The sequence below is a fragment of the Humulus lupulus genome, chromosome 2, assembly GCF_963169125.1.
Source record: "Humulus lupulus chromosome 2, drHumLupu1.1, whole genome shotgun sequence".
Lineage (NCBI taxonomy): Eukaryota > Viridiplantae > Streptophyta > Magnoliopsida > Rosales > Cannabaceae > Humulus > Humulus lupulus.
The window spans coordinates 58,813,778-58,885,866 of NC_084794.1; the positions used below are offsets into that span (position 1 = coordinate 58,813,778).

A 72,089-nucleotide genomic window follows, 5' to 3' on the forward strand; every position below is an offset into this window, starting at 1 on the left:
GGTTTTTTGTTTCTCTCCCATGCATCTTTACATATTCTTTTCTTTGGTCTGCCTACTCTTATTCTTCATTTTGGAGGGTGTACTTTCACATCTTTGATATGTTCAGGTATTTCCCAAGTGTTTTCAATGCCAATAGGATATATAATTTCTTTGTAGGTAGCAACCATGACTTCCTTTTTGTATTATGGAGAATAATATTGATAAGGATCTTGATTCATGTCTTTACAACACAACAATTGTGTGGGCACAAGGAAGTTGATTCATTTGAAACTTGTTGAATCAAGTATATATTCTGTTATTAATATGGTAAAACAAGTAAATCAATGTGTTTAGAAACATAACCAATCTTATAAAAATAATTAAATTAATCTCATTATGCAACCATATTAAAACTATAACTCTTAAAGAAACATATAATGCAACATGTTAAACAATGCTTGAGCAACTTATAAATCAACATGTTAAACAACCCTATATAGCAACATATACTCATAAAGAACATATAAGCAATCTCTAAGCAACCTATTCAGCAATTGTTAAGCAACACATAAAGTAACATGACATGCAACCCTAAATGCCAACATATACAACAACTATTGAGCAACATATTCAGCAACTCACAATCTTTATTATCAGTATACATAACAACATTTACAACTATTTAAACATCCATTCAGCAACCTATTCAGCAACCCACAATCTACATTATAACAAAAAATTTGGCAACTATTAAAGATCATAATCCACAAAAATAACATATAGTGCTCCTTGTAAGTAACCCTATATGCGAAAATATACAACAACCATTAAGCAACCCATAAAAATCTAAGCAACATATAAAACAACCATTAAACAACCTATTCAGCAGACTATAATCCTTATTATCACCAAAATTTTAAGCAACCCATAAGAAACTTAAGCAACATACAAATCAACTCTTAAGCAACCTCTTTAGCAACTACTAATCATTATAAGGAACATATACATCAACATTTATAACTATTTAAGCAACCTATTCAGCAACCCATGACCATTATTATAACCTAATTATTAGCAATCTCCATAAAGAAACACATAAGCAACATATAAATAAACCCTTAAGCAACATATTCAGTAATTACCAATCATTATAAGCATCGTATACAACAAATTCTACTATTACTTTAGCAACCTATTATAAGCAACATATACAAAAAAAAAAAAAGAAGAGAAATTGTTAAGCAACATCTTTAACAAAATTTATAACTTTTTAAGCAACTAGTAAGCAACCTATTCAACAACCCACCACTTTTATTATCAACATATACAATAACATTTGTAACTACCTAACCAACTATAAAACAACCTATGCAGCAACCCACCACCATTATTATAACATAATTATTAGCAACCCCCATAAAGAAACCCATAATCCCTATAAGCAACATATGAAGAAACCCTTAAACAACCTATTCGACAATGGCCAATCATTATAAGCAACATATACAACAAACTTTACTATTACTTTAGCAACCCATTGTAAGCAACATATACAACAAATGAAGATTCTCTTAAGCAACCTCTTCAGCAACATTTGTAACCCCTTAAGCAACTAGTAAGCAACTTATTCAGCAACCCACAACATTTATTATCAGCATATACAACTACCTAAGCAACCTATGCAACAACCCACCACCATTATTATAACCTAATTATTAGCAATCCCCTTAAAGAAACCCATAATCCCCATAAGCAACATATAAGGAAACCTTTAAGCAATATGTTTACCCTAAAAACGGCTACTGATGACATGGCAAGGATTTCTCCTACATGGTTGACACGTGGCCAAAGTACTGCTCTACTATTGACCAGAAGCACATCGCTTTGTCGGGGCCTAACATTTAGATACGACTAGGCTGGTCGTATAACTTGATTTGTTTCCTTCTTAAACTGTAATCTTATAATTAATACATTGAATATTTCCTCATTATGACCTTGACACGCGGTTATTAAGGAAAGATATGGCCCGTTGGCCCATGTAACCCTCCTTGAGCCTATAAATATACATGAAATAGCTCAATGAAGGGACTTTTGATCCCTGAATCTTTTTGCTAAGATAGAGAAAAAAAGAGAACTATAGTGCAATTATCCATCGTTTTATTGTATTTCTTCCAAGGTTTGTGAAACTCAAGAACCTTAGTTCTTTGATCACTGCTTTGAGATTCAATCTTAATAATAGCACTAAGTGGACGTAGGTCATTACCATCTTTTGGGGCCAAACCACTATAAATCCTTGATATTTTCTTCTCTTCCATTAGATTATCTTTCTTACTTGCCGTTTTATCTTTTGTCGTATATTTGACTCCGTGTCGTTGGCCAAATCAAGGGTCAACACAATATATTCAATAATTATCAATCATTATAAGCAACATATACAACAAATAAAGAATCTTTTACGCAACCTCTTCAGCAACTTTTATAACCCCTTAAGCAATTAGTAAGCAACATATTCAGCAACCCACAACCTTTATCATCAACATATACAACAACCTTTACAACTACTTAAGGAACCTATGAAACAACCCGACACCATTATTATAACCTAATTATTAGCAACCCCAATAAAGAAACCCATAATTCCATAAGCAACATATTCAGCAACTACCAATCATTATAAGCAACATATACATCAAATTTTACTATTACTTTAGCAACTCATTATAAGCAACATATAAAACACATAAAGAAACTCTTAAGCAACATATTTAGCGACCTTTATAACCCCTTTAGCAACTAGTAATTAACATATTCAGCAACCCACAATCTTTATTATCAGCATTTACAACAACCTTTACAACTACTTAAGCAACCTATGCAAGAACCCACCACCATTATTATAACCTAATTATTAGCAAACCCCATAAAGAAACCCATAATCCCCATCAGTAACATATAAAGAAACCCTTAAGCAACATATTAAGCAACTGCCAATCATTATAAGCAACATATACAACAAACTTTAGTATTACATTAACAACCCATTATAAGCAACATATACAACAAATAAAGAAAGTCTCAAGCAACCTTTATAACTCCTTAAGCAACTAGTAAGAACAAAATAGGATGACATTCTTTCAAGCACTCCACCTTAAATCCCAAGAACTTATCAATTTCTTGTTGTCCAACACTCTTCCTACACAAAGCCACCCTCTTATAATTTCTTGTGTTATGAATTATTACCGCGACCTAAGAATTTAAAGCAACCCATTTAGATTCAATTGAATTTTGCATTTTTTCCCATAAACCAAATTCAGTAGTTGCTGCTAGATTTTTATTGCAATATATATGTGTTTTAAAATCCATTATATGATCAACATGTTTATAAGAGAACTGAATTTTTATCTTATCACATACCTGAAAGTTGCAGAGAATTTAGTGGTTGGGTCTGATTTTGCAATCCAAATTCAAAGGGCTTTTTGAATTTTTTAAGGCAAACTTGCTTCATATAATGATTTGGATTTGATGAGAGCATTTGTTGTTGAAGATCAAATTCACATTTTCCCTAAAATCCCTATCGATAGACTTCCATGAGCCAAAGCTGGCTATAGTCGACCTCCTCCATTCTTCAAAGGGTGAAGGAACCATATATTTGCTTTAATTTTTTTGTTTTATATATATTTGCATTAATTTTTCAATAACCGCATATATGAATAGTAATTTTTATATTTAGGTATTTATAAAAAATATTAAATATCTATAACATATAATTTTAATTTTAATTTAATTAACTATTTAATTATGATAAATCTATATATATATATATAGTGTTGACCCTCGAATTAGTCAATGACACGGAGTCACGAAAAATGATAAGAATTATAGAGCTGACTGCAAGAATGTAAAACAACACAAGGATTTTATAGTGATTCGGCCCCAGAGATTGGTAATAACTTACGTCTACTTAGTATTTTTATTGATGTAAAACCCCAAAACTTCCGATCAGCGAACAAGGGTTCACTGAGTTTCACAGTCTTAAAGCTAGATACAAGTACAACGTATAAAAGCACTATTTCTCTCTGAATACCAAATATTGCGCGTCCATCCTAAATGAATCCTATGAGTCCTATTTATAGACTCATGGATGTACATATGGGCCTACGGGCCATCCTTAACTTGCGTTACAAGCATAACAAAATAATAACATAAATACTGATATTTACATTTAAAATAGTTAAATATCTCGAAAATATCTAACTTATAACCGTTTCTGACTATTTGTCTCGGTCCCACGAGCAGCTCTAGTCATATGCCTCTGCACCCCTTCTTTTCCTGCTGCTCAGTATATTCCTTGTGCCTATCAAGCAACTTTAATTTCCTTATAATACTTTAGTTGTCAGTCGACCAGGCCTTCATTAATAATAACCATGTACCTCTTAAACATGCCACGTCATCATGCAAATATTTTGGGAACTCTTGTCAGATCTTTTTTTTCTAGTTGGACCTCCTTGAGGTCCTCCACGGGTCCGACACTTTCCTCAAAATCCCCAAAGTGAGGATCTAATTCCCTATCCTCACTTTGGGCAACGCCCTATTTGGTGACTTATTCACCTGATTGGGCTTGTTACTCATTTACCAATAACAACCTTTTTTCTGCTTCACTCCCTGATCCGCACTTTCTCGCTTTTTTCCTACATCGGTTGGAAACTTCATGGTCAGATGCTAGGATTGAAGTCACTGCTCGCAAATCTACCAAGATGGATCTTCCAATCACGGTGTTATACGCGGACGGACAATCGAATACTATAAAAGTAGTGAGTAATGTCCTATTCGTGGGTGTCGTTCCTGCCGTGATCAGAAGTCTGATTGACCCTGTTGATGCTAATCCCCACCAGAGAAACCATAGATGGTTTGGTTGCATGGTTCTAAATCTTGCACTGATAATTTCATTATTTCTAGTGAAGATTTATACATAATGTTTACCAAGCTTCCAGTATCTACCAACACTCGTTTCACTATCATGTTGGTAATCTGAACGTCCATGACCAAGGGATCTGAGTGGGGGAATCGGACATGTTGTGCGTCCTGCTCAGAGAAAGTTATGCTATCTTCTTCTGTTTGAGCTTTTTTGGGAGTTCGCTCCTTGACGTTTAGCAATTCTATGTCTTGTTCGTGATGTAGGGTTCTTGCATATCTCTCCCTTGCCTTACCACTGTCACTAGATATATGCGGTCCCCCACAGATAGTTAGCAAAGTACCAATGACCGGGGCTGGTTGCAGCGGAGGCGAGCGTTGGCGTACAGGTGCCTGCTCGTTGCCTCCGTTAGCCCCTTGCTAGGAGTTTCCCCCATCTCGTACATATCTTCTCAGATATCCCTGTAGGATAAGGAACTCAATCTCGTCCTTCAGCTGGTTACACTTGTTGGTATCATGGCCATATTCGTTGTGAAAATGACAAAAATTGGTTGTGTTCCGCTTGGATATGTCCTTTCTGATCGGGGCTGGTCGCCTGAAAGGGACTGAGGTGTGAGTGGCCTGATACACTTCTGCTCTGCTGTTGACCAGGGTCGTGTAGTTAATGAACCTCGACTCGTATATGTTCTTCGTATGGAGCTTGTTATCAAACATTGTCTGCTCAATATTTGCCCTTTTTCCTTCGTTCATATTACTACTTTTGTCGTTATTGTCGTTGGGTTTGCTAGACCCACTAGCAGCCTTGGTTGACACTACCTTTTTGCCTTGGCCGACCTTTGGAGACTTTCCTTCATTGGAGATAGCCTCCTCTAGCTTGATATATTTGTTTGCTCGATCCAAGAATTCTTGAGAACTTTTGACTCCATTTTTCCTTAGGCTGCTCCAAAGGGGAGTTTGGCGTTGTACTCTAGCTGTGATGGCTATCATCTTTCCCTTGTCTTCAACTGTCTTGGCCCGAGCAGCTGCTCGCATAAACCTATGTATGTATTCCTTGAGAGACTCTCTGTAATGCCCTACTACCCTAGAGTTGTTACCATGTGATTTTAAAATGTGCTCGACTTGTTAATCGATGTGTTAAACTCAAAAGTGTAATTAATTTAACTTAAAACACACTTGATAAAAATTTCGCATAAAAGACTTAAACTTTCATTAAAGTAATAAAAGTTACATTAGGATCCCAAAACGATGTTTAGAACATATTCACAAAATAAAGAGTTTGTAATACAGTCGACCTAAGCGACAAAACTGGACTGTACAAAGTCCCTCAAAATGCCCCGACCGTGGCGGCCAGGTAGGCCAGACATGTACATGCCTCTCCTAAGCCCTCAAACTCATGACTGGTTGAATTTTTCTTTGCCTTTACCTGCACCATAGAACACTTGTGAGCCAATGCTCAACAAGAAAATCGTACAAGCATAGCATATGATAACAACTTAGTTTAATACCCAAAGCAATTAAACAAGAATTCATGCCCTTGATTCATTGGAGATTGGGTATGGCTCCATGAAAAATTTGGATTATAGGTGGGGGCAAATGGGATATCAAAGGATTCACCATAATCATGCATATCATTGGTTTCTCCATAATTTAATTGTGAATGATAGTTGTACTCAGAATTCCAACTATAATTAAAATGATTCATATGGTAAAAACTAAATGACAAACTCAAGAATTTTTTTATGACAATTAAGGTAAAAAGAGAAAAAAAAAATTAAGAGAACAAAACAATGTTAAGATATTACACAAGTGCCATCAACTAATAACAATATAATAAAATAAAAAGTTAGGAGGCACAAATGTCATCAACTATTACAAAATAACAATAATAATAAAAATAATAATAACACAAAAGCTAGGAGGCACAAGTGCCGTCAACTAACAAAGATATAAAATAAATAAAATTACAACAAAATTAGGAGGCACAAGTGCCATCGACTATAAAAATTAAAAAGATAGATAGGAGGCACAAGTGTCGTCAGCTATAAAAACAATAAATATAAATATATAAGTAAGTTTTTTTTTATAGGTGGTAGAACCGTCCTAAATTTTATTTGTATCTTTTTTTTTTAGTTTTTATATAAATATATAATTTTTTTATATTTTTGTATATATAGTTTTTTTTTCTTAAGGCACAAAAAGTAAATAACTAGTAGAAGAATTCACTAACCTTGAGATAAATTTCGTTTCTTTTCTTGCAAATCCCCGGCAACGGCGCCAAAAACTTGATGGACCCAAAACTGGTATGTTTTAAATATTTATAACTCGCAAGCGCACAAATCGTATATGAAATATAGTGTTCGTGTAAGCACGAGATCGAACCCAAAGGAGTTGTCTTAAAAAAAAAACTATTTTAAACCAAAATTAATAAATTCTAACCTAGCTCCAAAGATTGATGAGTTTTTTGTATAATGAAAATAAAATAAAAGATAATAATAAAGAAATTAAAGACAATATATATAAATAAATTACTAGTAGAAATCAAGATGGTAAAATAAGATTATTAAGGTATTAGAATCCACAAAATATAAGTTCAATAATATTTATAAGTACATTGATTCCCAAGTTTCATTAATAGCTTAAATTAATCAACTAACACTTATTCAAATTAGATATTCTATTTAAGTACAAATTATCATGGAATTCTAGGATTTATCTTCACTTTTAAAATTATAATTTCAAAGTATTTAATGTAAATCAATCTAATGAAATAACAAATAAATCAATGAATATTATTTATAAGACAAAACATAATATTTTTGTTCTAAGCATTTGATGTGCACAATTTAATGACACACCTTAATCAAAGAATATTATGATTTTGCACTATTGAAGAACAAAGTGTAAATATGTTCTAAAAATAAAAAATACAAGATATTTAAGATGAAAGAAAATATTTGAAGAAGAAAATACATAAACTTTATTGCACAAAATGAGAAATCTACACACAACATAAATACTATTTAGTTACATATTGTTTCATCATCACCTTAATAATCTTAAAAAGATTAGAAACTCATAACTAGCATATCAATTACCAACCAAAAACTACAAACATAAATAGGAAAATTTGGAGGAGAAACCCCCAAATTATTCCTCTAAAAATACATAAAATCTAAGAAAAGAACAAAGATGGAAAGAATAAATAGATATGGAAGAATTGGTGTAAGAGGGGGTGTAAAATGGTGAAATGAGGCTCCTATTTATAGGAGGGGATGGGGACTAAGAAATAAAAATAAATTACATTGGGGATTAAAAACAAGGATTAAACCAAAATAAAACATGAAATAATAAAAATGGTAATTTTGATGTAAATGTTGTAGCTTTTTTGTGCATGTTTGAAAAATGGGAATTTGGTGCAAAGGAGACAAAGTGACAAGTTAAGCTTGAATATTGTGCACATTTGAAAATGGTCTTATGGTTGATGTTTATTGCTGCTGCACACCTGGGCCAGGTGGGAGACAAAAAAAGAGAAATGCGGCTAGACAGAAGGGCCTGCATTAGGCCTGACTGCTGGGAGTGGGGGCGTGGGCCTGGTGGCTGCTGGTGGGAGCAGGGGCATGGGCCTGGTGGCTGCTGCTAGGAGAAGGGGAGGGTGGGCCTGGCGGGCCGAGTGGGTAGCTGAAGGCTGGTGGCATGGGTTGGAGGCTGAGGCAGCTGTGGGCCGAGATGGGCCTCGGCAGGGCTGAAGGAGTTGGCTGGCAGGGAGGAGCTTCGGCTGGGGCAGAGTTGAGGCACGGCTGGGCTGGTAGTTGGGCCTAGTGGAGGTGGCCTCTTTTGGCTCTTTCTTTTCTTTTATTTCTTTTCAAATCTACCACTTTTCTAAGTACCAAAATGCAACATTGTTTCCTACAAAATAATCATAAACTAAATTAAAATTAAATATTTTCACTAATAAAATATACCATATAACTTCCATGAAAATATTAATTAAAATTTAATTTACATAACATTTAATTTCAATAAAATCATATTTTTAGCATTCAAACTAACAACACTAATTTCAAATAATTAAATTACAACATAAAACAATAAAACATCTATAACAACATATAAAAATCTAGAAAATTACAATAAGACTAATAAATGCAAAATTACTTAAAAACTTAATAAATTACTTAAAAGCTTAAAGGCTAAGCAACAATTAGCATAAAAATGTGGTAAAATAACTCTATTTTGTAGAGTTATCACACTAGATTACAAGAGATGCCCCCCGAGCACGATCCTGTCCCAAAGCCAAAGCAATCACCTAGTCACAAACCATAAATAACATCATCATTACAATTCGATTCCATAAACCAATCCCATGCTCTCGGGACCTCCAATTCCACCAAAGGGAGTGGTGGAATCGACCTCTGAGCCCTTGGACCAAATTCTCAAAAACTGAAAATTTGCCTTCCTGAATTTTGCCTAGCGCTACTTCCAGAACCCAGAAGAACACCTAGCGTTGTAGCGCCCAAGGAGCAGCGCTGTAGCACTCCTTCTAGAACCCAGAAAAGAACACTGGTTTTTCCACCATTTCTCCGAACCTAAGCTTTCCCAAACCATTCCCCAAGTGTACCAAAGTTCCAATTGGACCCAAAAATCAAAATAAACAACACATATGCATAGAAAAAAAATCCAAACTCACATCCAAACTCCAAATCACTTAATGGGTTAAATTTCCTTAAAACTTAAACCACACCAGAAATTCTCGTAAAAACTCAAAGGAACCCTTACCTTAAATTCGACCCTAGGCTGCCTCCAATCCCATTCCAAGCTTAAATCCTCATATTCCCAAGCTTAAACTTCACAAATATCAAGCCAAAAATCCAATTTTCAACAATCAAACCCAAACACTCAAGAACAAGTAAAAAGAGCTAAAACCAAAGATGAAACCTTACCTTTGTCTCCAAATCTGAAATCCCTAGGTGAAGATGGCTGCAAATCCCTTCTTATAACTTGATTCCACTCTAATTTCCTTCAAACCCAGTTGCCTAGGCTTAAGCTTCTTCTTTTCTCCTTCAAAGTTGAACCAAAAGCTAAAACAAGGAGCTCTAGAAAAGCTAACACGTGAGAGTCCTTTCCTTCAGCCATGGGTTTTCTATTGCTAACATTAAAAGAAAATTTTACCCCTCCTCTAACTTAGTTCTAGGCTAACACTTAAGGGTATATAGGTCATTTCACCCTTTATAAAAAATGCCACATTTTTACCCTTATTTTAGTAACAACACTAACATTAGGTTACTAATGGTTACCAACCTCAATAGATACCAAATACCATATTTGTGACTCTCTGCTAACACCGCGGGACAGGATCTCCCAATGCTGAAAACACCGCACATAGCTCAAAATCATACCCTCAACAGGTTCAATTTATAAAAATGCCCATGGTTACCAAGCATGGGGCTTTAAACACAAATAAATTCACATAGTCACATTTATATTCATGGTAAAACACATAATAACACAATTATTTAAATCTCGCCCTCCTGGCACACTAACCAAAGCTAAAATTCTCTTTCTGAATTTTCGGGATGCTACACTCTCCTTCCTTTTTTCGGATATCGACCAGCTGATTGGCCTCTGTCGGATGTATCCGACCAGCATAGAATTGACCTTAAAATTCTTTCACGAACATCTCCCATGAAATTATGCTAGCCGGTGGAAATTTGAAGTACTATACCTGGGCAGTATCAGATAAAGTAGCATGAAAGATCCTGCATCGAGCATTTTCAGACACCTTCTGGATGTCCATTTGTATCTCACATTTATTTACGTGAGATACCGGGTCTTCTCTTCCAGTAAAGTTAGGTAGTACTGACATTTTGAATTTGCTTGGGATTTCTGCCATAGCAATTCTGTTGATGAACGGGGTGCCCTTTCTCCAGTCATACTCAATATGAGACATTTTATTCCCGACCAGCTGTTGTACAACTTGATTCAGGGCATCTATCTGAGCCTGACCAACGTCTTGTATAGCAGGGACAGGAGCTATCGCTGTAGGTGGGACGTGCATATCATGCCTTTCCCTTCGGCAATTAAGTATGTCCCTTAGGTCCTCCTCCCTCCGCCTCTGCTCGCTTGCACCTAGTCGGTCAAAGACGTTGGGTTGTTTGAGCTACCCCCCAGCGTTCTGGCTTGCTGGTCGGTTGTCCATCGGAGGAGGGTTTTGCTGTCTGTTCCTTTCATCCTGTTTTCGACTAGCATCTCTCCTATTATAACTGCAGTCCCCCTCGTTGTAATTATGGCCGTCTCTGTATTGCGACCTGTGCGTTCGCGACCTGCTGTATGCACCATCCCCCTCTCTTCTCCCTAATCCGTCTCGGTAAACGATAAGAATTAAAGAAACTGGAGGCAAGAATGTAAAACGACACAAGGATTTTATAGTGGTTCGACCCCAGAGATTGGTAATAACCTAAGTCCAGTTAGTATTTTTATTGGTGTAAAACCCCAAAACTTGCAATCAGCGAACAAGGGTGCACTGAGTTTTACAAGTCTTAAAGCTAGATACAAGTACTGCATATAAAAGCACTATTTCTCTCTGAATACCAAATATTGCGTGTTCGTCCTAAATGAATCCTATGAGTCTTATTTATAGACTCATGGATGTACATATGAGCCTATAAGACATCCTTAATTTGTGTTACAAGCATAACAAAATAATAACATAAATAATGATATTTACATTTAAAATAGTTAAATATCTCAAAAATATCTAACTTATAACCATTTCTGAGCATTTGTCTCGGTCCCACAAGTAGCTCTGGTTGTATGCCTCTGCACCCCTTCTTTTCTTGCTGCTCAGCATATTCCTTGCGCCTATCGAGCAACTTTAATTTTTTTTAACACTCTGGTCGTCGGTCGACCATGCCTTCATTAATAATAATCACGTGTCGCTCATGTGCCTCTTAAACATGTCACGTCATCATGCAAATATTTTGAGAAACATTCAGCATGCATAATTAATTCATATCATTGTGAATTTTTTTTCTAGAATAATTTTGCCATTGTTCCTACTTCCATGGGTCAAAACTTTACTTGCACAATTTATATTAATTTACTGTTTTTGTTTGTCATTGATAACTTACGTGTGTATCAATTTTCGTAAAGTAGTTTGCTTATCAAATCCATATTTCATTCTTATCTCTAACTATTTTCTCTAAGCAATTGATACCCTTCACCTTCCCAAATGGTTGGTATATATGACTGGAGTCGGAATAACTTAATTTGTACACGTGTGAGATACACTTGAAGATGACGATGATATAAAAAACATAAGAACTTTCAACGTGGTATGTTGTGTTATACCTTCATTTGTTTATTCTATTTACTTATTTTTAAGTTTCGGAAAACCAAACGAATGTGCATAGAAAATATAAATAAAAGTTACGTAATCACATTTATATTCATTATGTGATAAATATATCCATATCTTTTAGGAAAAAATATATTTTCGATTAATAAGTTTACAAAAAAAAATGCATTTGATTTAGGAGCGATTTTATAATGCATAATTTTTTAATGTTTTGCATGTTTGTTACTAATTTTAATTGCTAATTTATTTCAAAAAGATTTTACTAAATTAATAATTAAAGAAAAAATAAAAATATCTATCTATATATATTTTTTAAAAAAATTATAAAGACATTTCTTTTTAAAAATTATGATTATCTATATATATATATATAAAGGAGAGCTTCAAAAAGATTATGTGGCACTCTAAAATCTCTTCAAATCACTCCTTCTATTTTCTCATTTAATCTAATTTTTTTATTTATTTTCTACTTTCTAAAATATCTTAACAATTAAAAATATCAATATATATACATATTAATTTGATTAAAAATTATTTAGTTTAAATATCTTAACTACTTATTTATTGAAAAATACTAAAAAAATGAGAGCTTCAAGGAAATTATGTGGCACTCTAAAATCTCTTCACATTACTCTTTTTATTTTCCCATTTAATCTAATTTTTTTATTCATTTTCTACTTTCTAAAATATCTTAACAATTGAAAATATCAATATATATACATATTAATTTGATTAAAAATTATTTAGTTTAAATATATTAACTACTTATTTATTGAAAAATACTAAAAAAATTATCTATATATCTATTTTTCTTATTATATTATAATTATGTTTTTTTATTCCAAAAGTGAATAGTTTTACAAAATATTTTCTAAAATATCTTAACAATTAAAAATATTAATATATATATATATTAATTTGATTAAAAATTTATTTAGTTTAAATATCTTAACAACTTATTTATTAAAATCTCTTCAAATCACTTTTTCTATTTTCTCCTTTAATCTAATTTTTTTTATTCATTTTCTATTTTCTAAAATATATTAACAATTGAAAATATCTATATATATACATATTAATTTGATTAAAAATTTATTTAGTTTAAATATCTTAACTACTTATTTATTGAAAAATACTAAAAAAATTATCTATATATCTATTTTTCTTATTATATTATAATTATGTTTTTTTATTCCAAAAGTGAATAGTTTTACAAAATGTTTTATAAAATATCTTAACAATTAAAAATATTAATATATATACATATTAATTTGATTAAAAATTTATTTAGTTTAAATATCTTAACTACTTATTTATTGAAAAATACTAAAAAAATTAATTAAAAATTACGAAATAATTTTCAATTATCTATATATCTATTTTTTTATTATATTATAATTATGTTTTTTTTATTCCAAAGTGAATAGTTTTACGAAATATTTATGTCTATATTTATATATAAATGAGAGTTTAAGAGTGATGAGGTGACATCCTATATTTTTTACAATCTATTTTTACTATTTTGTGAGAATTTTATATTGTGTCCAAAAAAAAAAATATACATACATATATACGTACATCAACCCTTCAACAAATGTAACAGAAATAACCAAATTAATACACATACTTATAAATACATTGATTCTAATATAGTCATACGTAACAGTAGTTATCCAATAATAATAGCATGAAAGAGATATCAATGAGAATGGTTACATATGATTTAACTAAACAGTTATCACAATTAGATTTTATTATAATATTATATCATTTTATAATTAACATTTTACAATCTAAAGTATCTAATTTTTTATTTTCTTTAATATTTTATTCATTATTTCAGTTTTAACCCATAAAAGTATGCCGTTACAAAATAATATGTTATCATCAATATTTATAATTGTATTTTTCTCTTATTTGATATTTTACTAAGCTTGTGAAAATAAGATATTACTAATGGTATTCTTTGGATTTGTGATTTGTTTTCACTATAATAAATAAATATTTTATAGATTGTAATTTTAGTGGACATTCCCGCAGCAACAAAAGATACGGAGGTTGATGTGAAACACGAAAAATTCTTTTTAGAAATAAGGAACACATTATGAATTAAAAATAATATTACTAAAAATAAAATAATGTACAACAACAAAAATAATAAATGTTTATTTAAATTTTTATGTTTTTTTTTAATTTAAATGTAATAGTTTTACAAAAATATATATTAACAATATGTATAATTTAATTTGAATTTGATTTATTTCAACGATGTATATTTTGAATTTAAATTTGATTAGATATTTCATTACAACAACTATTTAATTAAATTATAAATATGAGTAAACAATATTTTTTTCTCATTTTTTATATTACTTTTTTAATTTATGGCTATTAATTTATTAAGGAATTTTTTTTATCTATTTTGTCTGTTCTCTTTTTTCTCATTTTTATTTTAATAAAAATTATAATAGATAAAAATATCTACATATAATAATAATAATAATAATAATAATAATAATAATAATAAAATCTATCTATTTATATTTTAACTTTTTGACAAAACACGGGATCCAAATGTTAACTTTTAACAATAAAATATTCAAACGGGTAATCAATCAAATTATACGTGATTCAAATAATCTATCTTTACATTCCTATTTTTGAATTTTTGACAAAACATAAGGTCCACAAGTTAATTTAAAAAAAAATTAATTGTCAAAATGGGTAAACAACTAAAATACAAGGTTCAAAATGGTGTGAACCCTTATAGAAAACATAAATTATATATATTTATATAATTTACTTTTTATGAATAATTTTTAACATTTTGAATAAATATATGATCCACATGTTAATTTTAAAAAATAAACAATTAAAATGAGTAATCGGCCAAAATATAGTGTTCAAATAATCGATTTATCTATTTCTATTTTAATATTTTGACAAAACTTGAGGTCTACAAGTTAATTTGTAAAAATAAAAGTTCTAATGGGTGATCGACTAAAATACAAGGTTCAAAATAGTATGAATTCTTACAGAAAACAAATTATATAAATATATAATTTAATTTTCATAAGAAGTTTGAACATTTTAAATAAATACATGGTCCAAAGGTTCATTTTAAAAAATATAGGGTCAAAACGGGTAATTAGCAAAAATACAGTATTCAAATAATCAATCTATCAATTCCAATTTTTATTCTTTTGACAAAACACGAGATTTAAAAGTTAATTTTTAAAAATAAAGACTTCAAACGGTAATTGGCCAAAATAAATTTTACACAAAATATAAATTTTCTTATACATAATTTAGACTTTTTATAAAAAGAACTACGCAAAGCGTATAATAATAATAAATAAAAGTAAATGTACAATAAGCTTTTTGAACTTTGTTTTCAGTACTTTAATTTGTCAGAATTTTTCAAAACCCTACAGGAGGTTCGCTATACAATAACAGTGAAGAAAAAATATTTTAAAATATATATGTTTTAATAATTACAAAAGACTGCGCGGAGCGCGGTTATATTTTCTAGTATATATATAAATGAGAGCTTCAAGGATATTATGTGGCACTCTAAAATCTCTTCAAATCACTCTTTCTATTTTCTCATTTAATCTAATTTTTTTATTCATTTTCTATTTTCTAAAATATCTTAACAATTGAAAATATCAATATATATACATATTAATTTGATTAAAAATTTATTTAGTTAAATATCTTAACTACTTATTTATTGAAAAATATTAAAAAAATTAATTAAAAATTACGTAATAATTTTTTATTATCTATATATCTAGTTTTCTTATTATATTATAATTATGTTTTTTTATTCCAAACTGAATAGTTTTACAAAATATTTATATCTATATCTATATATAAATGAGAAGGTGGCATCCTATATTTTTTACAATCTATTTTTACTATTTTGTGAGAATTTTATATTGTGTTCAAAAAAAAATATACATACATATATACGTACATCAACCCTTCAACAAATGTAACAGAAATAACTAAATTAATACACATACTTATAAATACATTGATTCTAATATAGTCATACGTAACAGTAGTTATCCAATAATAATAGCATGAAAGAGATATCAATGAGAATGGTCACATATGATTTAACTAAACAGTTATCACAATTAGATTTTATTATAATATTATATCATTTTATAATTAACATTTTACAATCTAAAGTATCTAATTTTTTATTTTCTTTAATATTTTATTCATTATTTCAGTTTTAACCCATAAAAGTATGTCGTTACAAAATAATATGTTGCTTTTGCAGGCAGTTCTCTTCCTTAGAAAGAGAAATACATTGATATTGGTAAGAACATATAATACCTAAATATTAATGAGAATTAAAATTTATTATCGGGTGTTGAATCGCTTGATGCTGTCATTTTTATTTAAAATTATAATTATTATTATTTTCACTAAAGAAAGTAAACTCTGAGTATATCGATTTACACTGTATATATGAATTTTAAAGAACTCACGTACCAAATTTTCAATTTTTCTTTTCGTTATGTAATTCAGTAAATATTAAATCTATATCTTTATATCTATATCTATATCTATATATATAAATGAGAGTTTCGAGAAGATTATGTGAGACTCTAAAATTTATTCAAAGCACTCTTTCTATTTTCTCATTTAATCTAATTTTTATTCATTTTCTATTTTCTAAAATATCTTAACAATTACAACTATTAATATATATATACACATTAATTTAATTAAAAATTTAATTTGCTTAAATATCTTAACTACTTAATCATTGAAAAATACTAAAAAAAATTAATTAAAAATTACATAATAGTTTTCGGTTCTCTATACATCTATTTTTCTGATTATATTATAATTATATTTTTTATTCAAAAGTGAATAGTTTTACAAAATATTATAATTATTATCATCAATTATCAATATTTATAATTGTATTTTTCTCTTATTTGATATTTTACTAAGCTTGTGAAAATAAGATATTACTAATGGCATTCTTTGGATTTGTGATTTGTTTTCACTATAATAAATAAATATTTTATAGATTGTAATTTTAGTGGACATTCCCGCAGCAACAAAAGATGCGGAGATTGATGTGAAACACGAAAAATTCTTTTTAGAAATAAGAAACACATTATGAATGAAAAATAATATTACTAAAAATAAAATAATGCACAACAACAAAAATAATAAATGTTTATTTAAATTATTTATGTTTTTTTTAATTTAAATGTAATAGTTTTACAAAAATATATATTAACAACATGTATAATTTAATTTGAATTTGATTTATTTCAACGATGTATATTTTGAATTTAAATTTGATTAGGTATTTCATTACAACAACTATTTAATTAAATTATAAATATAAGTAAACAATATTTTTTTCTCATTTTTTATATTACTTTTTTAATTTATAGCTATTAATTTATTAAGGAATTTTTTTATCTATTTTGTCTGTTCTCTTTTTTCTCATTTTTATTTTAATAAAAATTATAATAGATAAAAATATCTACATATAATAATAATAATAATAATAATAATAATAATATATTTTAACTTTTTGACAAAATACAAGATCCAAATGTTAACTTTTAACAATAAAATATTCAAACGGGTAATCAACCAAATTATACGTGGTTCAAATAATCTATCTTTACATTCCTATTTTTTAATTTTTGACAAAACACAAGGTCCACAAGTTAATTTAAAAAAAAAAAATTAATGGTCAAAATTGGTAAACAACTAAAATACAAGGTTCAAAATGGTGTGAACCCTTATAGAAAACATAAATTATATATATTTATATAATTTACTTTTTATAAATAATTTGTAACATTTTGAATAAATATATGATCCACAGGTTAATTTTTAAAAATAAACAATCAAAATGAGTAATCGGCCAAAATATAATGTTCAAATAATAGATTTATCTATTTCTATTTTAATATTTTGACAAAACTTGAGGTCTACAAGTCAATTTGTAAAAATAAAAGTTCTAATGGGTGATCGACTAAATACAAGGTTCAAAATAGTGTGAACCTTTACAGAAAACAAAAATTATATAAATATATAATTTAATTTTCATAAGAAGTTTAAACATTTTAAATAAATACATGGTCCAAAGGTTCATTTTAAAAAACATAGGGTCAAAACGGGTAATGAGCAAAAATACAGTGTTCAAATAATCAATCTATCAATTCCAATTTTTATTATTTTGACAAAACACGAGATCTAAAAATTAATTTTTAAAAATAAAGACTTCAAACAGGTAATTGGCCAAAGTAAATCTTACACAAAATATAAATTTTCTTATACATAATTTAGACTTTTTATAAAAAGAACTACGCAAAGCGTATAATAATAATAAATAAAAGTAAATGTACAACAAGCTTTTTGAACTTTATTTTTAGTACTTTAAAATTTGTCAGAATTTTTCAAAAATCTACAGGAGGTTCGCTATACAATAACAGTGAACACCATCATGAAATAAAAAATTATGGTCAAGATGTCTTCACGTGTCTATATAAAGAACATGTTGTACGAGTATGGTCAAAATGAATCACTACCCCACAGTCTCCCAAAAAATATTTTAAAATATATATGTTTTAATAATTACAAAAGACTGCGCGGAGCGCGGTTATATTTTCTAGTTAAATAATAATTCAAGAAAAAAATATATATATTATGAGTTTTATTATTGATTCACTAATTTCTATTTTTTTTATAGAATTCCAAGATGACACTCTATTTTTGTACGCATTTTTTTTTTCTATTTGGACTTATTGGGTATATGTATGTTTAATATATATTTTTTTTTTGCTAACATTTATAATTTGTAATGCCCCAAATTGCTTAATAAGTTTTAGGACCTTGATTAGGAGACCGGGATGTCCATAATTGATTTATTATGCTATTAAATGATTATATGGATGTTTAAGTATATTAAATATGCATGGGAACTCATTTCTGATTAATTGTGTGATTTTCATATTTTGGCTATTTCAGGCATATTTGGCATATATGTGATATGTGTGTGGTGCTTTATTATTATTTGGTTATGCTAGGGTTACCCAGCACGAGACGATCCTAGGAGGTAAGCTAGTGGAATAGTTACAACGTGATTTATTCTTGACTCAGAGTGAGTTAAGAGGTATTTAGAGCATTACCGGGTTATTGGGTAATGGTAATAAGAATTTGATGATAAATTGGGAGTTAGTAAGATCAGGGGGAAATTCTGAAGGTTTTGACTATTTTTTCTGCGGGGACGTTTTCGGGACCCCGAGCGTTAGAATTTGTTTGAGGCTACTTCAGCTTGAAGTAACCTGTTAAGAAATAAAAAGAACGCTCACTAAGTTCTCTCTTCCTCAAAGTTCCATTTTCGTCTCCCGATCGCATTTTCGAAGGAAACTTGAGTTCTAGGACTCGGATTCAAGCGAGGATTAAGGCATAACAATCCTAGGGAAGATTAGAAGCTTATTAGCCAGAGGATTTAGTTGGGAACAACTCAATCGGAGGTAATCCAAGTTTTAAGTTCTAAGATTTTAAAGTTTTTAAGCTTGAATTGGATTTTGTATTTTGATGAGTTTTTGATTGAATTGAAGCTTGAGTTTTATGGGTTTTGGATCATGGGGATGATTGGGAACTTTGATTTTTGGATTTGGAGATGTTTGGATAGGGTTTTGGAAGGTTTTAAAATGGTAAAATCGGGGAAAAATGGCTGGTTCGTGGTTGGGCCAAATGACTCGGTTAGTGAGTTTAGCACTATTTAAATGCGCACCGTAATATCCCTGGAGTTTAGGGCGTTACAATTTCGATTCATTCTTTGAAAATAGTAACACAAGAAATTTTGGAAAACGTGATTTATCATCGTCGATATATATAAATAAATTAATTTAAACTAATTTGTTATCCCCGTTTCCTGCCGGGCGCCCGGGTCCACGCTTCAAGCCCGCGGGCCTCCCGAATGAGTTTGGGCCCAGACCAGGTCCGTTTGGCAAAGAGTAAAATAGACGTTGGCAGCCCAAGTCTGGATGAGGCCCAAAGGACATCTGGGAAGTGTCATCCGGGACGGTCATACGGGAGATGGTATGAGCATAGCTTCCGGATGACAGTCGGGACCGAAGTAAATGATCCCGGAGCCTGGTAAACGATCCGGGCTCCTGGTAAATGATCTGGGCCCCTGGTAAATGGAGCGAGACCTTGACGAACGGAGGGGGACATGGGTAAACGAATTCGGGTCGGTTGTCCGAGGTTGGCAAGGTAAAGCGTTCGTGACCCTGACTTTGTCCCATGAAGCATGGGGGTTGTCCACACGCTTCACCTGCAGAAAAGGCTACCTCGGGATTGTACGTCGTTGGTTCAGATCTACGCCGCCACTGCTCTGACCGATCTTGTCCCCTGAATCTGCCTCGTAACCCGAGATGCCCAGACCAAAGTTCCAATTTTTCGCATGACAGATGTGGTTTGGGCTAGCCCAGTGGGCTCAGATTAGTGTATTTTCTATGTTTTAATCCTTTGTATTGGGCTTCCATTAGAGAAGTCAGCGGTATTTATACCCTTATTGGGCCCGGGTCAACCTGGCCCAAGCCCAGTGCACTCGTCAACCTATAAATACAGGTAGTGGGGTATTGTGGAAGGAGGATCTTTTTTCGGGTACACAGTTACTCTGCTGAAACTTGTAGAAAACTCCATTGTTACAGATTCTCTAAGCTCTAATACAACTGTCTCGTGGACTAAGGCTCATTAACGCCCTAACCACGTAAAAATCTTGCTTGCAACTTCTAAACCCTTTCTTCTTAATCTCTCTTATATTTTATTATCTTAGTTTCCGAAAAACTTGGTAAACATAATTAAAACCAAATCCCTTACTTTGTGTATTTATATTATAATATTTTCTCATTTTTGCTATTTTTTAATTCATTTGTTAGCAACCTTTCATATCTATAATAAAAATAAATTAATTAATTAATTTAAACCAATCAAAATTGAATAAATTATTGTCAAGTTATACATACACATGCTTAAATAATTTATAGCAAGAAGTTTTTTCTGTTTTTTTTTTCATTTTACTTTTTCTATGATCGATAATAATAATAAATATAACAAACGTGTTAACCGCATTTTTGGCCAACGACGTATATACGTCAAAAACGATAAAACCTTCAAGAGAAAATAAACGACACAGACGATTTTTATAGTGGTTCAGCCCCAATGTGATGGTAATAGCCTAATCTACTTAGAGTTGTGATTATAGATCTGCACTCAAGATAAGATGAATCTGAGCCAACTGAGTTTCTTCAGTGCAGATTACAAGAATACAAGAATTCTCTCAAATACAAGTACTCTCTCTCTCTAGAAAATTAGAATTCGAATCAAAAGTTCCCCAAAAGTCCCCTTTATGATGCCATAAGGCTTGTATTTATAGGCTCAGGATCGTACAGTTGATATCCCCCATAATCGGGATATTTCATTATCCTCATTATATTTAAATTACATTAATATTCAAAATGTAACAATACACTAAATTTGTGGAATAAATTGAGAGATTCCCGTGTATGCCAAGACCGATTCTTGTTGAAGTCGTTTCTGGGAATCTTGACGTAGTCCTCCTCTATTTGGTCGACCCATATCTCGTTCAAGCTGGTCAAACACACCTTCACTGGGCAGTCACGCACTTGACTGGGCAGTCATGCACTTAACTGGGCAGACACGCACTTAACTGGTCGGACAAGGTCATGACTGAGCAGACAAGGTCATGCCTGGGCAGACAAGATCATGACTGGTCGGACATGGTCATGACTGGGCAGACAAGGTCATGCCTGGGCAGACAATCATATGACTGGTCGGGCAAGGTCACGCCTGGTCGGTCATGACACTTGACTGGCTAGTCAAAATTCTTCATTGGTCTACCGGGTCACTCCTAAGCCAGATAACTTTATCACAACTCTGAGGAGCCAATATATTTATTGACTATTAATGTGTCGTTTACGGACCATGCACTGCCACTTGTCACCTCTATTGCCACGTCATCGATCTCCAATTTTTTGGGATAACAAAACGTTTATTCATATTATTTATGCTTTATATTTAAACATAAATAATTTTACAAAAATATATCTTAACAACATATGTAATTTAAATTTAAATTTGAATTCTAATTTGATTTATTTAAACAATATATAATTTGAATTCAAATTTCATTAGATATTTAATTATGATAACTGTTTAATTAAATTATAAATATATAATAAATGTCATTTTTTTCTCATTTTTTATTCTACTTTTCTAATTTATGACTATTAATTAATCTATGGGAAAATACTCTCTATTTTCTATTTTTTCTTAGTTTTATTTTAATAATAATTATAAAACATATCAATACAAATAATAATAATAATAATAATAATAATAATTTATCTATTTATATTTTTAACCTTTTGACAAAACACGAGGTCCAAAAGTTTGTTTTTAACACTAAAGGATTCAAACAGGTAATCGACCAAAATACACATGATTCAAATAATCTTTCTATTTATTTATATTTTTAACATTTTGACAAAACACAAGGTCCACAAGTTAATTTTTAAAAATAAAGGGTCAAAATGGGTAATCGGCTAAAATACAAGGTTCGAAATGGTGTGAATCCTTACAAAAAATATAAATTATATAAATATATAATTTACTTTTTATAAAGAATTTTCAACATTTTGAATAAATACATGGTCCAAAGATTAATTTTTAAAAATAAATGGTCAAAATGGGTAATCGACCAAAATACAGTGTTCAAATAGTCGATCTATCTATTCCTATTTTTAACATTTTAACAAAACACAAGGTCTAAAAGTTAATTTAAAAAAAATAAAGGGTTCAAACGGGTAATCGACCAAAATAACCCTTATTCAAAATTTCTCGAAAATCTGCAGGAGGTTTGCTATACAATGGACACCATCATGAAAAAATATTGCGGTCGACACGCATTCACGTGTCGATATAAGAAGCATGTTATACATGTAGGGCAAAAATGAATCTCTACCACATAATCTCCTAAAAAAAATTAAAAATATATTTTTTTAATTATTACGATTATGTTTTCTAATTTTATTATATTTGAGCAAATTAAGTATACCCAATTTTAGGATATTTATTTAAGTTTTACCCAAATTTTTACACCATCTAATATATACAAAAAAAATTATAATTAAAGTACCCATTATACTCTTTCCTCTAATCTACATTTACAAAATAAAATTTTAAAAAACATTAAAATTTGCTCACAAATATGTTAAGCATAACACATATGTTATTTTTGAAAAGCAGATGAGAGAAAGTTTTATCTTAATCAATATTAATGTGGCTAGTTTGGTCAATATAAATTGTGTAAATTTAATTAAATTACTCATGTGACTAGTTATGATTACCTTACTACAAAATTGGGTATTTATCCATTATTTTTTCCAAACGAGGAATATCTTGTAAAATTGGGCCATGAACAGTGTCATTTCAAATTCAAGACATTGGTTGGGCTTTAGATATCAAGACCTTAGCATCCAATGCTGTAAAGGCGATACTTAAAAAGCCCAATTGCACAGTCAAAAAAGGGATAAATTGAAAAATACCCAGTTTTATGATTAGTTAACTAAAAATAGCTACTAATAATATTTAGTTGAATATTACCCACTTTTTAAAGCACATTTCCCATATTACCCTTAAAACACTACTAGAAATCAATGTAAAAATATCAATATTTGCCTCTGTCGTGCCATTTACTTCCCCACTATTTAAATAAGTTGTAGTGGAGAGAAGACGATATGTGTGTGAGGAGAAGAAGTTGTGAAATAGAAGGGGTATAATGGGTAGAATCAGTAATATTTTGGGTATTAATCTAAGAGTTTTAAAAAGTGGATAGAAATTAAAAAGATTAACTTAAATTGGGTACTAGGTGTTATTTTCACGTCAAAAAATGCCATTCACCCATTGATTCCTCAACAAGTCATTAGGTATTAAGTTTAGATAGGTATTATTAAGGTGTGATATTGATGTGAAAGTGAATTGTGGTGGTCATGACTCATGATCAAGGCTTGCATTGCATAATATACACAAAGATTTTCGTCTACCCATAAATGAATCGGGACAATGTATACTGATGCGGTCCACACACCAAGGATCTGACAAAGCTACATACATAAACATAACCACATCTTGTACCAAACTACTGACTTTGTCACCACCACCATGATGCTCTCTCTTCACTCCCCTCATCATTTTTTCTCCCTGCAAAAGAGATTTGGTGTTGACTCTTCGGCCAAAACTAAGGCCCAATGCCCCATATTCCTCTTCAACATTTTCTCCAATATTACAAACCCAATAATATTCTTTTCCTATTGAGAAGAATACTGTTTCACAGTACTACTCCTCCGTAGCAGTATAGTAGTAGTACCCTATATATTCTCCATAATAATGTAAATCATCACGTGTAACACAGACCAATTTTAAAAGGGTCTGATATTTATGTACACTAGTTGGATGTTGAAAATCGATATGACCCTTTCAGAGATATCACTCATGATAATTAGTACTACTACTACTACTACAAAGACCCATAACAAAACTTTGGATCCCACACTAGAATGATAATGAAGTGGGTTTTATTTTTCACATTTGGTTGATTAGAGGGCCCCATGAAACCTAACTTGGTTTTAATCATCCTCTTAAGGATCCAGAGTCTCAGGGAAGAGATTTTCTTTGCAATTGTTTGATGCCCAAGATATCAAAATTATTGACGAAATGCACATTATTATTATGATGATGATACGGTAAGTACAGAGTATATATATATATATAATGTGTATTATTTGATATGAAGACCAAATTTGGGCATGTGATGTAGATGACTTTTTGGATCACAATTACCTGTCAATTGCATGGTTTGTACATATTGACTCTAATTGTCAATATTCTTATTTTTATTTTAGTTTTTTTAGGAATACCATCTTAATTATTTATCATGTTATCATCATAGCTTTATAACCAAACTGTTTTTTTTTAGAGAAACACTTCTTAGTACACGTGACATAGCTATATAGCTATATATGGGTTAATTAATTAAATACTTTGCAGTGCCATCATCTAAGCATGCTGAGTTATTTTTAAAATTGTTTAATTTCCACACCCAATCACATTATTTTCTTCCTTAAGCTAGACATAAATGTGCACTTGTTCTTCTTACTTAATTTATTGGAAAAATGATTCGGAAAAAGAAATACTATATATATATAAGAGCTGGTTTTGAAATTATTCAATTCATTACTTTTCTTGCCCCTCAAGGTGATCATCATCGTCATTAGATCTAAGAGATCACAAGGCTATTACAACTCAATTTCTCATGTGAAATAATAAGGGATAAGAGGGAATCTTGACTTAGCCCACATTGAATGAGCCATATAAAAGTATATATATGTGTGTGAGCCTTTAACACGAAAATATTTTTTTTTTAATGGTCACACGATCTTGGGACGTCCTTTATGGAATTCCTTAGAATGTGAACAAGGAACCTAACTTTTTAGCTTGCTTTTGAATCTCTCTTTCTTTACATCTGAGTCTGACCATATAGTTACCTATATAAAAACTTAAAAAAAAAAGCCCTTCTCTTGACTTAGGACCCCATTATATATATATATAAGTATTGAAAATTAAAAGGGTGCAAACTCACATGGTGCATTGTGAGGGAGAATGTCATGTGCCAACGATGGCCAAGTGATGGAATAATGCATCTTGGAACTTAGTTTAGGAATGATAGAGATAGTTGGCCTAATGGCTCTATCTCCCCACATAATGAAGCTAAAGCATCTCTCATGTGACACTTTAGCTTTTTCCATGTGCCTTCACTCATCTTATCTTCCTCTCTTCATAATAATTTCCACTATATATAATAGTAGATAGTATCAAGTACTATAATAACCCCACTTTGTTGTCAAAATTATGTTTGGTATATTATAGTGAGATTCATATTTAACGTAGGTTTCACAATGTTTGTATAAGCTCATGACACGTGTTGTATATATTTGTAGCTTTTAATTTGGTGTATTATAGATTAAGTAGCTAGGGATAAATATGCCCAAATAATTGGTACGGTAATAATTATAATTAAGTACAATAAGTGACTTGTAGATTGATTTAAGTTCAATCGATAAGGTTGGAATTTGTGGGTTCCCTTTTGAGAAACATGCCAATTAATAATGAGGTAACAAAAATTTGGACCCACTTCCCTCCTTTAGAGTTAGAGGTAAAGCTTACACTTAAAAAATAATAATGAAATAGCTTACAAACAAAGAATTATCAGAGCTGAATTCTTTTTTCCCAATATAATATTACTAGTTGCAATAGTTGAAAAGAAAATTTAGCACTCCAAATAATATGAAAATACCTTTATTATCTTAATTTTTTTCATATATATTTATTGTTGTGTAAAATAATGAAAATATTTTAATTTTATTTACAAAATTAAATTTTCATTAAGTATATCTATCCAAATTTCAGTAAAATTATAATTTTTTTCCTTTTTGAATTTAAGACATTCTAATTCCTAAAATTCATATTCAAAACAATTCAATAATAGAATTTTATTAAGCCTTCACTATGTGTGATTATTATCAAATACTTTTAGTTTTCTTAATAAAATAGGTACACAATTCTACATACCTGATATCTCTTCTATATAATAAGTGTGTAGATAACAAAAATTATTGATTTTAACGGTTTTTTAGTTTTTATTTTTTTTAATGTTAACTTTAATGGAATATTCTTATATTTAACTGTAGTTTGTAAACACTTAAACTTAAACTTAAATAAAATAAAATAAATAATTAAAAAATATATTTTTGAGATATTTTACAATGATAATTATTTAAAAATAATAAATAATTAAACAAAATAAAATAAGATATTTTTGAGATATTTTATAATAATAATTATTTAAAAATTATAAAATTATACTTTTTATAACTTAAATAAAATTTAATTAAACTTAAACTCACTTAGAATAATATAATCTACTGTCAATTAGTAACAAATTGTTTTTTTTTAAAACTAGCAAGAAACTTAAATTTAAAATCCACGTATAATATTTAATAAACACATAATATATAATCTATTGTTGCCACTCTCAAATTCAAAATCTAGAACAAACATAAACTTAAATAAAAATAAATAAATTATTTAATTAAAATATGATATTTATTTGAAATTTATATGACATTAATATAAATTTAATAAAAATAATTAATAAATTCTCTAAATAAAATTAAGCAAACGTGCATATTTCACGTTGCTTGTATCTAGTAAGAAATATAAGGGTGTAATTATAAATAAATAACTTTTAATTTATTTGATATGTGAATTTAGTTTAGGATACGGACTTAGCTCTACTTTAATAATTCACTTTGATTTTTTTTTTTTAAATTACCAAATATTCTCCTTACAATTTCAATTTATAACTAGATATTTACTCAAAAATAATTATGTTAAAAAAAAATCTAAGTTATAACCATAAAAGTTGTATAATTTTAAAAAAAAATTATATAATGTTAAATTAACGAAATATAACAAAAAATTTATAAATCACACTACACACATCCTTATTTGAGTTTAATTTAAATATAGTTTAAATTTGATCGACTAAATTATATTGCTATGAAACTATAATTAGTAAATACTAAAATAAATTGGGTACGATTTATTTAAAAGCATTAATATTGGTTTTATTATTATTCCAAGAAACAATGTTTGAAATAAGTACAATTTTTAAAAAAAAAAAAAGTTACACACACGTTAATGTATGTTTTGGAAACTGTGTAATTATTAGATTGTGTAAATATTAGGGTAGTAATTACATATTTGAGTAATTACACTATATTTTAAAATACAATATGTGTTTAGATGTCAAGTGATATTTACTTATAAATTCTCATTGTTATTCTTGACAAAACAATTGGTTATGTTTGGAAATAATTGTGTAATTACTAAGCCCTATAATTATACTATATATTTTAAATATGAGTGCTAGGGAGACTCTATTCTATACTCTCTTTTGCATGCTCTCATTGATTTTATGACAAGTGTCATATTTTAAGATTAGTGATATTATAATTTTATTACATTTTTGCCCCTTTAACTAAATTACTATACTAATTTTTTCACTTAATAGAGAATAAAAATTAGATTTTTTAATAAAACAAAATATATATTTAGAAGTTTTTTTTTCTTCTATTGAATGCTTGCGCGGTATTAATTTTTTTTGCTTTGCTTTGAAATGAAAAAAAAAAAGCTTCTAAAATATAGTTTTTTTTTTTATAAAAAAAATATGACTATTTTTTAAAAAAACAACATGACTATTTTTTTTTTAAAAAAACACACAATACAAATTTAGAAGTTTTTTCTTCCTCATTACAAAGTAAACCAAATAAATTTCACACCACAAGCATTCAATAGAAAAAAAAAGCTTCCATATATATTGTGTGTTTTTTTAAATGACTAATTTTATTTCTAATTTTTAAAAATTAGTGTAGTAATTTAGTTAGATGTCACAAGTGTAATAAAATTATAATACCATGTCTAATTATTAAGAACAAATTAGTATTACTTAAAATATGACACTTGTCATAAAATCAACGAGAGAGTGCAAACGAGAGTGGAGAATGGAGTCTCCTTAGCAACCCTCTATTTTAAAATATAAGATGTGGTTAAATATCAAGTCACTACTACAAAAATATGATTTTAGGACACTTTTTTAGGGCACTCACCTATATGCGAGCCCTAAAAACAGCTCCTGAACTTTTTAGGATACTCATTGAGAGTCTTTAAAGAATTTCTTTTAGTACACGTGGTGCGAGCCCTAAAAAAATGATGTGTGTCCTTAAAGTTTGATTTTTTTTAACAAAAGTTCATGGACTTTTTAGGACACGTAGTGCAAGCCCTAAACTTATGTGTGTCCTAAAAATTTGAATAATTTTTTTTAACAAAAGTTTTATTATATATTAAATCAAAAAAGAAAAAAATTAAGTTTTATTAATAACTAAATTAAAAAAAAAACATAAAAATAAATGTGTATTTTTTTAAAAAAAATTAACATAGGCCGAAGCCTACTTTCTCTAACCCTAAATTATTTTTCCCTCTTTTCTCTCCCTCATTTTTCCCCGCTGCCGACTATCATTCTCTCTCTCCCTCTTTCTCGATGTCTTTCCCTCTCTCACACTACATCTCTCGATCTCATGACAAGATGGAGGGCTCGTCGTCGTGGTTCCCAATGCTGAACGGAGGAGCTCGGAACGGCGAGAACTCGGAACAAATGGTGGGGCTCGGAGTAGCCACAACTTTGGCCGAACGGAGGGGCCTCGGGACGAACGACGATGGTGTAGGACGACCACAACACGATGACGGTAGCGTGTGACGAATGACGGTGACAGTGGCTTCGGACGAATGGTGGGGGTCATCCCTTAGAGTAAGTTTCTCTCTCTTTCCTTGTGTTTTTGAAGGTCGGGGGCTTCGGGGTTGTGGCTATGTGGTCAGGGGGTTCGGGGTTTCTTTTATTTCATTCTATCTCACACATTGATTTTTTTTTTGTTGACAAAATGAATATTATTGCTGCTTACTTGTTGGATGTTTTGGGAGGAAACGCTTCTCCTTCAGCATAGTTTTAATTTGTTCAAGTGTTCTTATGTTGTATAAATCTGTCTTGTTTAAAATTCCTATTTTGTTGTAGAATAATCTTTGTGTGAGTTTTCTTTTTCTATTTTTTATTGTTATTCTAATCTATTTTGGAATTGATGAAGAATTTTCATTACTGTAAAGAATTTGTATTGTGAAGAGACAATGTATTTATGATTAATTTTTTAAACTAAAAATGCATTAAAGCAATTGATTAATTATTTATAATATATATTAGGAAAAATAGAATAACCCAATAAATATATTAATTGAATTTAATTAATATATTATAAATATTAAATAATAAATTTTTGGTTTTTTAAAGGCAATGAGATATTTTAGGATACGCATTGCAAGCCCTAAAAACATTATTTTAGGGCTCGCAACGTGAGCCTTAAAAAATCTCACTTTTGAAGGATCTTAAATAGAGGGCTCGCACCCCACAAGTCCTAAAAACTTTTTTAGGGCTCGCTAGTCTTTTTTTGTAGTAGTGAGTGATAGTTACTTATGAATTCCTATTGTCATATGTTTGGCAAAACAATTAGTATTTATACATAAAAATAGTATCATGTAATAAATTCTATTTAAAATTGATAGTAATTAGGAATTACTCAGTATAATTACACTCAATTTTCATGGGGGTCATATGAGAATTAAATAGTGTAATTGAGACTCATCAATTACCTCAAATTATATTATTACTGTGTAATTACATGGTGAAACAAACACGTAAAGTTGAGTAATTACTCAGAATTATACCCATTTCAAATTACATGGTGGCTTTCCAAACACACATTACACGGAAAAATAATATTATGTAATAAATAATATTTAAAATTGATAGTAATTAGTAATTACACAATGTAATTATACCAAATTCTCATGAGGACTATGCAAATTGGAGAGTGTAATTGAGAACCCTCAATTACCTCAAATTACATAATTACTGTGTAATTATATGCTCAGATAAACACACCAAATTGAATTATTACTAAGAATTATACCCAATTACAATTACAGAGTAACTTTCCAAACACATTCTAAAAAAAATTGTATATCCTTGTCATTAGTCTAATCAATATATTACAGAGATTTATAAACGAACTATAAATGGATGCCTTAGGCAATCATAAAACTAGCCTAAATTCTAATTAAATCATTTGGTTTTGGAGAATGGGGTGTGCCATAGACTAGCTATATATTTATATATTTATGTGTATATATATGAAGTTAAAATTGTACGTTTTGTCCTGTTGTATGCAACATGCACTTGTCTATTGATTTTATACAATTCATTATTTTAGTGGTTAAATTATTCTCAACATATAAACTTTTTCTTCCTTAAAATATGGCAAATACTATAAGGTGATATAGAAATCCCAGGTCATGCATAAACTGATCTACTTTATATACCCCAATAAGCAATAACTATTCTTGTAAAGAATTTTCGTTCTAATTTTCATAACTTGATCATAATTTGTTAAATATAAATATTTAAATTAGGATAATAATCCCCATGATCCTTCTGAAGCACATATATATATTCTTGAAACTCTAACAGGTAATAAGAGGTTAATTAAATTATTATCTCTCACAGCTGCTTATTGGCATTATAATAATTAAGTGCAAATCATATTTAAGGCGAAGCACGTGACGCACCTATTAATGTTTTTAATATTGAATTGAGAATGACGCTAGCTAGAACGAAAAGCAATGCAAATTTGTATGATTTTCAATTGGAATATATATATATATATATATTTTAGTCACACTAATCTATATAAATATACATATATACATATATATATATATATAAGATAAAGATATATAACTGCTACAAATAAATTTACCAAAACTAGAAGATTTAAAATTAGTTAATGATGAAATTAAGATGTGTCATGTCATCAGAGCCAACTAGCTAACCCTCTTTGTTTAGAATAATTAATATTAAATTCTTCAAAAAGATTTATAAATGGAAAAAAGAGCAGCCTTGGCTGCATCATCGATTGATCCAGATCAAAATGATGCTGATGACAAGGCCTCAGTTGTGAATCATCGTAAGAAACAAAGCCAAAAAAATAAACTTAATTATGGACGTTTTTCCAGGACCACTGACCAGACATATATATATATATATGTCACTATATATATACTCATCACTAGTAGTACTATATACATATATATAAATATTCACTTAATTATGAGACTGCATGTATTAATAATACGTATACAACTGACTTGTTAAAATAAAATTTATGGAGAATTACTAAAGCATAAGGATAGCAAACGGAAATACATGAACTATATATATATAAACAAAAATAAACACATATTAATAATGTTCGTCTATGATTTATGATAAACACAGTAGTACATATAAATGAACAATAATGGGGATTCTATGGTAATAAATATTGAACTATTACACATATCCATATGCATAGATCGTATTCTTTTGGTCATAAGTAATAATTTATTTTTCTGGACCACGTCTTTATTACGAGTTTCTGTCTTGACCAAACTTTACTTGACTGTCATTTTCTAAAATTTGTGAAGGTGGTAACACATCTCTTACATCTAATAATTATAGGAATTCCTGACCCTGAAAAGATAACCACAAGTAATATGTTGCTAATGTAATTTAATAATAGTATCACATATTTAAATTTAATAAATATTATGAGATATTGTTAACCACAAAGGTGATATTTTATGTGATATTGGACATCTTAAAATGCTAAATAACAACTCTACAAAAAAAATATTTATAAAAATTCTGATTAAAAGTTTATGAAAACACCAGTAAAAAAAAGTTTTCCCCAAGGGAATTATTCTCGCAGGGACTAGCTATGGTGGTACGTAATTATTCTGACCATTAATTGATCAATATTCCATGCACAGTAATTTCTCCATCCCATTATTACGCAGAAATATCACATATATATATTTTATATTAACTACAAGTTAAGTTATCTACACTATATCCAGCTAGCTAGTTTCTCCTTCTCTCTAGCATTTTATTCTTTCCTTCTTTTTATATGATCTTTTGTCTCAATTATTATCTGATATCTTCTGATCTATAGTAATAATCTATACGTACCTTTAGTAATTAGGATAAAAAAAATTTACTCGTCTGATCTTCTTCTATTCAGTCACTTTTTAATTCACTTTTTCTTATTCGGCACCAGGTGTCAGCTGATCTTTTTTTTTTCCTTCTCTTTTAAATTACACTTTAATTTTTTGCCATTCTTCTTTATTTTCACTTACAGTTTGGCTTGTATTTTGATGGACACTTAGTTAAGTATATATCTTTAACGATCGACTTTGGCGAATACGTAATTAATAATAATAATAATACGTAATTAAATTTAAGTATTTATAAATTATTATTAAATATAAAAATATTTCATTAAAATTAATATTAAAAAAATAAAAATAAAAATTTCTCCTATCTACACACTTATTATATAAAAAATATATATAAATAACATACTTATAATATATATATAATAAAATAGCATAATATATTAAGGCTGCCCTCTAGTAAAGTATATGCTGACCGTGTATATATCCGTACGTAAGAGTATATTCTTACAACTTAATATATGTATACATATTATATTGTACTGTATCATCAAATTCAAAGTGGATATATATTATATATTTAGATAGTTCTATTTAATATATATATATATTTTTAATGAAGTACCATGCATATTTAAATGGACAAAAAAATTATATATTATAGTAAATTAATCTGCCAAATTCAAACTGGACTTCGCTTAAAACATACACAATAATAATATTTCACGCGCATCCATTATATATTATATGCATGTCTCACTTTGATCTCGAGTGTACATGTGGACCCAATTAAGTTACACAGTGACATATCTTTACATTTTTTTTTCTTCTTAATTAAAGTCATAGTATTAATGGACAATACACATATACATATACAACTATACATATATATATACGATTCTGATAAGTAAAAAATGTAAATCTATAAAGAAAATAATGGAGCAAATAGAAGTGGGTTGATGGTGCACTTTCTTTTATGTGTAACCCTAATCTCTTTTTTTTACTTCTTCCACTGGGCAAACGTACTCTGACTTCAGCATTAATCCACTGTACAACTACTGTAGCCACCACCCACACAATTGGTAACCTAGCTTAGCTTGAGAAGTTAAAATTATAGTAAATAATAATAAACACAGTCTTCGTAATTATTTAATTAGTACGTTTTCCCAGTTATCAAAATATAGTTGGTAATATATTATATATAATAATTAATGCTATAGCCTATAGCTAGTAGCTGATCTGTAATAAAATTATTGATGGTTATTATCTATAGAAAATAATTTTGAACTTCAAAGTTTGAGCTTCCTTGATTACAATATTTAATTTTCCATCTACATCTAATTATTTCCCATATTTTCTGCCTAAAAAATATACAGAATAAATAATGACACCCACATGTATGTAATGTCTTGCAATGGCAATAATGTTCTAATTAATGCCTTCCAAGTCCATTTATATATACAATTCAGATAAAACAATTAAAGTTTGTGTGAAACACAATGCGAGATTAAGACAATTGTACATGATATGTCCACAACATATTGTCCAAATTAATTAAATAAGTGTAGAAAAAAAGAAAAAAAAAGAATCATTAGAAGGGAATAAATTCTATGGTATAATAGTATTAATCCTCAATATATTCATAAATTATACCTAAACATCATTGTGTCATCAAGTTCAACACATAATTATTTTTCTAGGAAAACAATTCAAAATGATGTGGACAGTGTTAGTAATTATTTCTTATATAGGAATTAAAATTAATGGTACAATATTATATGATATACACATGTATTAAGCCAAAAAAAAAAACAAGCATATATACATATATAAATATCACTAACCTGAAACTGATCATAGCCACATAGATAAACAGAACTGACATATATATATATATATATATATATAGATGCTGAATTGAGAAATTAAAAATAGATGTTGGTTAAGAATTAATTGAGAAAAGATTATTGCTAGCTAGCATGACCAAATAATTATGTGAGTGTCACCTCTTGACATTCATATCCACCTGGAAACGCAAATGACAGCCATGAATTATATACAAGGCTCTGTCACATACATATACGTGTGTGTGTGTATGTAATATACATATAAAAGTAACCAAAAAACAATTAGGAGAGACAAAATAATAATAATAAGAAAACTAGAAACACATGACATTTAGTAGAGCAGTACCGCTTTGAGATATAGGTTGTCTTTGTTATATAACATATATAAATATATATATATATATAAGATTACTATGAGTATAAAAATCATCATCATCATCATCATGTGCGAGCAAGGGTATGTTGGTAACTAGGATATGGGCAAGCAGAGGCAGAGGCAAAGGGAAAAGCATATAAGGTTTTCTTTCTTCTTCTTAGGCTCACCAAATATTGCAGGCTTTCCAGAACATAATTCCACTTTCTCAAATATTTTCCACTGTTTCTGACACACTTCACATGCTCTATCTATCTAACATGTAGAGAGAAGGAAAGGGTCAATGGGCCCAAATGGGTCCAGACCCAGTAACCCAATATGTGACCCACCCACATTTTCTTGTCCACATGGAAATGGGAGATCTGTCCCACATATTCATTTCCTTTCATACCATTCCAACTCCTCTTCCTTCCTCCCTTGTTTCCAAACCTTCCCCCCAATTTTCTTTACAATTTTATCTAAATCTCTCTATCTCTCCTCAGATTTGACCCACACATTCCAAATCTCTCTCTCTCTTACGTACTATATAACTCAAAATCCTAAAAAAAAATAATAATAAAATAAAAGCATAATGTGTCTCACATTCACCGCTTCTCATGGTCATATTCTTCACTTCACCTTCCCAAATTGCTATTCATTATTCAACTATACAACATTGCCTTAACACCTACACTACATCCTCTCTTTATTATTATTTTTTTTCTTTCTTAATCCTATATATGTATAAAGAAATAATCTTTTTCATCATGAGGCCCAGTTCTTTAATTTTGCTTGCTTTTTCCTAGAGAGAGCCAAAAAGACAAAGCAGTACTCTTTTGTATCTCTGGCTCAGGAAATCCAAAGAAACATCTCTTCTTGGGTCTGCAGAGAACTAATTCCCATCTGCACTTCTCGCTCTCTTTTTTTTAGCATTAATAATACTTTTTGGAGAGAGGGATATACTTAAATAAATTTAAATAATTTGTAGGGCTTATTTTGGGAACCCTTATACCATATATATATTTATTTTACTTTTTCTTCTTTATTCCCTGCCATTCTGTTGGTTCTTGCCAAAATAAATCGTCTGTGAAATCCATATTAATTTCTTCTAAGAGTTTATTATTTCTCGAGGATTGGGAAAAATTCTTCTTGGTTCTCTCTTTCTTGTTCCATCCTTCTCATTTTTAAACCATTCTCTTTGATTGTTCAGTACTAAAGGAACATATATATATATAAATACATATATATGTATACCTGTGTACTTACTCCGGCCTGCAGTCTTTCGTTGCAGTGTTTCTGACCTTTTTCTTTTTTCCCAACTTAACTGGTAGTGCATACATATACACATATATATATATTATACAGTTGTCCATTTTCTAAATACTTGTTGAAGTTAATTATAGGAAGATGAAAAGAGAAAAAGAGGCAGAAATGGAAGCTGGGAAAGTGTGAAAGCATAGAATTGAGTGTGTGAAGTCAAAAGATATATATATCTAAAGAGTTGAGAAAATGTCTACAAAGCTCATATATTCGTTATCAGATGAAAACCCAGATCTGCAAAAGCAAATTGGGTGCATGAATGGATTTTTTCAACTCTTTGACCGTCACCGCTACCTTGCCTCCGGACGCGTCAATAGCCATAGCCAGAAAGGACTGCCTCCGCCAGGTACGTGTATATATATATATATATATTATTACTATTTCTCCGTCTTTATGTGTATATGTATTTTTATCCATGTCTTTGTTCCTTGTATTTTTTTTTTCTCAACGTTGGTTTGCTTAACAGTTTGGTTCTTCGGAAAAATGAAAAATCATGTTTTCTTTCCTTTGCATTATTTTTTATACGGTCAAAGAATTTATGATAAAATTTAGAATTGTAGGTTTTTTTTTTTTTTGAAATGAGAATTGTAGGTTATTGTCTGTGCATTCAATAAATTTTTCTGCAAATTAAACACACGTTGCAGGAATTAAAAAAATTGCAATTTGTTCTTCAAATATATGGCATTATACTTAGTGAGCATATATATGTATATATAAATAAATGGATTTCCAAAGCTGTGTAAATAAATGGTTTAATTCAATCATAAATATAAATATATATGCATTATGCAAGTCCAAATCGGTTTACTTAATTGCCCACTGAAAGCCTTTAGTAAAAAATAATTATATAATTTCCAGGATTCAGAGGAATAACCCACTTTCATACTAGTAATTTGGCTATTCACTTTGCAGGCTTTTGCTCATAAAACCATTCATTTTAACATTTAATTTGGATTTCTTTGATAGGCCAAAATGACAACCAAGCAGTAGAACCCGACGTTAGATTGGAAAAGGCTTCAGTAAGAACTCTTCAACCTTATTACTTTTTTCTTTTTCTTGTGTGTTTTTTTGAGCTAAACGTAAGTGTTAACGGCTATATAAAATTATGATTGTAGGAAAAGAATGCAAAGAAGAAGGTAGTTAAAGAGAAACAACGAAACTCCACGGAATCACCAAGAGTTTCAGTTTCTTCCTCTTGTTCGTCTACCTTCTCATCTGTTGAATATAAAACATCTCAACAAGAACCATCTCCATCAAGCCAAGCAACTTTCGTTGAAACCCCACCGCGCAATCAGCCTGCAAAACAGCTCGTTGGTTCTACGCAGTTAAGCCGGAAATCTCTCGATCTCCGAGATGTTGTTAAAGACTCCATGCACAGAGAAGCTCGCGGCTTACTGGTGAAAACCACAACTAAAGAAGCAGCTTTTCATACTTTGAAATACATAGACTCCCCCAGACCTTCAGAACCAGCCAAATCTGTCAAACCAAAAATTTCTGGTTTGAATGAGTCGTTTCGAGTTTTTGGTAGGCGGAGTACTGAAGGGCCTAGGAATTCCCACGAAGGGAGGGACGATCGTGTTCTTTCCCGGCCAAAGGATTTACGAAGGCTCTCTTACGATGGAAAAGAGCTGCAAGACACACTCAAATCCACAGCAAAGTTCAAAGAACTTCCCAGGCTGTCACTTGACAGTAGACAAAGCAGCATAAGGGGTTCGAACTCTGAAGCAAAATCAGCTTATCTCTTGAATGATCTACGAATGGAGAAAAGGAATTGTGTCGAATCGACTGCCGTGCTGCAAGAGCCAGGGAGTTCAAAACGAGCATCTAGTGTTATAGCAAAGTTGATGGGATTGGTAGAGCCAATGCCAACCACTGATGACCTCTCTTCAAGGCACAATACGTTGGAAACTGAAAAAAGTGATCCCTTGTCAAAATCATCAGGAGCGACCAACATAAACAGGCACGATCATTTTTCTGGATCCCCAAAGAATTTTCAGAAGGACCCAACCTCCCAGATGAAAAATGGTGGTTCGGTAGCAAAGATCACTGCAAACCAGAAAATTCCAATGGAAACAGCTCCATGGAGGCAACCGCATGGGAACAAGGGTTCTCAACCTCCAGCTTTCAAGTGTTACGAAACACCCACAAAGGTCCCAACCACACCACTGACGGTTTATGGTGAAATTGAGAAAAGGTTGGCAGATCTTGAGTTCAAAAAGTCTGGAAAAGATCTCAGAGCTCTTAAACAGATACTTGAAGCAATGCAGAAGACCAAAGACACCTTGGACAATAAGAAAGATAAAAAATTTATGTCTGGAGCAAGCGACAATGGAAGCGATCACAGCTCAAACTTGGGCAGTAGTCAGAGAAACCTACAAAGTAATACCTCAACTTCTCCCACGGCCAAAGGGTTTAGAGCTCCAAAACATTACAACTCCCCAATTGTCGTCATAAAACCAACTAAACTTCTTGGAAAAAACACCCCTCCAGCCTGCAACATCAGTTCAATTGACAACTTGCATGACTCGAGCAACCCTCGTACCAGAAACTCTGCAGAAAACAGAAACGTATCTGTTGAGAAGCGAGTGACGAAACATTTAAATCCAAGGAACACACAAGTTACAGATGCCTTCAATCGACACCATTCTTCTCAAGATAAAAATAATACGAAAACAACAAGATCTGCACAGAATTCAAAGATGACTCATAGTGACAGCGAAGAAAACAGTGCAAGCTCAGGAACCATGAGCCCTAGATTGCAACAAAGGAGGTTTGGGTTGGACAAACAGTCTGCTCCAGCAAGCCCTGATTCAAGCAGGACAAGAAGGCAATTGAGCAGGCAACCAATTGAATGCAGTAGCCCAGGTAGAAAATGCAGACCAAAGCCTTCCAATATGCAGCGAGATAACAATCAATTATGTGGCACCAGGACCTACAGCAGAGACTTGTGCTACCAAGACAACAGCATCTCTCTTCAATCTGAAAGTAGTATCAGCTTGGCCTCAGATGTAGACAATGAAGTCACGAGCATCATGCGAGCTGATAAGATAAGCAGCATCTACTGCGAGCGCAATGGCCTAAAACCAAAAGTACGAGTTTTTGCTCTCATTTAGTTCTACAATTTAGTTTAATACCTGCTAACAATTTTTTTTCAGAACCCAACTGTTGGGTTCACTGTAAACAGGACAATGACAGAAACTGGGAAAGCTACCTCAGAACAACCAAGCCCTGTCTCTGTTCTTGATGCATTCTACAGAGATGAGTCGCCATCCCCAGTGAAGAAGAAGTCAAATGCCTTTAAAGGTGAAGAATGTAAGTATTTAATACTTAGTATGCAGAAGCATAAGATAACTTAAGTTCTCTTGTTTAAGATGGAAAGACCATGCTTTCTTATAGACACCATATCACCAGAAAGGGTTAGAAAATTATATAATCTGAAAATATAGTAGTTGTTCCATGCAACAAAAATGGCAAAGTAATACAAGAAATTTATACTAATTAGTTAGAAGCTGTAGCTTTCTCTTGGTTACAGGGTAAACAGAAACCTAGTATTACAAACCCAAGAAGATAAACTCAAACCATGTACAAATGTTGCATAAGAAATTATACCTAACACATTATGCTTACTGGGAGAGTACGCATTAGATATGCATAGTCCTCTATAAGTTATTTTATTAAGTACTAAATTCTCCTCAAATTTCTTGCTATAGATGATGAGACACCATGCCCTAATGAAGTGGATTGGGAGCTGATGGATATATATCAGCCATCCAACGGCAGAAAATCTAATCTCAGCTCGGAAGTTGATTATAAAACACTAGCATACATCTGGGCTCAAACTACACAGGAGATGAACTGCACTGACCTGGAGCAAATCATTGCCAATAATGCAGTTATCTGTGATAGCACGAATCCAGACCACATATACATTTCTGATATATTGTCAGCGTCAAATCTCTTCAGAAAATTTGAGTCAGACTGGATGGACATTCAATTCTACTCATCATACCAACTGATCAACCCCAACATGTTCTTTGCATTGGAACAACTCACGGCTAGAACACAGCTTTCACACAATGAACACAGAAATGAAAAGAGTCAACTGCAGAAAAATGATAAAAAAGTTAACAGAAAACTAGTATTTGATGTTGTCAATGAGATTCTAGTTAACAAATTTGTGGAGACAAATTTATTTATGCAGTGGCTTTCACCAGACAAAGTGAAATGGAAAAGGCCAAATGGGCAGCAACTTCTTAAGGACTTGTGCTCGGAGATTGACCAGCTTCAGGGCAACAGCTCAAGCAGTAGTCTGGATGAAAATGGCTTGGGAAGCATCATATGTGAAGATATGACGCAATGGCCTATGAATTTGTCAGACTATGGCAGAGAAATACCAGCGGTGGTGTTGGATGTAGAGAGGTTGATCTTCAAGGATTTGATCAATGAAGTTCTGAGTGACAAAGCAGCAATTATGCCATGCCGATCTGGTGGACATTGCAGGCAACTGTTTCCCAAGTAGGGTATTGATTGAATGAATATGTAGCCTTTTCTTACTCTAAGCTATCTTTTAGTCCTAGCTTCCACTTCTATAGTTATCTTGTCTATCCATATAACTGCAAAACTCTTAGCAAACCTTTTAGCACTTTGCTAGCATGTAAATCCCTACCTTAGTCTAATGATAGGTGTACTATACATTCAATAGATGTAAATCTCTACCAGAGATGTATAAGGTAAAATGTAAGGTACAACCAACCAACATGTATATACAAGTAAAACTTTAGCTTCACAAATTCTCTTATCAGCTATGTTCACTCTACTCAAAAAGGAGCATCCGGGGACAAACTAAACCATACTATATTGGTTCAAGTAACTCCAATCTCCCATTAGTGTACGTGTTCAAATATGCTACGGCAACTACTCAAACGGTATTGACCTTCAAAATTGTCCGGAAATTCCCATTCATTATTTGAAAGACTACTTATACTATCTTAAGTAGCACGCTCTGCGACAGGCACCCAACTAGTGTTAAAAAAGAACCACTTTTTAAAATATTATATTTTCCCTCAAGTTAGTGCTCTAGTTGTCCTCAGAAATACATGTTGCATTTTTTCAACCAAAATAAAATCTATAATGGAATTTGTGGTACATGTCAGAGAATGTGATGAAATTCAAGGCTAAAAATTAGCTGAAACATATTACTTCGCATAATAAGCATACAGCACCATATTGCGCAGGCCCTCTCTCTCTCTCTCGTTTTTATTTTGGAATTGCCTCTATCGGGAAGGGAAAAGCATCAAGGTAGCAAAGAAATTTACTGCAAGATGAAAATGATATGCATTGAAGCAAATGTGCATTATATGTAATACCAACTTCTCACTAATAATTGCCACTGATGCAATATCGTACAAAGTTTCAACTTCAGAAGCATAGTATACAAAGTAGAAGTTCATAGTGAGCTAAAGGAGATATTAAAATACCAATTCTGAGTTAAAACATAGAAGAGAAAAATGAATTTTAAGTTGAAAGAATCATTAATAGATCAATCCTGGCAACTGACATGGAACATACCTCAGAAAATTGTTAAAGTGGGAACATTTCTTCTAGAAATTTGTAAATCCATTCTATAGTGCCATGTGCAGACAACATTATGCCCTTAACTTTGACTACCCTGGAACTAGCTTCCACTGCCAGTCTCCTAAACAAAGTATACAAAATCTAATCAAACCAACCTACTTTACAACTGAGCCAGCCCCTGTGAGTTTTCCATGGATTCCTTCAAAATTTCCCCAGCCCTCCTTTTCTTCTCATCCTTCTCACTTTCTCCCTCAAACCAGGGTGAAATCTTCTCAGAACTTTCATTCTCTAGACTTGAATGTATCAAGTTACCCAAGGATTTTTTCCCAATTCCAATCTTAAATCGCACAGTAGGCCTCCTGTTCAAAAGAACCCCTTTCTGTTCCTCAGTATCAAATGAACTCTCCTTCATCGCTTCAATAGCTGGAGCAAAAGTTTCCAGCACAGCAATACGGTTATCCATGACATGGTTGTCCACAACAAGATTCGTCATGGTCCCTTTATCTGAAAGCTTAGCAGGGAGAACAAGACCTGATACTTCTTTCTCCCCAAATTCAAGCGGTGCAGCAAGAAATGGGTTACTCTCTTCCGCTTGTTTCACCTTATCAGGATCTCCAGGGTATACAGAGGAGGGACCCTCCGAGCCATTGGAAACCATTTGTTGATGCAAATTCATGAGAGTCTGGTCAACCTTTCGATGTTTCTGCAGTTCCATTCTGACCATAGGCTCTACAGCTTTCTCATCTGGTATTGGCAATTGGGCATAAGTATGTGGTTCAGGGAACACAGGCAACCAAGGAGGAATGTGCTCTTCAGGAGGCTCTTCCCCAGTTTGCAGAAAACTAGGCGTCAGCTTCCTCTCCTTAACAACTGGAAATTCCGGAATAGTGTAGGCAAAAGGTATATGATCAGATTCATCCACGTACTGAACAATTTCTCTAACTACACCTGAGCTCGAAAGACTATGGCCAACAAATGAAGCACCAGAAAACCCTTGCACAGAACCCAAATCCTCCAATCCTTGAATAATATCAAAAACGTTACACTCCGTTCTGCCAGCTAAATTAGCATATAAATGTGCACTCTTCCCAATGCTCTGTATATACCTAAGAGCAATGTCAGAGAGTGTCTCAAGAGCAGAGCTCTGGAAAGCCTGAAATCCCTCACTCTCACATATTTGCGCTACTGCAACTTTCGCAATTGCCCTAGCAAAATCATCGGCACCACCTGACTTTCTCGATTGTGTACGTTCTCTTCCATTCTCACCACCTCCATCGCTCATATTCAACTCTTCATATCACTTCGCACAACATAGTATACCCGAAAGCACCGCTCTTTCTGAATAACCCAAACGATCCCACATTACTGCCTTAAAAACTTATCGAACCACCATTTACGCTTTCTTGGCAGCTGAAATTGAAGAAACATTAACAAAAAAATTAAAACTAGAAAATTACATAATGAACTGATTTGAATCCAATTCATATGAATTCAATTAAATGAAATCCACACAACTTCTCCTCTGTACCCTAAAGAGTCAAAAGCGAGCCCTAAGAGCCTAAACAAAGTAAGAAACCCTGGGGCTTCGGAATTAAAATGAAAAAGAATTGAAATGAAATGAGCTCGGCAGCGTGCTCACCCGTGATTTCTAGGGTTTCGGATCTGCTGCAAACATTAATAGCAGTAACTGTGTGAGGTCGATGAGCTCAGAAATTCAGTGAAGTAGAAATTGAAGATGAAGAAGACGCCTTGGAGTTTAAACCCTATGGAACACCGGAACCAGTGGACTGAACTGGACTGGATCGAATTACGCGAGATCGAGTGGGCTCGAGTGGAGTTGGAGCCTTGGATTGGATGAATGTTTTTATAAAGTGGAAGACCGGGGAAAACTAGAGAATGATAATGGAACCTGTAGTTGATACTTATTTCATCAACTCATCACCCCTGTTTGACACCTGTCCCTTCCCTCAATTCCTCCTCCAATAATTTTCAAGGAAAAAAAAACAATGTATTCCTAAAATTTCATATTATTATTGATCAACTCCATTTTATTTATTAAAGTTCTAAATATATACTGACAAAAAAAGTTCTGAATATATGTTATATCGTTTTAATTTTCTCAATCTAATTGGGGATAATCATATTGGCAATATATTGCATAGTTAATTATACGGTATATTAAGTGTAAAAAATGATGTATCAAATTGAATATGATATTTCATTATGTGTTATATTATTTTATATAATATAATATTATATTAAATAATGTGATAGGAATTTGTCATACAAATGTGATTTGTCATACTTTGTAATATAAGATTGAGAGTTGCAAAATTATACATATGTGTGTGTCCAAATGTAATATATTTGGAGTTACAAAATCAGTTATAAATTTGTGACTCTCAAATATAACCCAATAATTTGTAGAATGAGAGTTGCACATTTGTGTTTGAATTTCATAGAGTCATTAGAGCAACTCCAATGGTGGCTAACCCATTAGTTGCTTAATATGTCCAAATCATCCAAAAATATAATTTTTTATTTTCTCTCTCATCCACATCATTTTTGTCAACTTTTTCTATATAAATGTTTCAATGCTAAGCCATCCCAAAAATTATCAATGGTCCTACACATTATTATTTAATATATTATTTTGTAATTATAAATATTGTCACATTAAATTTTTTAAATCCATATATTAATATAAATAAATATTACATTAAATTTAAATTCGACGAAATTTAAAGGAGCTTATAAAATGACACAATCATAATTAATCAATCTAACATAATTAAAAAAAATGCTAATTAAAATGATTTCCAAATTTTGACTATATGTGCTCTACCAAGTCCGCCTGAAGATTGCGATGAATGTTTCATCACGAGTTTCAACATTTCTTTGAAGCATTATCAGGAAGTCAGAAATAGGTTCATGTACTCTGAATGCTCGCTCAACATCTTTGCATACCGCTTCTTGGCATCGGGCAAATAATTTTATTTTCTCTCCTTGAGGCGGTGGGATAGTTTTAACAAATGTACCCCACTTTGGATAGATACCATCTGCTAGATAGTACCCCTTGTTGTATTCTGTGTCATTTATCGTAAACTCAACTTTCGGAGCTTGCCCTTGTAAGATATCAATGAATAATGGGGATTGATTCAACACATTGAGATCATTATTGGATCCTGGAACACCAAAAAATGCATGCCATATCCAAAGATCTTGTGACGCAACTACTTCGAGCATGATTGTTGGTCTGCCGTGATCACCTCGCGTGAATTGGACTTTCCATGCAACTGGGCAATTTTTCCATTCCCAGTGCATACAATCAATGCTTCCCAACATGCCTGGAAAACCATGCGCCTCCCCCATTTGAAGTAAGCGATGAATGTCCCCAGCATTGGGCCGTCTTAAATATTCGGTCCCAAAAATATCATCCACTCCCCGAACGAAATTGACTAGACATTCAATAGCAGTGGTTTCACCAATTCGAACATACTCATCAACATAATCGGCAAGTGATCCATATGCCAACATTCGCATAGCAGCGGTGCACTTCTGTAATGGCGAAAGTTCCCTTCTACCGACTGCATCAAACCTCATATGGAAATATCCGAATGATTTTCTAGAGCTTGCACTATGCGTAGGAATACATGTCTACGCATTCTAAATCTTCTTCGAAATTGATATTCTATATACACTGGTTCATCAGAAAAGTAGTCATCGAACAAACGTTGGTGTCCTTCTACATGACCCCTATCAATGTGGGCTCTCTTTTTTCCTTGTCTTGTTGAGCTACCCCCATCCATGAGCACTTTGAAATATTGATCATCATGATCGTCAGTACACTCTGCAATTATGATATCCTCTAGACTCATGTTGTTGTATGGATTTAGAGAATTTGGCGAATCCATTGTCGAACTTAGAGTATATGATATTTGGGAATGAAAGATGAATGAGAGAGTAAAATGAAGGATTGAATGGAGAGTTGAGTAAAAGGAAGATTGAAATTTGGTATTTATAGACATGGTGACTTATATATGTAGCTGTTAAAATGTAGCCGTTAAAATATAGTCGTTAAAATGTAGCCGTTAAAATATAGCCGATAAAATGTAGCTGTTAAAATATAGCCGTTAAAATGTAGCCATTAAAATATAACCATTCAAATATAGTCATTAAAATATAGTCGTTAAAATTTAGCCGTTAAAATATAGCCATTAAAATGTAATCGTTAAAATGTAGCCGTTAAAATTTAGCCGTTAAAATGTAGTCGTTAAAATAAAGGATAATTTATTTAAATAAAATAAAATACATAATAATGTTGTTGATAAAAATACATAGCAATTACAATTTCAGGATATTATTCTTAATGTCAGTACACAAGTTTTCATGATCTTTTGTTCAGAGTCATATGTGACGTGTCCACGATGAGATAATCCATGTATTTTGTCATCCTATTATCTTTAGCCTCTTTCTCCTTTATCGCCACCAATTTCTCCAATGCAGATGCTTTCAGTTCACTAATCTATATAAATATAGTATGTGTGTCTTTTTTTTCCTTCCCTTTTCTTTTTGCTGCCTTTTGGCCAGTAGGGCGCACTTCACGTACTTCATCATCACTGATATCTGCATTGGAAGAAGAAGTAAATGTCCCTGATTCTGACACCTTTGTTCTCTTACCACCTTTTGGTTGGTACATTGTATTCCATTCCAACTCATCCTTTAGCAATCTCCAACAATCCACAAGCTGAAAATTTGAGTTGCTATTTTCAGATTTGTACAATTGATGTGCATTCTCAAGAATTTGCTCATCAGACCAACCACTGTGATGTGCTTGTTGTACTCGTTTATAACACCCATTGAAACGTGCCACCTTTTGATTCATCTTGTTCCAATGATCTTTGCATTGCCTTCTAGTTCTTGCTTGCTCGCCTTTTTGGTTGGTGTTGTAGTATTCTGCAATCCGAGCCCAGAAATGTGTAGAAGTTTGGTCATTCCTCACAATGGCATCCTTAGATGTATTAAGCCATCCACTTATTAGAAGTATAGTGACTTTCTTGCTCAATTTGACTTTACCTTTAGGCCTTGATTCATCTTCATTGTGTAGAACTACATTTTCCAACCCTTCAACATCATGTTCAGGTTGGGTTTCAGAGACAGATGTCGATGATGTTTCACGATTCAAATCAATACTAGACTTTTCCATACTTGGCCTGTAATTTCTTGAAACTATTTCGGGTTGGTGTAGGGAAGGCATATGAAAGGCATATGGTAGTGAATTTGTTGGTGTGAAGAATGGAGCTTGTTGGGGTGTCTCAAAATAGCCAAAACTTTGGTAAGGGTAAGAGGACATGGGATAATTTTGAGAATTTGGAAAACTTTAGTTAAATTGAGAATATTGAAAATTTGGATTTTGAGGATTAGTAGAGGGAGTATTTTGAAAATTTTGACTGAAATGAGAATATTGAAAATTTTGGATTTTGGGGATTGGTATGTGGAGAAAATGATGAATTTTGAAAAACTTGAGAATATTGAAAATTTAGTGTAGAGTCCAAGAACTTTACTTAGCTAGTTAGATAATAGTAGTAATAGTAATGGCTAGTAGTAGTTATAGTATGTTTATTACTATGGATTTTGATTCAAGTCGGGATTTAGTTGGAAACTCCTAGCAATAGTTATGGATTTTATAAGTTTAACCTATAGTTTAAGAATATTAATTATAACATAATGTTTGATTAATATTGCTGGTTATTAATATGATGATTATTATAACCTAAGGTTTAGATAAAGCCAATAGGATTATGACACTTGTCATATGCATGATTATTAAGGAATTATTATTTTAATGATAAAATAAGGGAAATATAAGACTTAGTCTTCACCAGAATCTGTTAGGAGCATGATATTTATTTATATATTAAGATATTTAGACTCACAATTTTATTTATTGTGATTTAGATATTTTATTTATTTGTGATTAAGATAATTAAATAGATTTTTCGTAACTTTAGGGTACTGTAACTTCTGACCTATTTTTGACCCAGTTATGTTATGAATTTCGAAAAATAGTATTTCTAAAAGTTGTAGATAATTTAATTAGTTTTCTAACGGTATAAATATATTCTAAATCGGAGTCCTACATCTCCAGATATGTTGATTTTAATATAGGTTAGTTTAGAGTTACGGGATTTAGAAAGTTAGAAGATTTTTAGAACTCTATAAATAGGACCTAGCACCAAGCCTTTTCATTCATTCTTCAAGCATTGATCAGAGCCTTCTAGGTGCTAGTGAGACTATAGAGTGATAAACACTTGGGTTGGGGTTATAAGCTTAATCATTATAAGCTTAATAAACATTTGGGAAGTAAGGTTATAGTGTATTTCAGTTTCGAGGTATAGTTCGGTCATAGAAGCATTCAAGGTATTCCTATTCTTAGTTCCTTTTAGTATTGTTTCATTAGTTTTATAGTCCTAACTCAGTCTTCTCTATTCTTGGTTAGGCATCTAAGTTCTTCGAACTTGAGGTTTCTTGTCGGTAAGAATATTTTTGATGGTTTTTAGTTCATTCATCTCTTTCTTTTAGAATACTCACCTCTATATTAATGGGTTTTAGGAGTGTTCCAAAATCCCGACTTTGTTCTCATCATCCCAGTATATTGGTAAGGAAAATAGGATAGTTTTATATGCTTATATGTTATGTTGATATGTTATGATAAGTTATGCTATAGTATGTTATGTTATGTTTTCTTATGTTTCATGGTTATGATTTACCCTACCTCAGATATTAGATAGGGGACGTAGATGGGTTATCATAAACCTACCATGTGATCTAACCTACCTCAGATATTAGAAATGGGACGTAGATGGTTTATCACATGTTTTAATGGCCATTAATAGTATAGTCTTATATGATGTACGTCTTTATAGATATATGTTATATGTTTATAGCTTATAGTTATGTGTATGATTATGTTTCATGCTTGTAGTAGATTTTCCTTGCTGGGCATTAGGCTCATTCCTCTATGTTTATATGTGCAGGAAAATAGTTATGGCGGCGGAAAGATTCTTGGCAGCTTGGAGATATGTATTGAGGCAGGATGGAATCGCTGGATTGCGCATTCGATTAGAGGATGAAGTTTTCTTTTTCTTTAAGTTATGATTTCTATGTATTATTTTTCCGCACTTAATTTTGTAACCAATTTATTTAAGTTATGTTTTGTTTTCAAAACAATGGGATCCCATATCCTAAATGAATTTTTATGTATTTAACCTTTACTTTATAGTTTTTAAATAAAGTTACGGTTATTTCATATGTACGTTTTCTTAAGATTAGTATAGTAGTCATTAATGATCCAAAGTCTAGAATAGTTGGGTCGTTACATTTAGATTTTGGGAGTTGGTATTTGGAGAATTTGGAGAATTTTGGGAATCCATTGGTAAGAAAAGAAATTTTGTGATATTGATAATTTGGAAGAAGATGTATGCAATGGTGTGAAAATTGAATGAAATAAATGAGTATTTATTGAAAAATAATAATAAAAAAATAATGTGACAAACGGTTATAAAAAAACGGTAATAAAATTCACATATTTGTTATATATGTAAAATGTTAAATTTATATATATATATGTACAATAAAAAAAAAAAGGAAAGCACCGTTGCCTCTGTCAAGCAACGGTGCCTTAATTTTGTTGAAGCAATCAATGACTCCAATGCTTGACCACGTTGTCTGTCAGAGTCTTGGTCAACAAGCTCTTATTTAAACTTTCACGTTGTAGTTGCTCTTATGTGATATGGTTGTTGAAGACATGTTTTCAACTCCCATTAGGTGTATGGAGGTTACAAAATCACGTAAGAAGAGATTGTGACGTTTTTGGAAAAGCTAAAATTTGGAGGTTGAAACAGCCTGGTGGCCGCAACCACAAGCTTCCCAGACCACAACGTGGGAGTTAGAAGCCAGCAGCCGCAGCTAGGCATGTCCCAGGTCGTGGCCTGGGGTGTTGACAGCCAATTCCAATTTTCAGTTTTCTCCAAATTGAACGGTTTTAACATCCCAAGTAACTACCATATCTTCATTTTAATTCCATGAACATCCAATTAAACATTGGTAACATCCATGTAGGTTGGTGGAATTTGAAATTCAAAGGGCGTCTCAAAACTCTATAAATAGGAGTCTAATGCTCACTTGTAAGACACACAATTTTCTATCCACAAAGCACTTGGCTGGAAAATACACCAAAGAGGCTTGATAATTCCAAAGAGCTATTTCCTTGTGAGATCCATTAGTGCTTAGAGAATAGAGGGGGAAATAAGCTTTTGGACAAAGGTCTTGAACCTTGTTCAAGTTGGTGATCTCACTACTCTGCACTTTTGTTGTGTGAGGGTTTGTGTTCTTTCTATTGTTCTTATTTCATTATTTTGTTCTTCTTCTTATTGTTTTGAGTTTGTAATCTTCTTCTTCTTCTTCTTCTTCTATATCTTTCTATTTATTTGTATTTTTAGCAATTAAGTTGTAACATTTATCTTAATCAACACACCTTGTCTATTTTATTTTTCTTAGAGTTGTATTTTGGTTTTCCCTATTTCCATTGAATAACATATATTCTCTAACAATCAAAAGCTTAATCATTTCATTTTTCAATGGAAGAAGAAACCATATAGATCTTGTAAGGATCCAACTTTAAAAGGTGGTAAGATAAGGTAATGTTCTTCTTTGTTTTTTTCTTAGAAGATCTAATGGCTTTTCATATAGTGATAAAAATAAGAAGAAGAAAATTTCATAAATGAGGCTCATTGTTTTTTCTAATCTCCTTTGCTTTTGCAAATATAGTTGTTAGATTAGAAGATATTTTAACATCTTGGGTTTTAATCATATGTATATGTGTGAGTTATCATATTAATGTGGTGTGTTATATAATAAATAAAGTAATGCTAATATGAATGTATTTATCCTATTATGTTGTAATGAGTTACCATTTATTTGGTAAATAAATAGAATTATTTTAGAATTTTAATTTCCCCACTTAAAGAGATGAGCATATCATTTTATGAGATATGAAAAGATGAACCTAAGTGGATTACATCTTTTGGTGGAAGTACATTGTTATTGCAAGAAAAATGGATCAAGGTGGGTCAAAAATTTTGAGATAACATATTGTCCAATAGACTTGGAGTCTAAAGTGTGGTCAAATGAAAATGTTTGAGAATTATTTAGTGACAATAATTATTAAATATTCAATGTTGCAATGATGAGACATTACAGAATTGGAGAAGCAATTTTGAATATTTACACTAATGGTGAATAGATTGAAGAAGATTTTATTTATTTTTGTTAAAGATGGTGATATGATTAAATTAATCTCAATGATGAGATAATTTTAAACTAAAGCATGAGAAATCAAAGCATTTAAATAAATCAACGAGAGTTTAATTTTCTTTGATTTAAGTGTTTAAAATTGACATCTTCAAATTGATTTTAATGAGAAAATCAATGGATGTCAAAGTGATGTTTTTAAAAGAATCTAAAAAAGATTCTTAGAAAATGCACGAAAGTTGTTTAAGTGATGTTGAGAATATTTAGACAACTAAAAATTACAATTAGTGATTATTTGCTTGAGAAATTTTCACATGCTATTTGTGTTCACATATTTCATTTTGTGAAATATAAAAGAAAGCAACCAAGTGAATGTTACTTTCAAAGGGGTGTGTCTTGCTTTTGCAAATTAATAAATCAAAATAAACTAATATTGACGTCGTTTTTCGTCAACTTAATTTTGAAGAGCACTAAACAATATTTCAGAAGAATAGAAGAACATAAGTGTTTTTACGTGGTTCAGCAGTTAAAATCTACCTAGTCCACGAGTCAATATTATTGATCTTGACACTCTCTCAAAGCTTTTTTAGAGAAATTTGGCAGAGTATTCTCAATACAATTTTGTGCGTGAATCCAAATGAAATTCCCCAGACTATTTGTTGAGATTTGTTAAATATAATGGTTAAGTTGTTTATGCCTTAAGCAAGCTCGAAGGTATTGTTCGAGCCTTAGTAGTAAGCTCGAAGGCATTGGACACTTTTTAGTTAAATATAATAAGTCAATGGGTATTTAGTACATTACCGGGATATTGCCCAATTGCTTGAAGCTTGAAGCTTCTTCACTGTGATTACGTCACTATAAATACGATTAGCTATATGCTCGGAATTTAATAGAAGTTTATATTAAACAAATAATCATGAAAATAAAACATGTGAGCAAAGTGATTGACCAAGTCAAAAAATGATTTCTATTCTTTTATTGATAATAAATGAGATTACAAAGAAATTGAGTTTTAATTAGGGTATAAAACCCCAACAACTTTCCCACTATCTTGCTCCCTAGGATCGTCTTGTGCCGAGTAACCCAGATATATCCACATAATAATGTGGTCTCACACATATATCACATATATGTCAAATATACCCATAACCAGCCAAATTACAAAAATTACTATAATGACCCAACTATTTCTAAGACCTTGGACCATTAAAACTTCTAGACATAGCTACTATTTTGGGAAACATACATAATAAAGAACATAACTTTATTTAAAACCCAAAATATTGTATCAATACAAAATAAGGTGAAAATATAAAATAAAATGTGATATGGTATGAGATCCGATTGTTTATAAAACATAAAACATAAACTTTGATTCAATTGTTCAAAAACTAAGTGCGAAATTACAAAAGAAACATAGTTCAAAAGACTAAATAACGTCATCCTCGATCGACACGCAGTCCATTCATTCCATTCATCCTTAACACACAAGCCAAGCTGCCAAGAATCCTTCTGCCTTCCATATTTATTTTCCTGCATCACTTTAAAAATAAAGGAGTGAGCTTAATGCCCAGCAAGGAAAATCTACTAAAAAACATACATCATAAGTCATAAGCATAAGACTATATCATAAACATATAATATAAAACATATGACTATAAAAACATATATCGTATAGGACTACAATATTAATGGCCATTAACTCATTAACATGGCATGTAATAAACCATCTAGGTCCTCTGTCTACTAATCGTGGTAGGTAGATTACATGGTAGTATATGATAACCCATCTAGGTCCTCTACTAGTCGAGGTAGGGTAAATCATAACTCTAACCCATGAAAATGATAATCTTGGGGTTTGCTATCTAAGCAACTATAAGCCCCAAGCAACATAAAAACATTGGGGTTTGCTAGCTAAGCAACTATAAGCCCCAAGCAACATAAAAACATTGAGATTTGCTAGCTAAGCAACTATAAGCCCCAAGGACTACAAGATATATTTATACATATATATCATAACATATAAGCACATAAAATCTATCCTATTTTCCTTACCAAAAGCCGAGATATTTGGGAAAAAGAACGGGATTAGAACACTCCTATAAACCAACAGTAACAATGGTGAGTTTCTAAAGAAAAAGAGATGAAAAGAACACTAAACCATCCAAGTAGAAACTTACCAAGAAGAACCTTAAGTTTCAAGAACTCAAATACCTAGTCAAGAATCATAAACAAGAGTTAGGATCTGAATAAAAGAAAACTAAAGAAAACTATAGAATCATATTTGAATTGAACTTAGGAATAAGAATACCTTGGTTGATCTTATGGATTGATCTAAACCTCAATACCGAAAACACACTAAATCTCACTTCCCAAGTGTTTAGAAAAGCTTAGAATGATAAAGCTTTTATCCAAAAACCCAAGTGTATCTCTCTATAGTAACACTAGCACCTTGAAGGCTCTGATCAAATGCTTGAAGAATGAAGAAAATGGCTGAGTACTAGGTCCTATTTATAGAGTTCAAGGAGTGAAACTAACCCCTTTTAATTTGAATAAATAAACGAATATAAAATGAAAAGATTTGAATTTTTGCTCAATTGATGCCCATAACTCGGTCAAAATCGTTCAAAGGCATGTCTAAGTGATTAAGACTATTTTTAAAATTGAAAAACCAAACTTTTCAAAAAACACACATGGAGCTGATATATCGCCCCCCATAGGCGATATATCACCTCCCCCTATGTTCCTGAGCCCCGTTCGATCGTTCGTGCAAAGTTGACGTGTTCTCCGTATCTTCTGTAGGCGATATATCGGCCCCTACGATGCCATATATCGACATACGTTGATATATCAAACACATATTTGCACTTTTTCAGCACATTTTGAATTGGATAAACAACTTTGACTAAGTCATAATATGATCCTAACACCTGCTGGAATGTTCTAGAGCTTCTAGATCTTTCTTTTATTAAAACTATTCATCAAAATACTTAATTCCTTAATCATGATGATTGTGACAAGTGTCATGCTCTTATTAATTCTATCTAAACCTTAGGTTATAATAAATAATATATCTAGAACCAGCAATATTAATCAAACCTCATGTTATAATTAATATTCTTAAACTATAGGTTAAACTTATAAAATCCATAACTGTTGCTATGAGTTTCCAACTAAGTCCCGACTTGAACCAAAATCCACGGTAACTAACATACTACAAACTAATACTAACTACTACTACTACTACTACTACTACTACTACTTGAACCAAAATCCACGGTAACTAACATACTACAAACTAATACTAACTACTACTACTACTGCTACTGCTACTGCTACTGCTACTGCTACTGCTATTGCTACTGCTACTGCTACTGCTACTGCTACTGCCACTACTGCTACTGCTACTGCTACTGCTACTGCTACTGTTACTGCTACTACTGCTACTACTGCTACTACTACTACTACTACTATCTAGCTAGCTGCGTAAATATTCTGGGACTCTACAATTCTCCCCTACTTAAAAGAATTTCGTCCCCGAAATTTACTTACCAAACAATTTTGGATACCGTGCTAACATGTCCTCCTCCAATTCCTACGTTGCCTCCCGTTCAGAACTATTACTCCATAGGACCTTGACTATCGAAATACTCTTAGACCGTAATTCCTTCATCCCTCTATCTAGGATGCTAACTGGTCGTTCCCCGTAACTCAAGTCTTTCTGGAGTGCTATTGTATCATACTTGAGGACGTGAGATGGGTCTGACACATATCTACGCAGCATCGAGATGTGGAACACATTGTGGCTATCTGCTAGAGCTGGCGGTAGGGCTAATCTATATGCAGCTGCTCCCACTTTGTTCAATATCTCAAAAGTACCTATAAACCAGGGACTAAGCTTGCCTTTCTTCCCAAACCGCTTCACACATTTCATAGGAGATATCTTTAGGAAGACTTGATCTCCCACTTTTAATTCCACATCACGCTGCTTGGCATCCGCATAACTTTTTTGACGGCTCTAAGCAGCAAGCATACGTTTTCTAATAAGTGCTACTGCATCCTGAGCTTATCTAACAGCTTCAGATCCAAGAAGTTGTCTTTCTCCTACTTTGTCCCAATGTAATGGCGATCGACACCTTCTTCCATAAAGTAGCTCATAGGGTGCCATCCCGATCGTTGACTGGTAGCTATTGTTGTAGGAGAATTCTATCAGCGGCAAATACTTACTCCATGATCCTCCGAAATCAAGTACACAAGCGCTCAACATATCCTTTAAAATTTGTATGGTATGCTCAGACTAACCATCGGTCTAAGGATGAAATGCCGTACTAAGACTTAACTTGGTACCCATGGCTTGTTGTAGGCTTCCCCAAAATCTCGATGTAAACACCGATCCTCTATCGAATACTATGGTCTTAGGGATTCCATGCAGTCATACTATTTCTTGAACATAAATGTCTGCATACTGATCTGCTGTGTACATAGTCTTGACAGGCAGGAAGTGAGCTGACTTGGTTAGTCTATCTACTACTACCCAAGCCGATTCGTGATGCTTGTTCGTGGTAGTCCTGTCACAAAATCCATGGCTATGTCTTCCCACTTCCATTCTGGAATACTAAGTGGTTGCAATAAGCCTACAGGCCGCTGATGTTCTGCTTTCACTTGTTGGCATACTAAGCATTTAGACACATACTCCGCTACGTCTTTCTTCATTCCTGGCCACGAATATAACGCCTTAAGGTCGTGAGTTATCTTTGTCGACCCTGGGTGAACTGAGTATGGGGTATTGCGCGCTTCTTCCAAAATCTTCATCTTAATTCCATGATCATTCGACACACAAACCTGGTCCTTATATCTCAAGAACCCCTGTCCTGATATCGAGAAATTTGTGGCTTTGCCTTCTTTAACTACAATTATGTGAGATACTAATGTGTTATCATGTCCTTGCCTGATCCATATATCTTCTAACAGACTTGACTGGATGGACAAGTTAGCCAGTTGACCAGTGACTACTTCTATTCCGGCATTGATCAGCTCTTGCTGTAGCAGCTTTTCTATTCCAGCTAACGCTGCTAGACTTCCATAACTCTTCCTACTTAGCGCATCAACAACTACATTTGCTTTTCCCGGGTGGTATAGGATTTCGCAGTCATAATCCTTTACTAATTCTAACCACCTGCGCTGCCTCATGTTGAGCTTCTTTTGTATAATGACCCAACTAATTCTAGACTTTGGACCATTAAAAATGCTTATACATAGACACTATTCTTAGGAAAACATACATACAAAACATTCATAATTCTATTAAAAACTATAAAGTAAATGTTGCAATACATAAAATTCGGGGTATGGGATCCCATTGTTTGAAAATAAAACATAACTTAAATCTTGAATAAATTTGTTACAAAACCAAGTGCGGAAAATACATAGAAACATAATAAAAAGATTGAAACAACGTCGTCCTCGAATCGTTCACGCAGTCCACCGAATCCATTCTTCCTCAATACACAATCTCAAGCTGCCAAGAATCTTTCTGCCGCCATGACTATTTTCCTACATACATAAAAATAAAGGAATGAGCCTAATGCCCAGCAAGGAAAATCTACTAAAAGCATAAACATAAACATATGACTATAAAAATGTATACCATATAGGACTACAATATTAATGGCCATTATGGCATGTGATAAACCATCTACGTCCCCTGTCTAATATTTGAGGTAGGTTAGATCACATGATAGTATATGATAACCCATCTAGGTCCTCAGTCTAATATCTGAGGTAGGGTAAATCATAACTCTAAACATGAAAATGATAAACACTAGGGCTTTCTAACTAAGCAACTATGAGCCCTAGATAAAAACATAACATAACGTATTATAGCATAAACATATCATAACATATTATACATAAACATAACACATAAGCATATAGAAACTATCCTATTTTCCATACCAAAAACTGAGATATGAGAACAAGGATGGGATTTTGGAACGCTCCTAAAACCAACAATAATTATGTGAGTATTCTAAAGAGATGATAACAAGAGGACTAAACCACCAAGAAGAAACTTACCGACAAGAAATCTTAAGTTCAAAGAACTTAAATACCTAACCAAGAATGGAAAACAACGAGTTAAGATTTAAGTAGAGAAAACTATAAGAAACTAATGAAACATACATAAATGAACTAGGAATAGGAATACCTTTGAATGCACTATAACCGAACTATACCTCTATATTTAAAAACATACTATTAACTTTACTTCCCAAGTGTTTAATAAGCTTAAGATGATAAAGCTTATAACCCCAACCCAAGTGTTTATCACTCAAGAGTAAACCTAGCAGCTTGATGGCTCTGAACTTAGCTTGAAGAATGAAAGAAATGGCTGGGTACTAGGTCCTATTTATAGAGTTCCAAGAATGAAAAGATCCTCTTTTAGCTTGAATAAAAATAATGAATATTTAATTGAAAAACATTTGAATATGCGTTCAGCAGAGGCTTAAGACTCGGTCAAAAGGTTCAGAGGCTTGCTAAGAGGTTGAGTGTTGAATTGAGCTTGGTTTTAAAACCATTTAAAAATCTTGCCCTAGGACCGATATATCATCCACTGTAGGCGATATATCGCCTGGGCCAATATCTCGAGGCTCGACGGTGCGTTTGTGCGAAGTTACGTGTTTTTCGTATTCCCCGTGTGGAGATATATCGCCCCTAAAGCTGCGATATATCGGCATACGCTGAAATATTATACACGTAATTGCACTTTTTCAACTTAATTTGAATTGGGTAAACAGCATTGATTGAGTCATAAAACGATTTTAAAGCTGTTGGCAGATTTTGGGGTTTTCAAATATTTCTCTTATAAAATTATTCCTCAAAAATACTTAATTTCTCAATAAATATGCATATGAAAAGTGTCATGATCTTATTAGTTCTATTTAAACCTTATAGTATAATAAATATCATCTTTATAATCAGCTATATTAATCAAACCTTATGTTAAAATTAATATTCTTAAACTATAGATTAACTTATAAAATCTATGAGTATTGCTACGAGTGTTCAACTAAGTCCCGGCTTGAACCAAAATCCACAGTAATAAACATACTATAACTACTACTAGCTATTACTACTGCTACTACTATCTAACTAGCTAAGTAAAATTCTTGGACTCTACAATTCTCCCCTACTAAAAAGAATTTCGTCCTTGAAATTTACTTACCAAACAATTCCAGATACCGGGCTTGCATGTCCTCCTCCAACTCCCGCGTTGCCTCCCGTTCAGAACTATTACTCCATAGGACTTTGACTATCAAAATACTCTTGGACCGTAACTGCTTCATCCCTCTATCTAGGATGCTAACCGGTCGTTCCTCGTAACTCAAGTCTTTTTGGAGTGCTATTGTATCATACTTGAGGACGTGAGATGGGTCTGACACATACTTTCGTAGCATTGAGATGTGGAACACATTGTGGCTATCTGCTAAAGCTGGCGGTAAGGCTAATCTATATGCAATTGCTCCCACTTTGTCCAATACCTCAAAAGGACCTATAAACCGGGGACTAAGCTTGCATTTCTTCCCAAAACGCTTCACACCTTTCATAGGAGATATCTTCAGGAAGACTTGATCTCCGACTTTGAATTCCATATCCCGCCGCTTGGCATCCACATAACTTTTCTGACGGCTTTGAGCAGCGAGCATACACTTTCTAATCAGCGCTACTGCTTCTTGAGCTTTTCTACCAGCTTCGGGACCAAGAAGCTGCCTTTCTCCTACCTCGTCCCAATGTAACGACAATCGACACCTTCTTCCATAAAGTAGCTCGTAAGGTGCCATCCCGATGATCTCTTTAAAATTAACATGCAAGTATACATGGTCAAATCAAGTAATATACGATAAGTAAATTGTCGATCCCACGAAGACTGATATTAATTACCAATAATTAACTTCTAATTCTAATTGATTTAAATAATAATTTCAGAATTATGAGTAAAATAATTATTACTAAAATTAAGGAAACTATTAAGCACTAGAGAAATTCAAAGATAAAAATATGATTTAATTCAATGGATGTAAAAGTTAGGGCTTTAGTTTCATCAACCATCCACTTATGATTTCTAACCAATTCTCAATATTTCTTAATTCTATTGTGATAGCAGATCACAACTATATATTATAGTCTTGCTAGAATCTATAATTCTCAACAACATATTATTTCCTACATCTCTGTGGGAAATCAACATATTGCAGGCTTTAAACACGTAATCCCTAAACTACACAATTCATAGAAGTACTTTCGTCTAATATAAAATTATGATTATCTACCTATAGCATAATTAGCCTTCTCTTTTCAGAGCATAGGTTAAAATCATATAAACATGTAAATGGTGATCAATCATTCACAAGCATTAAGCATAAGATAAATAATTCATAGCAGGAGAAAGAAATTAAGGAAAATTGCATTGAGAAATCAAAAGCTTCAAGAAGAATCCACTAACACCCTAATAACAAGATTAGTTCAAAACAAACATAATGGAATCCATCAAATTAAATATAAACATAAACTCAAGAATAGAGAAATAAAGAAGAGATCAAGAAATCAAACTCTCAGATCTTCAATGTTCTCCCAAGTCTCTAGTAATTTCTCCACATCAAAATTAATGAATCCTCTATCTCCTAATTAACTCTTAAAAACGTATTTAAATAGAAACCCTAAAACTGTTTTTCAAAATAAATGACGATTTCGCCCTTCTGATAGCCACGAAAAAAAATACACGCGCCACGACCCTTCATGTTGACCCAAAAACTTGTTCCAAAGCTCCAAAATGAACAAGTCTCTCTGCATATGAATCCTCAAATGTCTTCTTGTCAACTTTTAGCATAAATTTCCCAAATTGTTATGATTTTTCATTCATTTCCCCAACTCCACGTTTCCTTATTCTATTTCCTGCAAACATACCAAAACAAGCATAATATCGCATAACATTCCACCAAAATGACTCAAACTTACCCTAAACACAGGTTAAAAACTATGCTAAAAACTGACTCATCACCCGATTGTTGACTGGTAGCTATTGTTGTAGGAGAATTCTATAAGTGGTAAGCATTTATTCCACGATCCTCCAAAATCAAGTACACAAGCGCGCAACATATCTTATAAAATCTGTATCGTGCGCTTGGACTGACCGTCTGTCTGAGGATGAAAAGCTGTACTAAGACTTAACTTAGTACCCATGGCTTCCTGTAAACTTCCCCAAAATCTTGATGTAATCATCGATCATTTATCAGACACTATTGTCTTGGGGATTCCATGCAACCTTACTATTTCTTGGACATAGATGTTTGTGTATTGATCTGCTGTGTATGAAGTCTTAAAAGGCAGGAAATGAGCTGACTTGGTTAGTCTATCTATTACTACCCAAGCTAAATCATGCTGCTTACTTGTTTGTGGCAAACCCATCCTGAAATCCATAGCTATATCGTCCCATTTCCATTCTAGTATGCTAAGTGGTTGCAATAAACCTGCAGGCCGCTGATGTTCTGCTTTCACTTGCTGGCATACTAAACATTTAGACATAAATTCGGCTATGTCCTTCTTCATCCCTGGCCACCAATATATTGCCTTGATGTCGTGAGTCATCTTGGTCGACCCTGGGTGAACTGAGTATGGGGTACTGTGCGCTTCTTCTAGAATCGTCATCTTAATCCTTTGATCATTTAGCATGCATACCCGATCCTTATATCTCAATAACCCTTGACCTGATATTGAGAAATTTGTGGCCTTGCCTATTCTAACTTCATCCATATGTGCCACTAATGTGTCATCATGCCCTTGCCCAATCCGTATATCTTCTAACAGATTTGACTGGATAGAAAAATTAGCCAGCTTACCGATGACTTCTTCTATTCCGGCATTGATCAGCTCCTGCTGTAGCAACTTTTCTATTCCGGATAGTGCTGCAATACTTCCATAACTCTTCTTACTTAGCGCATTAGCAACTACGTTTGCCTTGCCCAGGTGGTATAGATTTTGCAGTCGTAATCCTTCACTAACTCTAACCACCTGCGCTGCCTCATGTTGAGCTCCTTCTGAGTGAAGAAGTACTTTAAGCATTTGTGGTCCGTATAAATCTCACACTGTTCTCAGTAAAGATAATGGCGCCAGATTTTTAATGCAAATACCACCGCTGCCAACTCCATATCGTGAGTTTGATAGCGTTGCTCGTACTCCTTCAGCTACCTTGAGGCGTAGGCTATCACCTTGTCATTCTGCATCAGCACACAACCCAATCCTTGCTTCGATGCATCGCAGTAGACTACAAACTTGTCGTTGGGTGTCGGTACACAGAGTACTGGTGCTGAGCACATCTTATCTTTAAGCAACTGGTAGCTTTCTTCACACTTATCAGTCCAGTTGAACCTTTGCTGTTTCCGAGTCAGGTTGGTGAGCGGAGTGGCTATCTTAGAAAATCCCTCCATGAACCTCCGATAATAACCTACTAATCCTAGAAAGCTTCTTACCTCTGATGCATTCTTTGGTCTTGGCCAATCCTTCATAGCCTCTACCTTGGATGGGTCTACTGCAACTCCGTCCTTGGATATAATGTGCCCGAGGAACGCCACTTGTGAAAGCCAAAACTCATATTTCTTGAACTTGGCGTAGAGTTGATGCTCCTTTAGTCATAACAAGATCAACCTTAAGTGCTCCTCGTGCTCGACTTTGTCCTTTGAGTATACTAAGATATTGTCAATGAATACTACGATAAATTTATCCAAGTAGTCCTTAAAGACTCTATCCATTAAATTCATAAACACAACTGGAGCGTTGGTAAGACCAAAAGACATAACTAAGAACTCGTAATGCCCATAACGAGTTCTAAAAGCTGTCTTAGGAATATCCTCTCCCCGCACCTTGAGCTGATGATACCCGGACCGTAGATCAATCTTTGAAAACACGGTCACGTCTCAGAATTGATCAAACAAATCATCAATCCTGGGTAGCGGGTACTTATTCTTAATCGTCACCTTATTCAGCTTGCAGTAATCTATGCACATCTGCATGCTTCTGTCCTTTTTCTTCACAAATAGAATCGATGCTCCCCATGGCGAATGGCTCGGTCTAATGAAACCCAAGTCTAGGAGTTCTTGTAGCTGCATCTTTAACTCCTTGAGTTCTGCAGGTGCCATTCGGTATGGTGCCTTGGAGGTAGGCTCGGTGCCCGGTACTAATTCGATTGTGAAGTCAATTTCCCGAGTCGGCGACAACCCTGGTAAGTCATCGGGAAATACTTCTGGGAATTCTCTTACAATGCGGACGTCTTCAACCTTAAGTGGTGTTTCCTTTACCATATCCGTGACGCTAGCTAAGTATGCTTGACATCCTTTTTCTATCATCCTTTGAGCTTTGAGAGATGATATTAGCGGGGTGCGTAGTCCTGAAACTTGTCCCATGAAGCATAGTTTCTGGCCGTTAGGAGTCTCTAATGTCACTTTCTTGCATTTGCAGTCGATGGTTGCACCATGCCTCTTAACCAGTCAATGCCTAGTATCACGTCGAAGTCTTTGATCTCCAGTTCTATTAGGTCTCCATCTAGTTCTACGTCCTCAATCTTGATCGGTACGCCTCGTACTATCCGTGATGATAGAACTACTTTGCTCGAAGGCAACTCTGTTACAAACCTTGTTCTAAATCTTTCACAAGGTTTGCCTAGTTTTTCTATCATTCCTAAAGAGATATACGAATGAGTGGCTCTCGAATCAAATAATACAGAACATATATTGTTGAGGATAGAAACCTGACCTGTGACCACCTTATTGCTAGCATCAGCTTCTCCTTGGGTTAAGGCATATACCCTGGCAGGAACCATCTTGTCTTCCTTTTTCCCCTATGGCTTGAGCCGGGGACAGTCTCTCTTCCAGTGTCGTTCTTGACCACAGTTGTAACATCCCTTGGTGTTTGCCCGACATTCCTAAGGATGTTTCTTCTGGCACTTAGCACATTGTAGGTATTTTACATAACCTGGCCTATTACCTCCATTATTTGTCCGTGCCTTTTTATCACTATCGGACTGCTTATTGTCAGGATGCCTCCTTTTCTGACCATTGTTGTTGTTGGACTGATTGCTGTTGTTGTTGTGGTTGTTGTTCCGACTAGTCTGAGGTTGACTCTGCTATTTAGGCTCAGGCTTACTAGCTTCTTCTTTACTAACATTTGCCTGAAGCCTTAGTATTTCCTGGGTTTGCTAGCTTAACCCCTAGCTCAATCTTCGGTCGAAGTCCTCTAACGTACTTGGTCACCCTCAGATAGTCAATTGGAACCATTTCTGGTGCAAACTTAGCTAACTGGTCGATCTGCTGAGCATATTTTGCCACTTATCAACTCCCTTGCTTCAGGCCAACGAACTCCTCGACTCTTGAAGCGATGACTGCCAAATTGTAGTACTTTTTTTGGAACAGCTCCACAAATCGGGTCCAAGTCATGGTGGCAACATCATGCGTCTGTTGAACTAAATCCCACCATATTCTGGCATCTTTCTTGAGCAGAGACGAAATGCAGGATATGCGGTCTGCGTGGCCGAGATTCATGTGCGTCAGGATTGGCTCCACATTTCTAAGCCAATCTTCCGCCTCAAAGGGGTCTGTAGTCCCTTCAAAGTTTGAAGCGTGTTGCTTACGAAACTGCTCATAAACTGGCTCCATGTGCTGAGTTGGGTATGGCGCATAGTTCACCACTAGCCATCCCCCATATGGACCAACTTGATGGGGTGCTGGGGCCATTTTCTGCGGCTGTGGTTGCGGCGGAGGTGGAGGCTGAGTCTGAGTCTAAGCCTGTTATCGTTGTTGCTGCAGTAATTCCTCCACTTGCTGTCGTAGTCTAGCAATTTCCGTAGTGTTTTCAACTGGCGGCGGTGGCGCATTGCGGTCGGCAGTAGCACGTACTCCCCTTCTGCGAACCAGAGGGGCTTCATTGCTCACTAGAGCAGCATTGGAGGTATTGCCATTGGTGTGAGCAAACCTTCGAAGCGATATCTCAGTAGAGTTCTAACTGTTGAGAAAAACATGTTAGAACTTTACCCTAATAGGGTCTAAGGCAAAAACTTAATCTAAACAAACATAACTCGGACCTATTAATTTTGACTTCTTATGAAAATTATATAAGTCTTCTTTATTATTAGAGCGGGTTTCTATACTTAGAAAAATAAGCCATCTTTATTATTTTCTAAGTCTGTTTCTAATCATCCTATATGACTAAATTCTCAGGCTCGAAACTCATTGTTGTTCCAAAGTTAACCATATTGAGGGAGGGCTAGGATCAATATAGAGAACCCGGTTCATTGATTTGTATCCACCCTCACCGAACTTTGTCATTATTTATTAGATTTATTATTTATTATGATTGTAAAAGAAAATCAAACTCATACATGCTAACAAAATAACAATGATATTTATTTGGAAAAAGGTTTTCACTATTTACAATCATAAATGCAAATAAACAAAATAAACAAGGAAACTAATCTATTCTAAAAATCGGGATCTTCTACATCCGATCCTTCATCTAACATATCGTCATCTATCTCTTCATAGTCATCATTGTCTTGTGCCTCAAAATGCCCTCGAGGAAGATTCGTAAAAATTCTATGTTTTTGCTCATTTGGAAATTGAAATTCCATTTTTGAAGTGAACCTAAGTATGAGAAAATAATATCTCATAGCTATCGGCAATTCATCTTCATCATCTATCGTTTCCCAAATTTCTTCTAAGGCTGTAATCACAGTAGGATAATCTCTAAAAAGTCTAATTATTAAAACGTATTGCTCCGTTGATCCCATCATGATCTACTTATATTATTGGAGGTGACCTATCTCCCTGTGGAACAAAATTAGTCTTCGAGTGATTCTTTCTAGCACTCCTACGATGTTTCTTGGTTCTCTAATTCTTTTTAAGGCCTTAATGGCTCGGATATCCTCATAAGTTAATGCTCCATTCATTCTTAACTGAAAACATAAAGGCTAAAATCGTTAGCTATACATATAAGCATAATAACTATAACTTAAATACTTACTTGGCGGTAAGTGTAATGCCCCAAATTTCCTAATAAGGTTTAGGACCTTGATTAGGAGGCCGGGAGGGCCATAATTGATTTAATATGCTATTAAATGATAATATGCATGTTTAGGTGTATTAAATATGCACGTGAACTCATTTCTGAGTAATTGGGTGATTTTCATATTTTGGCCATTTTGGGCATATTTGGCATATATGTGATATGTGTGTGGTACTTTATTATTATTTGGTTATGCTAGGGTTACTCAGCACAAGACGATCCTTGGAGGTAAGCTAGTGGGAAAGTCACAGCGGGATTTATTCTTGACTTGGAGTGAGTCAAGGGGTATTTAGAGCATTACCGGGTTATTAGGTAATGGGAATACGAATTTGGTGATAAATTGGGAATTAGTAAGATCAGGGGGAAATTCTGGAGGTTTTGATTATTTTGCCCCCGGGAGTGTTTTCAGGACCCCGAGTGTTAGGATTTCTTTGAGGCTACTTAAGCTTGAAACAACCTTTTAAGAAATAAAAAAGAACGTTTTGTACGTTCTCTCTCCCTCAAAGTTCCCTTTTTGCCTCCTGATCGCATTTTTGAAGGAAACTTGAGTTCTAGGACTCGGATTCAAGCGAGGATCGAGGCATAGCGATCCTAGGGAAGATTAGAAGCTTATTAGCGGAAGGATTTAGTTGGGAAACAACTCAATCAGAGGTAATTCAAGTTTTAAGTTCTAAGTTTTTAAACTTGAATTGGACATTGTGTTTTGATGAGTTTTTGTTAGATTTGAAGCTTGGGTATTATGGGTTTTGGATCATGGGGATGTTTGGGAACTTTGATTTTTGAGTTTGGAGATGTTTGTATATGTATTTGAAAGGTTTTTAGATGAAGAAATGGAGTTTTTTTTGGCTGGGTTTGAGGTTGAGCCGCAGCTCTGTTCTTGGGCACTGCGGCTCAAGCTTGAAGAAGCTGGTGGTTTGGGGCTGATGGGCTATTTGAGCTGCAGCTCTATTGGGTAGCTGTGACTCTAATTGCTGTCAGAGAAGAGTTTTTGGGCCTGACTTGAGTGGGGCTACGGCTCAAAAGAGGAAAAGTGACCAAAGTGGGTTTTTAGTCATGGGAACTCAAACCTTAGGCCTCGGGCTCATTCCTAATACCCGGTTTAGTGGGATTTGATGTCTCAGAGGCTAGGTCTTTGTTCCCAGATTGGTTTTAGAACTTGAACTCCTTGGATCACCGTTTTGTGGTTGTGACTAGGTTATCACTAGAGGCTTGGAATCGGGATCGTGCTTGTGGCTCGTTTATTGGTAACCTATGCTTGGACCAAAGGTAAGAAAACTGCACCCCATACGTGACATGCATTTTTATTCTTGATGCGTGTTGGATGTTTAAATGGGAATATTGATAGCATATTGAATGCTTAGAAATATTGCTCATGTGGATATGGTTATTATTGAGGTATGCTGGATGTTTAAGTGTGATGCATATGATGCACGAGAAACATGTGATTAGGGCATGCCATGAATATTGACTATGAGACTAATCAGAGCTTGAGTCTCTGTGTTTGTGTATGATCATAATTGTGCTAGCAACTGTTAAGTAAGCATGCTGAATGCCCTACGTTTGAATATTCAACATATGACATATACTTGGTAGCATTGCTTACTTGTGCATGGCACTGACTAATTAGTCAGAATTGGCAAAGGTGTCAGTATCAACTGTGAAGTTATGACTCATTAGTCAAGTTCGGCAGAGGTACTGGGCACTGGTCACACAGTGCTGACTCATAAGTCAGGAACGGCCTTGGCGTATTCAATGCAAGCCAACAGAGATTAGATCTAATCAACATCTGCATTAGATGACTCAACAAGAGCATTAATGCCGGACCGACCTCAAGTTCGATGTAAACTAAAAGCGCTTGTGTGACTTACCCAGCAGTCACTCATCTGTTTAAGCTAGTGACTTACCCAGCCGTCACTCATCTGTTTAAGCTAGTGACTACCCATCAGTCACTCATCTGTTTAAGCTAGTGACTTACCCAGCAGTCACTCATCTGTTAAGCTAGTGACTACCCATCAGTCACTCATATGATTAGAGCCATTGCAGGAAAGCCCTGGTAACGGTTTCGTTACACGGCTATGGGCACCGAGCCCCATAGTGACTTGCTTGTCAGTCACTCAGTATGGTTAACAGAACCTCAAAGTGATATTCACTCATCTGTTCAGGGCTATAAGCTCTGTATGATCATTCTGATCATCATTTGCATGGCTTTGGGTACTGAGCCTTGTAGTGACTTGCTTGTCGGTCACTCAGTATGGTTTACCAGAACCTCAAGTGTTAAATCACTCATCTGATTAGGATTGACTTAATAGTCATCCAATCAGGAGGGCATGATTTCTTATCCTTGATTCCCCAGTATTATTTGAGTTTATTTGCATGCTTGAATAGAGCTATGTTTGCTAGGCATGCCAGATATGATTTGATATCATGATATGACTGTTTATGAGCATATTGAGTTTTCTTACTGGGCTTCGGCTCACGGGTGCTTTGTGGTGCAGGTAAAGGCAAAAGAAAGCTGGACCATCCTTGAGTTGGAGAGCTTAGGTGACGATGTGTACATATGTAGTTGCTCGACCACCACAGCCAAAGTTTGAAGGAGAGGAATTAGGGTTAAACCCTGTTTTGCCGCTTAGATCGGCTGGCTGTAAATATTTTGTTGTAATAAACCTTTAAATTATATTTTTGGGATCCCAATGTATACAGTAAAAGTTCTAGTGAAACGTTACATCTAAACCAACATTTTTAAATCCCTAAATCGCTAATCATACTTAGTTACACGATTTTGGCCAAATGACTCGATTAGCGAGTTTAGCACTGTTTATAAGGTACACTGTAACGAAACTGGAGTTTAGGGCGTTACAACTTGGTATCTGAGCGAGCCAAGTTTTATGGCTTCCTGAAGACAAGCTGGGCATGTACACTCGTCACTGAAGATAGCTTCACTCAGGGAATGGTAACTATTTCTGTAGTTATGTGCTTAACTGCTTAAATAGAATGTAAATGCTTTACCTGCACATTGTATTAGGGAGCATGAGATTCTGATAGAGCCTGGCTCTTGACTAAATGATTATATGCTCCGTGAATATATATATGAATGTGATCATATGATTACCTGGTCCATGAATATATAATTGTAATCTTTGCATGCTGGAGTTGGAGGCATGGTGTGAATGTTTGAAGAGCAGGGATTATAATTGATGTATGAATGCTGTGGGCATGTTTATAGCACTGAAAATGGTTTATGAATGGGGTTTGGTAAGATTGATCCCGTGGGGAAAACTCTTAATATGCTCATCATGATTAATGTGTCAAGTTATTGACTGCAGATTCAAACAACAGGTTTATAACCAAGGCAGATAATGAGGCCTGGTGGTGGTTATACAGAGCCTGGGAATTACAGCCAGGGTATCAATTCTTCATCTGCTCCTATGAATTTTCAACAGATATTCACAGATTTTCAATTAAGATTGCAGAGGCATGAGGAAGAGATTAGGTGCCTGAAGCAACAACAGAATCTGTTGGGGAGCACTTCTTCCTTGGTTATGCCAGGAGTGGCACCGGCTTTGGCTCAGCCTAGAGTTGAGAACAGGTGGGAATTTCTCTGTGGAAGATTCCAGGAGTATTGCCCTCCAGTCTTCGATGGAGGCCTAGATCCATTTAGAGCTGAACAATGGATGGGCATGATCAGCTCCATTCTTGACAGTATGGGGCTGGTAGGTCACGATAGGGTGGCTTGTGCGACATTTGCACTGCGGGATGATGCCGAACGTGGTGGGAAGTAGTATCCCAGACACGAGACACAACTGTGATGGAATGGAAAGAATTTAGGCAGTTGTTTAATGAAAAGTATTACTGTGATGCAGCCAAGACTGCTAAGATGAATGAGTTTCTGAATCTCGTTCAGGGAAAGGCATCAGTAATCGAGTATGTTAATAGATTTGATGGGTTGTCCAAGTTCGCTTTTGACATGGTGCCCACAGATGTAGGTCGGAAGGAAAGTTTTATTCAAGGATTGAATCCTGGAATAGCTCGGGGCATTAGAGTTGCCCCAGTGCATGAAGTCTCTACCTATGCTCAGGTGGTAGGGAAGGCTCTTGCTGTTGAGAGTGCAAGACATCAGATTGGGAAGAAGAGTGTCAGAGAGCACGGAGCTCAGATAGTGGTACCTCCACTTATTGGAGCAAGTAAGAAGGAAAGCTGGAAGACATATCCTGTAACGCCCTGGATAGCCAAGACCGCTACACTGTGTGTTTATAAAGTGCCAGACTCGCTAATCAAGTCATTAAAGTAAAAACGTGTTACTCAGATAGTAGAGGTACTAGAGTTAAAAGCATTTTTTGTCTCAAAAGATACATTTTCAATACTAAACATTGTTTATGTACATGGGATCCCAAAAATGACAGTTTAGAAGCCTTTTACAAAAGTTACAAAGTTTAAATACATTAACAGCCATGCTAAGGCAAAATGAGCGGTTAGGTGATCTCTGTCCTGACACACTCCTCGATCATGGTGATCGAACGGCTGGTTATGTACATTTCACCTCGGAGCTCTCCACCTCAGGCTTGGTCCAACTTGCCCTTGCCTTTACCTGCACCACGTAGCACCCGTGAGCCAAGGCCCAGCAAGAACATACATCAATAATAGAGCATGCACATTTAGCTGTCAGGTCAATCTCACATATGTCATCTCATAAACTTCAAGCATAGCAACAATCAAGTATTTCATATACAAAGCATATCAGTAGTCAAGTATTTCATTTACAAAGCATATCAGCTCATATAACACAATGCACAGATGATAACCAGAGCTAGCGCTCACAAGCTGCTCCCTTTGTTATCCTTTCATTTCTGGCTCCCAGTGGCCAATTCGCGTCCCATGCGCTAAATTCATGAACGGTACCCTTAGACCGCTTATACGTGTCCCTTGGCATAATACCAACGATGACACAAAACAATTCTCGGGAGCACTTAGTCCCATCACAATCATACATTCGGGTGCGGTGTTCTTACCTTTCAATTCACTAGTTTTCGATGTCACGACACCTTGAGCACGATCCCACTCGAGCCCTAGCGCTCACCTAAACACAATCATGATAAAAGTCAACATCAATCCTCAAGTTCAAAACCTAGCCCCGGGGCTAATCCCGAGCCCCCGGGATGTCCTAGTTCCACCAAACAAGGTGGTGGAACCAAACCCCAAACCTTAGGTCAAAAACCCTTGCAAAATACCCCAAAATCCCCTTCAGAAGGCAGGGTAGCGCTACAGCGCTCTTGGAAGGGCGCTATAGCGCTACAGACAGAACCAAAACCCTTCCAGCATATGGGCCTAGCGCTACAGCGCCCAAAGGCTAGCGCTGTAGCGCTAGTCACAGGCAGCCCAACACCAGAATTTCCTTTGTGCGTTTTCTCTCGAGCCAACCTCAACCAAACCTCTTCCAACTCTTACCCAATCCTAAAAACAACCTCATGACCACACTCCACTCATCCCAAGCACCCTAAACCTCCAAACTCCAAGCACATGCAATCACAAACTCAAAATTCACCATAGCCACCTCCAAACTTCAGAACCTAACATAAACCAGCTGAACATCAGAACTAGAGTTTAGAATTCATACCTTTGATAGAATTTCGCCCACAAGCTAACCCTAGGCTCCCCTTGGCTTGCTGCTCCTCAGCCCTAAGCCTGAATTCCCCAAAAGTTCCATTCAATTCCATTCAATTCAACACAAGTACCACAACTTAAAAACCAGAAACAGAAATGGATGAACTCTAGAATCTTACCTCAAGTATTGGTGAAACCCTGTTAAACCTCTGTCAATTCCTTAGCCTTAGATCAAAGTCCTTGAGGTTTAGATATCCCAGCTCTCCTCTAAGCTTTACTCCAGAAATTCTCCAGAAATAGATGAAGGAAAGTGTAAACCGACTCATGAAACTCTCTCTGTTTTCCCTCCTTCTTTTCCCTTCTTTTTCGGACCCTTTTGATATTCTATAAATCCCACTATCTTAAAACCTCAGTAATACCCTTCCTTAAAAGTCAAATGACCTTTATGCCCTCACAGTTATCTCTAATCCTTTAGTCCTCTGAAGGGCATTTTAGTCTTTTTACCCAATTCCCGCTACTTCCTCGAGTGTCCCTATTATTTCCCGCTTAGTTCCCGATACCTTACTAATCACCAATAGCCTTCCTCAATATCACAATAATCTCCAGCTTATCCACTAAATTCCCATTTACACCCCTGAGCTCACCCCGAGCCGGGTATAAATCCCCGCTATGACTTTTACGCTACTTTGCTCACTAGGATCGTCTCGAGTCACAGATTACAGATATATCCACATAAAAATGTGGTCTCAACAATTATCACATATATCAAAGCAGTTATGCCCATAATGGCTAAAATTACGATTATGCCCTTCTAACCTAGTCTGGGCCTATATGCACACTAACACACATAGTCATGCATCTCAAGTACTCAAGTAATCATATAACATGCTTAAGTCATAATAATCACACATAATTCCCATCATGCCCTCCTGGCACA

General features: G+C 33.5%; 4 protein-coding genes across 6 annotated transcripts; 1 reads left to right on the forward strand and 3 right to left on the reverse strand.

The window, feature by feature from the left end:
* The first annotated feature begins 35,838 nt into the window (after positions 1–35,838).
* On the forward strand, positions 35,839–41,352 carry LOC133817875 (protein LONGIFOLIA 1-like). Of its 2 annotated transcripts, none has more exons than XM_062250499.1 (5): positions 35,839–36,908; positions 37,529–37,581; positions 37,678–39,651; positions 39,718–39,865; positions 40,273–41,352. In XM_062250499.1, the coding sequence occupies exons 1-5, from the start codon at positions 36,752–36,754 to the stop codon at positions 41,079–41,081; spliced, it is 3,141 nt and encodes a 1,046-aa protein (XP_062106483.1). In that variant the 5' UTR covers positions 35,839–36,751; the 3' UTR covers positions 41,082–41,352. The 2 variants fall into 2 exon arrangements, with proteins under 2 accessions (XP_062106483.1, XP_062106482.1); XM_062250498.1 differs by having other exon boundaries at positions 35,840–36,908; positions 39,718–39,874.
* Positions 41,353–41,490: 138 nt separating this feature from the next.
* LOC133817876 (transcription initiation factor TFIID subunit 8) lies at positions 41,491–44,015 on the reverse strand. 2 transcript variants are annotated; one of them, XR_009885732.1, is made up of 3 exons: positions 43,776–44,015; positions 42,131–43,546; positions 41,491–41,876 (listed from the first exon to the last, which is right to left on the reverse strand). XR_009885732.1 is itself a non-coding variant. In XM_062250500.1 (2 exons), exon 2 carries the CDS (start codon positions 43,416–43,418, stop codon positions 42,297–42,299), a length of 1,122 nt encoding a protein of 373 aa, XP_062106484.1. In that variant the 5' UTR covers positions 43,419–43,546; positions 43,776–44,015; the 3' UTR covers positions 41,916–42,296. The 2 variants fall into 2 exon arrangements, 1 of the variants encoding a protein (XP_062106484.1); XM_062250500.1 differs by lacking the exon at positions 41,491–41,876 and having other exon boundaries at positions 41,916–43,546.
* Positions 44,016–44,977: 962 nt separating this feature from the next.
* On the reverse strand, positions 44,978–46,050 carry LOC133814310 (uncharacterized). The gene is made up of 2 exons (XM_062247290.1): positions 45,870–46,050; positions 44,978–45,723 (listed from the first exon to the last, which is right to left on the reverse strand). Exons 1-2 carry the CDS (start codon positions 46,048–46,050, stop codon positions 44,978–44,980), a joined length of 927 nt encoding a protein of 308 aa, XP_062103274.1.
* A 473-nt stretch (positions 46,051–46,523) lies between these two features.
* On the reverse strand, positions 46,524–47,342 carry LOC133814311 (glutathione S-transferase T3-like). Its single transcript, XM_062247291.1, has 2 exons — positions 46,746–47,342; positions 46,524–46,661 (listed from the first exon to the last, which is right to left on the reverse strand). The coding sequence occupies exons 1-2, from the start codon at positions 47,340–47,342 to the stop codon at positions 46,524–46,526; spliced, it is 735 nt and encodes a 244-aa protein (XP_062103275.1).
* Positions 47,343–72,089: the final 24,747 nt, after the last annotated feature.

Coding starts and splice junctions, on each gene's coding strand:
- LOC133817875 (XM_062250498.1), top strand. CDS start 36,752: ATGTCTACAAAGCTCATATATTCGTTATCAGATGAAAACCCAGATCTG. Junction 39,652..39,717: donor GCAATGGCCTAAAACCAAAA/GTACGAGTTTTT, acceptor ATTTTTTTTCAG/AACCCAACTGTTGGGTTCAC. Junction 39,875..40,272: donor TGCCTTTAAAGGTGAAGAAT/GTAAGTATTTAA, acceptor TTCTTGCTATAG/ATGATGAGACACCATGCCCT.
- LOC133817876 (XM_062250500.1), bottom strand. CDS start 43,418: ATGAGCGATGGAGGTGGTGAGAATGGAAGAGAACGTACACAATCGAGA.
- LOC133814310 (XM_062247290.1), bottom strand. CDS start 46,050: ATGGATTCGCCAAATTCTCTAAATCCATACAACAACATGAGTCTAGAG. Junction 45,724..45,869: donor TCATGTAGAAGGACACCAAC/GTTTGTTCGATG, acceptor GGTTTGATGCAG/TCGGTAGAAGGGAACTTTCG.
- LOC133814311 (XM_062247291.1), bottom strand. CDS start 47,342: ATGGAAAAGTCTAGTATTGATTTGAATCGTGAAACATCATCGACATCT. Junction 46,662..46,745: donor CAGATATCAGTGATGATGAA/GTACGTGAAGTG, acceptor ATATTTATATAG/ATTAGTGAACTGAAAGCATC.